Source organism: Populus euphratica, unplaced genomic scaffold (genome assembly GCF_000495115.2).
Source record: "Populus euphratica unplaced genomic scaffold, PopEup_1.0 scaffold91.1, whole genome shotgun sequence".
Taxonomy (NCBI): domain Eukaryota; kingdom Viridiplantae; phylum Streptophyta; class Magnoliopsida; order Malpighiales; family Salicaceae; genus Populus; species Populus euphratica.
In genome coordinates, this window is record NW_011499917.1 from 951,546 (window position 1) to 1,023,375 (window position 71,830).

Consider the following 71,830-nt stretch of genomic DNA (forward strand, 5'->3'; position numbering starts at 1 on the left):
GTGAGATCGAACATAGCCGCAAAATATTATTGGATAAGCTTAAGGAGTACAGAGGGGAAGACTTGGAAGTAATAAAGGAAGCCACCGCATTTGCTGGGGAAACAGTGGAGCACAACAATGACCTCTTGCTTCCTCCTTATCCCAGCCGCCATCCACAGTCCCTGGTTTTAAACAATCGATATCTGTATCAATTTCATTCCACACGCAATTCCAATGGAATAATCACTTCACCAGCGAAGAGGCATCTGGATGAGCCAGAAAGCAATCAAGCACAAACTGCATCCAAAAACTCAAGAAAAGGGCTGGGGCATTTCATAAGTGCAGCAGCCAAGACCGTCATTACCCTTGTTGGAGTAATTTCAGTGTTAAGCTTGGCTGGTTTTGGAGCTGACATTGTGAAAAAAGGTGCTCCTCTTAAGGTTTTGGGCTTGTTTCAGCAACCAGCACTTGAAGAGAGGAAACAAGCCGTTGAATGTCCACCTGGGAGAATTCTTGTGCTGGAAGATGGTGAAGCCCGGTGTGTTGTGAAAGGAAGGGTTGCAGTTCCTTTTAATTCATTGGTCAGAAAGCCTGATGTAAATTATGGGAGTGGTTAGTTTCATCTGGTGTCTATCTTTATTGTCTATCTTTGAAAGTTTTGGTAGATTAATTGTCTAGCGTTTGTACAGTACCCTTTTTCATTATAAAGTGAAGAAAGAGTTTGCGTCACTGGTCTACAGTGTTAATAATCCTTGCTGCATTCAATAATTGGAAATCCTGTATTCCAGATCAGAGAAGCTACGTTGTTAGATCCTAATTGAAATTGTTTACTTAAAGAATTATACAAAGACTCTGTTCGTTTCAGTCCTTGTCCTTTTTTTTTTCCTTTTTTCTTTTTTTAAAATGTTCAAATTTATTGCGTTTATCCTGAGGGCTTGCTAGCATCAGCTAACAGTGTATCGAATGTGGTTTCTCTCTGAATGCCATACTCTCCTTGATTGAGCCTTGGAAGCGTGAACTGCAGAAAATCTTGACCCCGGGATGGACTATGGTTTTTCTTTGAATACCATTAACATGGGGCCATGCTTGAATTGGTTCTACAACTCTAGCAGCGATACTAAGATTAGTTTCAGTCTATAAAACTCTTTCCTCATATTCTACTTTCCTTGGCCTTTTCTCTCTGAATCCAGATTCTTGTTCCAGCTTGTTACATGTCCAAGATAAAGAAAACTCAAAACACAGCATGTAAGAGTGTCTTCTTCAGTCAGCGAGTCCAAATCATGTTTGCCTTCTTTCAACAAATCTTTTTGTCCCAGGTTATGCATTCTACTGGAATGACACCACCAGATATTAAAAAAAGAAAGTTGGCCTCACCACAACCTGAAAGGCTCATATATAAATTTCTTTGGTTCCAGCCACCTGGAAATGCCAATGTTTTTCTATTAATACCAGAGCCTAACAGGTGAATCTGCTTTCCATAGATCTATGCCAGTGCTTCAAAATTTCAACTGTTTATTTTCACTGTTACGAAGTATTTCTTCCCTTGTTCTTCTGTCACTGTTACAAATTCACCAGACGACGAGTCTATATAACATCAGTACTCCTACTTCAAGGGCTGCTATGATCTTCTCTAATGGCTAGTGTCTTTTGCTTTCCATCACATTTTCTTAACTTAAGTTAATTTATATTGTAAAAAACTAAACTAAAACTTACAGCTACAGGCATCAAGAAATGAGACATAAGAGATGTCTCTAATCATTATGTAATGCAAAATCTGGTCCAAGATTTTTGCATCAGCAATCCATTGAGTTATCATAGGTCTGGAGGGAGGGATCACTACATGGGTTAGTATGCAGAACTCCAAAATATTCTAGAAGTAGCTTTCTTTTACCCTTTTTTAATACCCTGTCTTTGTGGTATTCATTTTATTATATGTCAATATGCAAAGGTGTGGAGAGGAGCAGAAGATTAGAAGTGCATTTAGTGAAGAGCAGGAAGCTCTGGTGGTCAAATAATGGAATTCCATGAAGAAGAATGCTGGAGAATTGGGCCTGAAGTTTTTTTTTTTTTTTGAAGTGATCATTAATCTTGATAATAGAACTAATTATATTCTTAGAAATTTGATGAAGTTCTTCTGGTAACTTTAATTTCCAAGTGGGTTTGAGATCTGATCTTGAGTGAACATTGAATGTCATTGTTTTGATTTTGCATAATCTTTGAGATTGCACCATCTGCAAAGAAGCTGTTCTTATTACTATAGATTAACAGCCTAGCCTGGCCCCTGGTTTTTGGACATATGGTTGCTGGTCACTGCTGCAAATTATTAATATAAACTAAGAAGAATGGCTTCCAAAAGCCACGAAGGGTAAATATCATCTTCTCTGGTTTTGGCTATATAAATGAACAACTATCCAAGATGTGCACAAACAACCAAACCCATTTACCAAATCAACAACCAGTCACATTCTAAATCAGTTGGCCACTATGAGAACCTTGGATTTCAAGGCTTTCATAGAAGATCAAGAAGCTCTTGTTGTCGAGTCATGGAGTGTAATGAAGAAGAATACTTCAGAATCGGGTCTTAACTTCGTCATAAAGTAAGCCGGTCTTGTTCCTTTTTATATTTTGGACTGACAAGTTTAGGTCATGTAGCTTAATGATGGTGTAGTTTGTAAATAAATAAATAAAAAAGAAGAATATCTATTTTATATTAGAAAGAAATAATTTATCTATAAGTATTTATAAATATGGGTTTTTATTGAATAATATATTAAGTGAAAGTCATGGTAGAAGGACTTTTTTATTAAGTTTTTTTATTCTATTATATAGATATTTATACTATCAAAAGATAATATTTGACACTTATAATATCAAAAGATTTTAATCTAATTATTTGTCTTAACATAAATGACATGTTAATATTTAGCACCGATATAACTGGAATAGTTGAAACAAAAGAGTATCTCACTTTTATCTTTAAAATAAAAGATCGTTATGCAATAGATACCATTTTAGGTATCAAGATTAAAAAAGCATAGTAGTGGCTATGCACCTAATCAGTCACATTATATTGAGAAAATGCTTGATCAGTTTAAGCATTTCAGTATAAAAGAAGCTAATACCTTATTTGATTTCAGTACGTGGTTAAATTATTATTGTGATAAAATGATAGCACACCTAAAATATGTTAGTGCTATTGGAAGTCTTATTTATATTATATATAAGATCAAATATAGCTTTTACTAAATAAAAGTTATCAAGATATACAAGCAAGCCGAATACAAATCATTAAAAGACTATTGCAATAGTATTTGATTATCTAAAAAGAATGGTCAATTTGGACTTGTTTTATCCTGATTTTCTAGTTGTAATGGAAGGATATTGTGATGCAAGTTGGATGACTAGTCTGAGTGATAATAAATCTATATATGGATGGATTTTTTCACTTGGAGGAGATGCAATATCTTGGGTATCTAAGAAACAAACGTGCATATTCTGCTATGAAATCAGAATTTATTGCTATGTTTATTGCAGGTAAAGAAATATAATGGCTAAGAAATATGTTGTTGGATATTAAGTTGTTGCCACAACCTACATTAGCTATTTTTTTATATTGCAATAGTGAAGCAACTATATCTCAAGCTTATAGTAACATTTACAATGATAAATCAAGACATATAAGCATTCGATATGAATTTATTCGAGAGTTGATTACAAATGAGGTAATCATCATTATCTATGTGAAGTTTATGAATAATTCAACGAATCCGCTCATAAAAGAACTATCTAGAGACATGGTACGGAAAACAACTAATGAAATGGGGTAGAAACCTATTATTAAAGATACCGCTAATAGGAACCTAACTACGGATCAACAAAAAGCTTATCTCTAAATTTAATAAGTAATAACAAGTTACTGTTTTGTATCTGTTGGACATTAATAATTAATTTTAAACCATATTCTAATAGTATTCAGTGTGTTCTATTATATAAAAAAGAATGAGCATAGACTCAATAAAATTTAAAATTTATATTTAATGTAATAGAGATATGTATAATTCCACCTATATGAATATAGAAGTGGCGCCACTTTTGACAAGTGTTAGGGTTTTATCTTGTAAATATTCACGAAAAAAAGATTTTAGCACCCGGCCATAATAGTGCTAAATAATTATAAATCTCTTTAAGAGTTTGGATAGTATTATGTGTGTAGTATCTTTTATTTTATAACAAAAGTTTTGGTTTAATTTGCGGACACTAATAACTTTAGTAGGATTCAAGTTCTAACACTAATTAAATGTTTAAATTGCAAAATACCTCTTGTAAGCATCATTTTATCAAGTGAAAATATATTCATTACAAACTAGTGGTGGGTTGTTGGTGTAGTTTGTAAATGAATAAACAAGAAAACAAAATATTTATCCCACATTAGAAAGAAACAATCTCTCCTAAATGTTTATAAATATGGGTTTCTATTGTATAGTAAATTAAGTGAAAGTCATGGTGGAAGGATTTTTCTAATGGGCTTTCTAATGTTATTATATAGACATTTATAATATCAAAAGATGGCACTTGGAAACTTAATATGTTAGTGAGATTAATTCATTTTTCAATTAATTTATTTAAATTTCATAATTAATTTTGACATTTGTAACTATTGAGATAAAACTGAATAACAGTTATTCAGTTTAATTTAAAATATAATTGTTTCATTAATAGTCATATAGTTTTATTTATTGTCATAATATTAAAATATATAATGTTTTTAAGTTTATTAAAACTTATTACTATACGGAAAATAACTGATAATAAAAAATGAATTTTCTTTACACAAAAAATAAATGATAATAAAAAATAAATTTTCTTTTCTTTGTCTAATCTTCTTATTCTTATAGAGGTTTGGAGGGTTTAATTGTATCTTGTAAGTATTGTCTCTCTATGGGACAAATAAACACATTAAAAACAATATTTTCATGCCTTTGAACTAACTCCTTATTTATTTCTATCTTAAACTATTAATCTAGCAGCTTATAGTATGAGTTGCTTACTGTAGCATTGATTAGTAATTTACAGGATATTTGAGATTGCTCCATTAATACAAAAATTATTCTTATTCTTAAGAGACTCAATGGTTCCTGTTAAGCAAAATCCAAAACTCATGCCCTCATGCCATATCAGTCTTTACCATGGTAAAGATAAATCCATGTTATGTACTATGTTGTTACTCTTTTCTTTTACCAGGTCTCAAATTCATACATTGCTAATAAAAATTTACACTAAAATGTTTTGTATTGTGTGATATTACAAACTTGTGAATCAACAGTCGTATTAAGGAAAGTTGAGAAAGTAAACTTGAAAAAATTAGGAGTAGTCCATTTTAAATAGAGTATAATTGATTAATACTTTAACGTATAATTGTTTAATCATTAACCATCTATCAAATTAAAATAAATCGACAACAATCACAATTCTTTTTGGTATGGTAACAAATCTCCCCATTTAAAAAATTATTATATTTAATTCAAGATTTTTTGTTTAGCAATTTATCTAATTCAAGAATTAAATTGGTGTTTATAAGTCATACTTCATTTAATTTTTCCTATGTAAATATTGACAAAATGGTCAGAATCCCAAATACCTTTCTTTTCATAAGGTCTACATTATATATAGGACAGACTATTAGTTATATAAGGAAACTTAAATCTATATATGCTAATTACCTAAAGTGATTTAGGATGCTATACATAGTAAGCAAAATCTGCTTTCCCACATATGAGAGTAAATATATTCTATATTAATAACTATTAACAATGTATAATTATAGCTTTCTATTGACATACATTTTCAAATTAACGCGGGCTATTCATAAGCATTAATTTGTCTGAAAGAAAATTATATCATTGTTGTGTGAGTGCTTTTTTTAAAATATTTGTTACTTAAAAATTACTAGATATTTGAGAGAAAGAGATACCTCATAGATAAAATGACAATCAACCTCAATATATTTAGTGTGTCCATGAAAGATGAAATTAATTGAAATGTGAATGACACTGTTATTATCCACACGTAGAGAAGTAGGGCCATATGGAGATAAGCCAAGTTCAGCTAGTAGCTCTCAGAACCAATGTATCTTAGCACAAGCTTGAGTCATGACTAGTGGTGGAGCTATAATAAAGATTAATGGGGCAATTGACACCTTAATCCTTTTTTTATAAAATATTTTTTATATTAAAATGTTAATATAATAATTTAATAAGCTTTTCTTTTCTTTTCTTTTTTTGAATTATTGTTCCTACCTCCTTTTCTTTCATATTTTTTTTAAAGTTCTAAACTATTAATTAGTTAAATAAGTAACTTTTTATACTTTATGCTTAATCTTTTAAGTGAGTTTCCTTCATTTGTTCTATTTATTTCATTGTTTAATTTTAGTTTTATTCCTTAATAATATGATAATTTATGAATTTATTAAATTAATATATGTATGTATAATATTATATGCATACGAATATAAATTGAAATGAGTTTTGATGAATTAGTATATATTTTGTTATGAATTTCATATGAAAAATGATGATAATCAATGTACTAGTAATTAAAAATGAAATACTGAATAACTAAAAAAATTAGGGATGCAATAAAAAAATTAAAAAAATAAATTAATATTAATATTTAACCCACTAGTGTAAAACAACAAATTAACAAAGAATTGTAGCTAATAATTTCACTAGTCCCTAAAAGATTTAGAAATAGATGAATGAAAGTTTCATTGTATATATTGAGAAAGAATATATTTAATGAAATTAATAATGAAGTTATTGTTAAGCAATTTAAAATATAAAAACTCAAAAAAAATAATTATAATATAAGTTTTTTCATTTTAAAAATATTCTTAAATTAATTTTGTTTCACGTGAGTTAGTATATGAATTTCAAATTAATTTCTTTATATATAACATATGTCTATATAATATATGATATCAAGTATTTATAATTTGCCCACTTATTTAAAATTTTCTGGCTCTATCACTGGCCATGACCTGATATTTAGATTCAATGGAGGACTTAGAAACACAGTCTTATTTCTTGTTTTTCCAAGAAATAAGAGCCGGACCAAGAAACATACACTAACTTGAATTAGAACATCAAGTGTCATTACAACTAGTATAATTGCCATCACTATATGCTACAAGATCAAGTGAATTATCAATAGGATATAAAAGTCCCTATAAAGCTGTACCATGGACATAGTGAATGATTTGAAGAAATGCAGCCATATGAAGGTGTTGAGGAGAAATCATGAACTAACTAACCTATTGGACTGTATAAAAAATATTAGGTCTAGTAATTGTAAAATAAACCAAGCTTCCAACTAGCATTCAATAGGCTACGGGTAATGATAATAAGTCAAATTCTTTTTTATGTAGCTCGAGATTTAGTTCCATAGGAGTATTAAGAAGAGGAGAGTCCTGGAGACTAGCAACAACCACCAAATCCTAGGCATACTTGTGCTGTGACAAAAAAAATACCATGTGAAACAATAGTAATTTTCTAACCAAGAAAATATGAAAGAGATCCTAAATTTTTCATGTTAAAAAAGTCCTTTAAATACTATTTTAATTGAGATATTAAAACCGAATCAATAGCCGTGATGATTATGTCGTCAACATATACCAAAAGAATGGCAACCCTAATCTTAGTTTTGTAAAGAAACAATGATGCATCAGACTTGCTTTTAAGAAAAGCAAACTTGAGTAGGGTAAAAGTAAATTTCTTGTATCATGCACAAAGAGCCTGTTTAAGACCATATAAGGAGTGACACAACTTGTACACTGCTGAAGTAGGGGTAGAAAGTAAATCTACAGGAAGATGCTTATAAACATTTTCCTTAAGATCCCAATAAAGAAAGACATTCTTCATATCTATTTCGTGTAAACCTTAATTTCAAAAAGCAGCAATAGCTAACATTGCGTGAATGGTGGTCATTTTGGCCAATAGAGCAAAATTTTCCTCGTAATTTATTTCATATTCTTGATTATTTTTTAGAGCCACTAAGCAAGCTTTATACTTGTCCAAATTACTATTAGACTTAACCTTAATAGAATAGACTTACTTACATTCAAGTGGAGTCACACCAGTAGCACAATCCATCACTTTCCAAGTCATATTAGCCTCAAGAGCACATAGTTCCTCATATATGGCCCATTACAAGCTTTTTTCTTTTACTGCCTATAAGTAACTAGTAGAAATAGCAATAGAAGATAAAGTGACAAACACTGTAGAACTAAGGTTATTTATTAAAAAAGAAAAAGGTAATAAAGTTTGCCTTACTAGAAACAATTAAAGAAGTTGTACTAGAAATGAAGAATGCATGAGGAGAAGCATATGATCAACTAGTTGCTGCTATTAAAACAGAAATGAAGCCCTCTTTCAAGATTTTTTTAATGAATTAAACTTTGTAAAAATGTATGTAGCCCTCTTTCAAGATTTTTTTAATGAATTAAACTTTGCAAAAATGTATGTTTTTAATGAGCACATTAAACATGTATGCGTATGCTAACCTTTGTTTACCAATCCATATGTTTAGGAATATAATGTAGGAGCTTTTTCTAGGAAAATAAATATTATTTTATTATTTTATTTTTTTTATTTTATATTATTATGTTTTTCTAATTTTCTTTCTAATTTTTTCTATTTAGTATTGTTAGGGTTTTCTAGTTTTTTCAATAGAAGGGGTTGTAATAACTTTTTCGTAAGTGAAGGTATGGATGAATAAAATTAAATATTTTAAAAATCATCTGATAATTATAGAGTTATTGGTCTTTGAAGATTTTGATCTGGAATAAATTATGTTATTCTTCGCTCTAGTTTGTATCAGTTAGTATTATAGCTCAATTATTCATGGTGGTTTTGGATAGAGGTAATTGAGAACGTGTATCAAAGCCCAATTATTATTGGTAATTAGTTAATCTACGTTGTTGAATAATCATGGATGAAATAGGTCGCATAACATTATGTATTTGTGTAGAAGGAGGTGAAGAGGTTCCTATTGAAAAAAAATCCACAAACTAGCATGTTATTCTCATCTATGTTAGCTACTATTATTAAAAATCTTAGTGGTAGGATCTATGGTGATGTGGACCCGCACAAAGATTTTGTGTTAGAGGTCTATGATGACATGACCCAAATGTAAAAAAATGTTTGTGGTGGATGAAAGTTGCTGATTGAGGTTTGAATTCACGAATAAGTTCCTTTTAACTCGAAAAGAGTGATGTATAAGTTTTTTTAGAAAAATAAATATTTTTCTTAGTTAATTTTATTTTTTATTTTGTATTATTATGTTTTTTAGTTTTTTTATATTTAAAAAGAATATGTATCAAAGCCCAATTATTCTTGGTAGTTAGTTAATTTATGTTGTTGAATAATCATGGATGAAATAGATTGTAAAGTATTATGTATTTAAGTAGGAGGGGGTGAAAAGGTTCCAATAAAAAAAATATAATCCAAGAACTGGCATGTTATTTTCATCAACATTAGCTGTTGTTATTAGAAATCTTAGTAGTGGGATCAATGATGATGTGACATGCACAAAAATATTGTGTTAGTAAACTACGATGAGGGGACTCAAATATAAAAAAATATTCGTGGTAAATAGCAATTGCTAATTGAGGTTTGAATTGAAGAACGAGTTTTTTTCAATTCGAGAAGAGTGAAGTATGAGCTTTTTAAAAAAAATTAAATATTTTTTTCTGTTAATTTTATTTTTTAATTTTTTTTCTATTTAAAGATAATAATATTTCTATTTATTTTTCGACCTAGTAAAGTTATGATTTTCTAGTTTCTCCTATGAAGGGTTGTAATAATCTTTTAGGAGATGAAAATATAGGAAAAATAAAATTAAATATTTTAAAAATATTTTTATAATTATAATATTTTTAATTTTAAAATTTTTTAACTTATAATAAACATCATTATTCTTTATTCTTATTTGCATATAATATTTTTCTTATTATTATTAGCAGTGGCAAGAGGCAAGGAGCTAGCAAAGCTACGGCTCTTGCAAGGAAATGTTTTTCTCAACCACTTTCTTGTTAATATTTATAATTTTAATAGTAAAATAACTGAATTTTTAATTTTTTTAAAATAATTTTTTTAATTTGATTCCTTTTCATTTTTTTTTTCTTTGCACCGCCCCCGACATTTATTAGGTTGTTGCCAACGCTAGGCTGGGGGGCATGGTTGAATAAATTTAAGATCTTATTTTCTTAACATCTAAACGCTACGTGAGGAATCCATAAAGTTATAAAATCCTTTCTCAAAAACAAATTATAATAAAATAAAAACCATACACTGTTGGAAGGCCGTTTTATCACTACATGCAGGTGTTAGTTACCTTCAAATAGCTAGCAAATGCCAACGTTTTCTCTATCTTAGCAAATATTCCTTTTTTAAGAGGTGGGCCCGCGAATGAAATTTTTTCAAAGACTTTAGGGTTGATGCAGAGAAAATCGACACTATGGGAGCTGAAATGAGATAATCCTGAAGTATAAGGACTAAAATAGAACTTAGCCTTGCTTTCTTTGATGAATTGACGTGGCGTCCATTGATAATGTAGACACATATCTGCGACTTGATGGGACGTTTGGGCGTTGGAGGTATGTGTCGTGCTCTGTCTACCAGCTGCCTATTAGAGACCCTACACGTGATAATCATTATTTTCAGACAATATCCTCCGTCCGGCGGAGCAGTTTGTAACTGTATTGTAGACGGTGTTTTTTCAAATTTTAATTTTTTTTATATTTAAAATTATTTTTAAAATATTTTTAGATAATATTAAAAATAATTTTTTACAATAAAAAATAATATTTTAATATATTTTTTAAAAAAATATTCCAAAAATAAATATTCTAAAACATCATGATATAATTGCTGATAATAAATTAAAAAATAAACAAGTTTTTTTTTATTATTGTTTGTTGCTGATAAAGGATAAAACTTTGGCCACAACTAACCCAATTCATGAGATTAATAATTAATTTATAAGTAGATTTTAAAGGGGTTTGAAAGTGTAATAATAGTTATATTTTAAAATATTTTTAGTTTAAAAATATATTAAAAATATTTTTTTTAATTTTTAATATCAGCTTATGAAAATAATACGAAAACATAAAAAAAAATTAGTTTGAAGAAAAAAATAAAAAAAATTTAAATTTTTTTAAATTTTTTTTGAAATGTAAAAATAAATAGAACTTAAATATTAAGACTACATGATATTTGATATAAATAAACCTTAATTAAACCACGTGCATCACACCAAGAAATCTAATAAATAAAGTTATTAATTAAGATTTTAAGATATAAGTTATATTATTATCTAAACCCATCCTTTCAATTAAAAAACATTTTATGTTTGAAATTTATACTAAATGATTAATTATTAAAATAATAATATCATATTAAAAATTATTTAAATTCAATAATTTAAATTTATAAATAAAATTTTAATTCGTATTATTGTCTAATAATTAATTTTAGATTTTTATATAAAAATCTCGTCCAATCTCCATAGTGGATCTCTCTGTGCGAAGTGCAAAATGGCCTAAAGATAAGGCTCATGTCATATTTTATTCCTGCATAACTTCAACAACTATTTCAACGGTCCAGATGATATTGAAAGGTGGTCTGACCTAGCATTACAGTCTAATCATAGAAGATGAAAAACACCGTAACTACTCTCTCTTACACACTAAAATTGATCAAAGAAAGCAATAGTCCTCAAAAGAATACATTGTTCCTTAATTCTGGGATTTTAGTACAAAGTTCGCGGATTGGTCCGTCTTAACAGAAACTTTGGACCCATTATGCCGCTGCGAATCGGAATCTTACAGCACCGTTGATCACTGGCCAGAATTTTAGTGCCACATCTATCCAAATACGGTAGTGTTTCTTCTGCGTAAGCCCCGTGTCCGACTGAGCAAGAGATGCGTTAGCTTTACTAGCAAGGGCGCACAATTCTTGCAGGGATAATGGGGTTTTTGACTTGGATAGTGGCACGAGGAAATAAAGTTGACCCACTTGAAGCTCCTCATCATCTGGCACCTGGGGCAGCCGACGATCAATGTACATGGATTCTGAACTGCAGAGGAAGCTGTTGGGGTTCAGGGAGAGTACGTTGCTGGCTTTGATTGGCTCTCTGAATTCCTGTAGCCTTCCATCTATGTGAACTATTTTGGCCGGAGATGTCCGGTTTAGACCACCACCGGCAACCTTTTCCTGGTGCTGAGGCGATGCACAATTGCCCATATATCTTTTGAGAGAGGAGGAGAACGAGAGAGCAGAAAGATTATTTTTGGTTTTTTAGAACTGAAGAGAGTAGAATGATGAAACGGGTGGCTGTTCATGGAGGGAATAAAGAAGTGATTTATATAGGGAGAGAAAAATCACGGACAAGAATATTACGTAGTCAACATTGACTCTTTAATAGTATTTTTTTATAGCATGTTTGAAACCTGAAATTGAATCCAATTTAAATTTTTTAATAAAATATTATAATTTAAATTATTTTGAATGTCAAAAATTAGATTTTATGTAAAATTTAATATTTTAAAATAATATAAAAATAAATAAGATATCAACTACTCCAATCTACTATACTAAATAAGATAAATTAATATTAAAACTAGTTTTTTTTAAATATTCATCTACTCATATTTTTCTTATATAACTTTAAAAAAATAAAATGAGAGTAATATAATATTTTTCATACTGTTATTACAAAAAAATAATATTTTTTTAGTTAATTTTATTTTTTTATTGTTTTTTGTTTTATTACTATGTTTTTTAGTTTTTTTTCCTATTTGAAAACAATAATTTTTATATTTTGATTTTTGATTTAGTATTATTATGATTTTTTAGTTTTTTCTATAAAGAATTATAATAACCTTTTAATAAATCAAAGTGAGCATGCATTTTTGGAAAACTTTAGAATATCATTTGCTTCATTAGAGTATCGTGTTCATTTGAGGAAGACGATTTAAGGAAATTTGCCTAATTCGTGAGGAGTAGCATTCCGTTGGGGATTATTAAAATGGCATGTAAATATGTAATTGCATACTTATAAAATCTGGAATATCTTAGCAAGTTCACTCATGGCTCAAATAAAATGGGATTTGGATGGCTATAGATTCAAAATAAAAAATATATAAAAGAACTGAATTGACTTAGTTTTGATAAAAAATTTATTAATTATTTTTTTAAAATTATTTTTATTAAAACAAAGTTATTTTAATATTTTTATAATTTTATTTTAAAAATTATTAAATTAACTCAAATTAACCACCAGACACCAGACTCAATCCTTGCCCATATATCACCCCGCGTCATGACTCTTGTAATTTGCTTAGTTTTATTTTAATTTATTTGTTCTACACAGTCGGATCTCTTTCAAACAAAGCCATTACATCTAAATTGGTGTATTCATTAGGATGAGGATTCGAGTGATTTAATTTACCTCAACCCTACCTGGTTTTTTTTCCTTTGTCCTATTTTTTACCCCATTAAATATATTACCTAAAATAATATAAATAAAATAAAATCAACTAACCAAAGTAAATCCAATAAAAGTTTTCACTAGTCAGAAATAGTTCTAATAAAAAATTTAAGTCACTTAATTTTAAGAATCTAAAAATAAAATAAAAATTATAATTCAAGCACCCCGATTTTTATTTATGTCTTATTATCTGAATTGTCCATTCTCTGAAATTTTCAAAAAACAATGCTAGTTAAAAAGTGGGAAGTACAACCAGTTATCTCGCAATCACGTAAGAAGTTAATAAGGGATGCTTATGTACGTTTTATTTTAGATTAATGTGGGTGTTCGGGTCAGCTTGCGCGTACCACGACTAATCTTACGGGCCCTAAAGTTAACGACCATGTAAATCTCCAATGGCCATCATATGAGCAACCAAGAACTCGAACCTGAGACCACAGAGGGAATAAACTTCTTAATTTCAAGTTCTTATTATTTGATCACCACCTAGATGATTAATGTACTTTTAATTTTGCCGCACCGAGTCGTCCAATAATTGCTGGTCACTCTCGCCCGCAATGAGGTGACTCGGCTGAAATTATTGAGACCACAGTCGCTAACGAGCGAAGCCTCGAGGCCTCGGGTGGAGATGCTTGCGCTGATTTTCGTCGTTTCACGTTCATTGCTTTTTGGGAGGGCGGGGGGACCCTAGGCGTGGAGTTTTCTGTCTCAATTTATTGGCAATCTTTCGCAAAATGTCGTTTTCCTACCACTAACTATACAATTTTCTGTCATCCCATTGTTTTCTTTTGCATAAGCTCTATCTGTGCCTTTATTATTATTATTATTATTATAATGTTATCTGTGCCTGTTTATGCATATGATATTTTATGTGCTTGTTAATGACAAACAGATCAAATTGAAGGCCATTATTGGTTATTATAGCTTGTAAACAATTTATGGTAGCCAGTCTAGACCATTAAATACTCTCATAGTTTTGATCCAACCATAGTTAAGGTCTAAGGAAAATTATTGTTTTTTTTTGTTAATGTCACATCTTAATATAGATCTTAATATAGTTTGAAACTTCTATAAAAAAATCTATTGGACTTGATTACTTATCCGCTTGTAATGTTAATCATAGAATTTTATTTTATATTTTTTCACAATAAAAAAGTATTTTTCAAGTTAGCTTACTTATTCATCAAGACTAAATTTTCATCTCAAATAATTTTAAAGATACCCTTTTAATATTTAGAGAAATTTAATATTTTTTATTGAATAGTTATAAACCAATACATGGTTTTAAAAAATTAATTTTTAATATAAGTTTTTATTTAAAAAATTCAAAGCAGAGTGATAACTTAATAATAAATTGTGAAGCTCATGTCAATACCCAACATCCCTAATCCCTAGCCTTGACAAGATATTAAGCTCTAATGACATGGGTCTAGCTCGCTTCCAAGGCCAATGCCTTTAGATGTGGCTATAAGCCAAGTCCACGTGGATATAGATCTAGTGAATTGCATGATTCAATATCCTTAGATTTATCTATATGCTAAGCTCAAATGAATATAAATCTGACAAACTTTCAGATTTGATAGCCTTGTGCTCAACTATGTGTTAAGCCCAAGTGGATATGGATCTAGTAAATTATCAAACTCAACATCCTCAAGTTCAATAACATGTAAAACCCAAGCGGACATAGATTTGACGAGGTGCCAAACCCAAATCTTTAGGTTCAGCTACATGCCGAGCCCAAATACACAAGGGTTTGACAATTATTATAAGCCTCATATTAGGCCATAAGGCCATGATTTTTTTTTTAATTCTTATTCCTATAACATTTAACATAAATGTTAATGTCAAGAATATTCACATCTCTACACTTATAAGTGTGTAAAAAATCTTTTAAATACCTCCCATATTTCCCTCTCATTAATATTGTATAAGGAATATTTATCCCCCACTAATGCTATTAAGAGGATTTGACTCTCTGGTCCCTTCACTCCAGCAAAAACAACAAACTTTAGTGGCTATAAATAACCCCTTGAACCACTCAAGTAGAAGGTTCACAATCCTCATTCTCTACTGTATACAATTATTTTCATAGCATTTTTTTAAAATATCATTGCACTTTTTCTGTAAAAATACTTACTTAAACATCTAAGAGTTCCTTGACCTACCATATGAGATCTTTTACAGGCACATGGTTATCCATTTCATACTACACCTATTTTGGCTATTTTGGTTAAGGAGAGTGGAGCAATTACAAGATTCAAGTGATTAACTAATTTACCCACCCACGAGAGCTTTGTTTCTAAATGCCTTGGAATATTTAAGGACATCATCAATTAGCTTTGTTTATGGGAACCTAATCAAAAAGTCATTAATTATTTTTTTAGAATTGGTTTTTGATATCTATAATCACTATTAACAGCAAATAATTAACACAATCCTAATAAAGGATGTTTCATGGACCTCCTATAATTGTTGGTACATATGCTTCCTTAGAGCTTCTAAAACTCTTCAATTAGGTCCAACTCCTTACTCAGGCAACTAAGGCAATGCTAGCCACTCAAGGGCAAAATCAGGCCCATCAACCCCAATAAGCCTCATAATGAGGTAGCGCCCCCAGTCCCAGCTTCTTAACCACAAGTTGTCATAATTATATTACCCAGAGGAGGCTATGATGTTATATGCAAAATCCTCCCTACAACTTTCAAGGGATTAAGAGAAGCCTAATATAACAACCTGAAGCCGAGATCTATCATAGGTTTTAGTGATCTTTATGGTAAATCTATATCATGTTTTAGCATCAATATATCAGCCAAAAGGAGCTCCATAAAACATTTTAAAATTTCTTAATTATGATGATGATGTACTTTGTTTGTGCCATTATTAATGGTGTTAATGATGTTCCTTTAATAGGGAATACTATTATAATGATAAAAAATGTTCCAAGTCAGCTTGGAAGACATGATTTTTGCAAATACTGGATATGTGCTATTTAGGAGAGAATCAAAAGGCTATATAGCAATTTGATAACTTTAAATCATAATATGATTTTCTTCTACTTACACATGGGCTTGGTGAGACAAGTAAATCTAAGTTACGTATTTGTCAACTTCACGAATATAATTAGAGATTTAAGATTTTAAAATTCTTTCAATTAGTACAACTGGAATGTAGGTTCAAACTATAAAACAAAAATATTTTTAGCAATTATCTAAGAGAAAGTAAGAGTCAATTACCTAGAAGAAATCTATTAGTAAAATCCATTTCTCCCTAGCTATGGAATTAAAGCCATGATCCCAAATGAGGTTGGTTGTCCAAGTCATTGAGTTGCCTATTATAACTTAAAAGGAAACGAATAAAGCATTAGGGCTAATTTAAATTTTTAAAAGAATCTCACTTGACCACGACAGTCAGATAAAAAGTTCATCGACGTAGAACTACCTAGTACTATAATGCTAGAGTCAATAATAAAAGATTTAAATTTAGATATTTGGTGCTAAAAAAGTTGAAGGCTATAAGCAATAGAGAAAGTAAATCCAAACTAGCCCCAAAATGAGATGATCTTGTCAAAGTCACAAGGATGGTAAAGGCAAGCACTTACCATTTACAAGATATGGAAGGCAACATTGTCTCTCATGCCTAGCATTATGATCATTAAAAAATTTACCATAGTAAATGAGAATAAAAATGTATGTTTTTAATAAATGAATGACTTATTTAAAATAATAATACATTTTCATTTTCTTTAAGTGATACCTAAAGGCCTCTCATTAATTCTTTATGGATGGATCTTGGATCCCCTACTTTTTAGTGCAATCTTGGACTTGCATAATTTATAGGTGATTCCTAAAGGCCTCTAGCAAAATCATTAGGATTTTATCTTGGATCCTTTATTCTCTAATGTAGTCTCAAGTTAACACAATCACTATGTATTGCTGAAGGGCCTTTCACTAATTCTTCAAAGGTTAATCTAAGATCCTCTATTCTTAAATGAAATCTTGAATTAACACAATCTTTAAATGATGCTTAAAGGCTTCTTATCAATCCTCCAGGAGTTAATCTCGGATCCCTTATTCTTTAAAGCAATCTCTAATTGGCATAATCTTCAAGTGATGCCCAATGGCTTTTTATTAATTTTATAGAGGTTGATCTAGAATCCCCTACTATTTAGTACAGTATTGGACTGACACAATCTCTAGATGATGCCTAAAGGCCTCTCACTAATTCTCTAGGGGTTGTTTTAGGACCCCTTACTCTTTATTGCATTATCAAACTTGTATAATCTTAAAGTGACCTTTAAGAGCCTCCCACCAATTATCTAAAGGTTGATCTAGGATCCTTCAATCTCCAATGTAGTTTCAAACTGATGCATTCTCCTAGCAATACCCAAGGGTCTCTCACTAATTTACCAGACAATCAAATTAAAGGAATAAGAACTCTTAATTAAAGGTATACTTGGAACCTAGATTTTTTTTTGAAACTTAGTATGAAAACTTTACTTTAGTTATTAGATCCATTTACATTAAACAAGTTTAACAAAATATTCATCATAAAGAAAATATCATGAAAATGAATAAAATATAAAATTTCAATATTCACTACATAATACAAAACCCCACAGGACTAGGGTTGTTTACAAAGCCAAGGGTAATTAGAAGGCTAAGCTCTTTAATAAGGTATTTTTCATGTTAGATAGATACAAACCTAGTAAGGAAGATATCGGTGAAATCAAGCATATAAAATAGATGAAAAACAACACTGAAAAGTAAGGGATTCAAGATTAACCCTTAAAGAGTATAAGATCCAAGGTCATACTTAGAGATAATATAAGGTCTTAAAGAACCATGTCAATCCTAGACTACATTGAAGAGTATGGGATCCGATATTAACCTATGGTATATTGGTGAGAAACCTTTAGGCATCACTTGGAGATCTATAGATAGAAAACTTATATTCCTATTAAGGATTGTTCATCCTAAGGTGATTTAAGTGACAAGTATAAAAGTGGTTCTTAGAAGAAACATGCATTGAAAGTGGTAAGTGTTTTCCTTGACTATTATGATAGTTTTGAATGGGAGATCCCATTTTAGTTAAAGGGAGTAATTAATCTTTAAAATACATCAAACATTTATAAGTTGGTCCTTCATGGTTTTTCCTCAAGCTTTAATTTCTAATAGGAAAATGATTTTGTTTGGAAGGTCCTTCATGCTGGTTGCCCTTGTAAAAACAAGAAGGTCCATGTCATAACATTTTAGCCTCTTCTATCCGTATATGATTTTTCATGACTTGCTTCACTTTGAGCAAGTTTTATCTAGTAAGATAGTCGTTTTCTCTAAATGACATGTTCCTTTACCCATCTTATCAAGTCATATAAGGCTACTAGGTCAAGAAACTTTTTCACTTCGAGCATCTCTTCATTCAACCTCTTTAAACATGCTTTTGTAGGCTCACCCTTTTGCAAGGTCACACCATATAGCTTCGTAAAGCTATATTGATAGGTATATTATTGTAGAAACATGCCACTAGCATGGCACAAAGGTCACTAAACCCTTCAGTTGAGCTTGACTCTAAATTATTATACCAAACACACACAAACCCTAAAAGGTGGTAGGGAGGATTTTGTATATTGAGTCATTATCTTGGATGATCAACTCTAAATCACAATGCACATTTTGCATATGTTGTTCCTGGCTAGTCAGGCCATCATAGTTGTTAAAACGTTTTTCTATGAAAATATAGTCATTATGAAGTCGAGTGTTTAATACTTGTTTGAACAAGGAAGAACCTCTCACATGATAGGAGTTGTAGAAATGTATAGACCATCTTTTAGTCATTTGTTAGGATTTTAGGAGCCCGAGGAACTTGGCGTTGAATGATGGTTATAATAACTAATGTTCATCCCATAGTAGTTAGAGGGAGTATGTTTGGAGTACCGGCTATGTACTTGAGTATCATAATGGCATGAATAAGCCTTTAAGAGACTTCTATGAATGTTATTTTGTCTAATCTTCTCTAGATAATATAATCATTTACAAGCACCTGGTATGGTCAATGGCCATAACATTAAGGTGTTGTATATTGGTGAGAGTATTAAAACTTGTTGAAGGTAGCAAGGTCTAATTTTTCCATTGGGCTGCCAACATGACATGAGTAAGGATTGCACCTAACTAGTGAGTTGTTAAAAGTCTGGATGGGCAGAAGTGGTCGCGATGGTGAGTAGATTTGTCACATATCCTAACTTATATATGTCTTGGTTATTTCCATTGAATGACATGGAAATGTCAAATACAAGTTTTAGAAAGAAACTTATAAATTTGTTTTTTGTTCCCCACATATTGCGTTAATTGATGAGGTCCTAAAATCTAATAGGCTAATAAATAAGCTTATGTGATGGATAATCAGTTAATCCTATATGTGATAATAGCTAGTGATGCATGGTAAGCTAACTAGTACCTGCAAAAGATTCCATTTGATGGATGTTGAGACTCTTAGATGCATAAGATAATAGCTTCATAAAGAGAGAAAGTGCAATGATATTTTAGAGCAATATGCTTTTAAAATATGTATGCTAAAAATGTTAAGAACAAAAATATTATGAATTTTGAACTTGATGGATTGAAGTGATATTTATAACTCATAAGTCTTGTTGTGGAGATGAGAGGTTAAACAATTATTTCACCCCTATAAGTTAATGTGACTATTTTACTCAAAATAATATGTATGGAATCATTATAAAATATAAAAAGACTCATGTAAGTCTAAAAAAATTATCGAGAGACCTCTATGGGGTTCTGGAGAAAATCTCAATGGAATGTTGGGCTCAGGGCGCGTTCCTGAGTTTATGGAAATGCTAGGGGCATGCCGAACAAGGCATTAGGCATATGCCTAACTCCCAAAAATTAGTTAGGTCCACGCGTTATGTTTGGACCTAATGGGTGTTGGGCATGCCCCTAATACCTAAATTTAATTGGGTCTAACTATTATGTTGGGACCAATAATAGGTGTTAGGCGCATACCCAACACCCAAAATTAATTGGGTCTAGATTTTACGCTTGGACCTAATAATGGGTGGTGGGCGTTCGCCCAACACCCTATTGTGTATGGGCTCAAACAACGCCTAGATCCAAGGTCAATTGGGCCTACGTAGCAATTTGGGCTCGTTTCATTTTGCAAAGTTTTTTTGACCTGTTAAATTTAAGATTTTTAGAGGGTTTTGAGTTCGTTAAATTTAGGTTTATCAAATAATTTAGATATACTCATATTAGTTTAATTAAGTTTATTGAGGAAAATTTTTGTATTTATTGAATTATACACACGTGCACACAGATAAACAAGTAAGAAAGGACTTTAAAGTACCTATTAGAGAGGCTGACTGATTGCATTTGAGAATGCAGTTATAACCATGTTTTTTAAATTATTTTTTGATATTTTTTTATCATTTTGATATGCTGATATTAAAAATATTTTTTTTAAATATAAAAAATATATTATTTTGATGTATTTCTAAGCATAACACTTTGAAAAGTAACCGAATACCCTAAATTCATTAGTCAAAATAATTAAGGTGGTTTTTTTTAGCTTTTACTCTCACCCCCATTTGATCGTCTCACTTTATTATTATAACAAAAGTTAAATAGAACAGGAAAATCATTGTAAATCAAGAGACAATTCATTGTGGATTGTAATGGTAGTTTCACTCTCAATTTTTCATCTAATTTTTTTGTGTTTTTTGTTTTTTTTCTCCTAACAACTAAATTGCATAATTATCTTCTTCTTCTTTTTTGTTAAATCAAGCATGACCGCTAAAAGCCTATAATTTTTTTAAAAAAACCAATTAGGATTTTTATTTAAAATATTTTAAGAATAATTTAAATATTTTTTTCAAAATTAGTGGGTTTAGAGTCTAACATGACTACTAGATTTAAAATATCAAAGAATCATCTAAATCCAAAACCTTAAGCTATTAGGTGAGGTCCCAGGATATGATTTATATTATTCTCTAACACATCCTCTCAAGTGAAAGTTCTTTAGACTTGAAACTTGCACAGGTCTAAATTACCTTATACCTATTTTTATCAAATAAATGGAAATGATGAGATTCGAACTCGTGACCGCTTAGCCATCAAGATTATGATACCATGTCAAAAAACCATGTTAATCCAAAAAGTTAAGCTATTAGATGAGATATCAGAATATAATTTATATTATTCTCTACATTAAAAAAACTTAAAATATTCTTTATGCTTTAAATAGTTTTTTAACATTTGAAAATAAAAAAATATCAACCCACTGTAAAACGCGTTAACATATGCTAGTGCTGTCTCAATCTAGTTTGGGATGATGCACTCAGAGTTAGAAGTGACCTAAAACAAGTCTGGTGTATCCCACTTAATTTGGACTATTATAACCATGCTGAAGCTAAGCAAACTCTGTTGTCTTCACTTCATCATATCTTCCTTGCATCTTCACGGTAATGCCTATCCTAGTCTGCCTGTTGATACGAGGAAATTTCATTCATTGTCCCCATATGCACGTAGCATGGAATCCTCAATTGTTTTTCAACCCCATCTCCTCATTAATTTGACATAAATTCCTACAATTGGGTATCTGAACTTCAAAGGAAACTGTCCCGTAATTTCCTAGCATGCTGTGCCGATCCCTTCGATCCTGTACCGGCAGAAGCAGCTAGCCCCACAGTACCTTGGCTGTAGCAAGGCACTACATTTCAGAGGAAACTGTCCCGTAATTTCCTAGCATGCTGTGCCGATCACTTCGATCTTGTACCGGCAGAAAGCCGCAAGTCCTCCGGTACCTTGTCTATATCACGTTTCTACACTTCAAAGGAAACTGTCCCGTGCTGTGCAGATCCAGAAGCCACTAGTCGTACAGTACAATCATTATAGCATGTTTAGATAAATTAAATTGAGTCCTTCCCCGAGGAAACCAGATGCGTTTTCTAAACATCTAATTAAGAAAGCACTCCTGGGAAAATAAACTGTAAGTGTGTTTCTGATCGGGAAAGGCCTACGTCCACAATTAAAGTGGTTGCAACAAGAAATTTATTCCATGGACCGAATATATATGGACCAAAACTATTCGAATAATTGATGAAATGGTGTGCAGTATGATTATGGATACAAGTAGCTCATTCTATCTAGTTGAAATAGCCACTCTACTGGAGAGAAGAGGCATCGAAGTTGGCAGATTAAAAGATCCATCAAGATTGCCCTTATCCATCCAGATAATTTTTTCACTAAATTTAATAAATATAAATGAAAATTTCTCTGGAATTTTTATATTGATATATTATGGTGAATTTTACTAATAAAATTTTTCATTTATATATTTATTGGTAAATATAAATGGATTTTTTTGTTGGTATATAAGAAAATAAAAAATTATAGATAATATGGCAATGAGATTAAAAAAAAATCTAATATTTTAATGTTAAAAACCTAAAACTGATAAGGGAAGAAATCTTACTGCATATAAGAAATTTAGATTCTTCTCAATTCATTAATAAATTTATCATCAACAGACTCATTAATATATTATTATAAATTATTGATTAGGTTTTTTTTCTTCCAATAAACTATTTTTATTCACAATTATATTGACAAAACTGTTAAATTTAGCACTGTATTTGCATTTGAAATTAACCTTCTACCCCAAATATATTTTTTAAAAAGTATTTATTTAGCTAGGATGAAACTTTTGATGCTTATTTAATTAATATACCAACAAAATAGAATAGAATAAGCAATAAATTCTAATATTCTAAATAATAAAATAAAAAATAATCATACAATATTAAAACTTCTAAATTAATAAATAATAACCAATTTCCATGAGTGCAATATATATATATTTCAATAGTAAGTTTTTTTATATATACTAAGTGCATATATGAGTTTAGTCTGACATTAGTTATTAATTAATTAGAAATTAGTGAAAGGGCGAAGCACGTACTTTGTTTTCTTGGATCTTTTTTTATGACTATGTTTGTCTCCGATCAATTTAATTCCCACGGAAAAAACAATGGCATATGCCCTGCAGACAAAATTTAGTTCGGCTGCCTCAAATTAATGGATAATAACATCGAAATGGAACTATTTATTTAACAATATCCTTCTTGCTCCTTCTCTAAGCTATCCTTAAATTTTCCACCCACCATTTGCCTAGTTTTTTCTTGTTGCTAATTGTGTGGTAATGGAAACTTGTTTCGATAGGGACAGAGGCCCCCATGCCTGTTTTAGAGAAATTTTGTAACGAAATATAAACCATGTTTTTAATAAATTCAATTTTTTATTATAAAAAAATAATTTTTTATATGTTTTTAGATATACATTAATCTTAAAAATAATTTTTTTAAAATAAAAAATATTATTTTAATGTATTTTAACATGAAAAATATTTTAAAAAGTAACTGAAATTAAAATCAAACTCTTTAAAAATATCAAAAATAAATTAATATAAAATTATAAAAATTATAAAATATAAAAACAAATAGACTTCTACATGAATTTGCTGTTTACTGAGTGCTGGGTCTTCGTCTATAAACTGTTTTTGATCGCCCCTTGGAATTCAATGATAATCATAACCTACTTCACTTTACGTGGCTATCTAGGGCTGTTTAACGTCTTCTTTATTCTTGAAAGATAATGTAGTCCTTTGCCCTTGTTTAAACATCAATGCCAGCAGCGTATCATGGATTAATTCAAGTTAATTATGTTTTTTAAAAACAAAAAAAATAAAGAATTAATTAAGTTATATGACTGGATTGATGGGATCATATATTTACATATCAAGTTAATCAGATTGATTTTAAATAATATTTAGCTCAAGTTAATTAAAAGTATGTTAGCCAGGATCTTAATTAACCATCGAGTTAATATTAAAGCTTACAAGAATGTTTTAGCTATATGCATTCCATTTTAATTATACGCTAAAATCGACATTTATGGACAATATATAACATGGATAATTTAATTATCATAGACAAAAATCAGTATATAAGCATTTTGATCCTACACATGATGCTGCATTATACAGACAATCACCATTTTCCTCGGCTAAAAACACAGCCCTAGTTTTGTTTTGTTTTGTTTTTTCTAAACTATGGGCACCAAAAGATTAGCTGCTAGTTTTACAATCGGTTGGAGCATCGGTGATCATCAAGCTCTAAATCCCATATACTGATCTATGTTAAATGATCTTTAAAATCGTAAACTATATATTAACTCCTAATTTAAAACTTTAAAGGGATATATAACATGATTAAAATCATTATCAAATCTTGTTGCTCCGATTTTAAATTAAGAGGAGAGAAAATAATTACGTTAATTCAAGAAACTTAACATGCATATATACCAATGAGTGAAATGCACCCCTCACCTTACTCCTCAAAGATAGCACTCAATCTTGGAGTCAATCTAGTCGTTGATTTCCTTTCTCTGCCACCACTCTTCCCTCTTCTCTCCGCAACAATTCCTCCGCCATCACTGTGGGTGCCTGTCGCCACCATCGGACTAGTCTCATCACTAGGGCTCTTGCTACTCCACTCAATCGCGGGATCTACTTTCTTTATCCAACACGAACAAAATCCGCCCCTGGTACTCATCTTCAGGGCTGAACTTGCCTTCACTGCCAAGGCAGCCATCTGTTCAGTGCTAAGAGGATTGTTTAACCAACTTGATGGCAACGCGAAGTAAAGACGGCCTAACTGAAGATGTTCGTTTTCATTGATCGCTGAAACATATTCATCAAATTCCATGTCGTCTGCTTTGCATACAAAACACTTAGGGTTTCTTTGTACTATCTGCGAAACCCTGATTGAGTATGAAAATTCTTCGAGTTTGCCATCTTCAAAGATCATCTTTGCTGTGACCACTGAGGTGGATTCACATGAATTACAAGTATTTCCCATCAGTTTTTTTTCCTTTCTGGTATTGAGTTCAATTCATGGACGTTGTTCTAGGCGTGAGGGTCAAAGATATAAGTATGCTTGATTAGGAGACGACCGACTTTATCTGGGGAATTAAGTAATAAATATAATCGTAATCATAGTGACTGGTTATGAATCCAAAAAGGGTGGCTGACAAATTAATCCATTTCTTAATTATTTTAAACAGATATCATTTGGTATCTTTTATATATTCTTATCTTTGGTAACTTTCCATTTGGATATTTCCTCCTAATTATATATAATTGCTTTGATCCGATCACTAAGCATGTGATGAACTTTTTTCGAAAGTAACACCTTAACCTCTAAATTTCATTTCACTCTATTCGAACTCAAGGAGCAGGAGTAGATTTGGTGATGATGATAAAAAAAATATCCCTTAACCTTAAATTTAATATTTTAGAAAGATTACTCTCTAAAATACACTGAAACGAAAGGAGATACAATGTCTCTTACTGCTTTTTTTTTTAAAAAAAAAAAACTCTTTATTTAAGGAATGCTCCTACAATTTAGACTAAAACTTCCGCTTGTTTGAGACAAAACCAGGCCCGTTTGATTTCCCTGAACCTAACAAAATAAAGAATTCGTGTGTATATATACTTTTCTCTAAACTAGAATTAATGAGACTTGCTAAGAAATAAAGCATTAAAGTTGTAAGCTAGTTCTACATGATTTAAGACCTCTTTGAGAAATATGCAGGGTGAATCAAACAATTAGGTAAAAGTTGGGTTCAGTCTTCTTCTATAAAGAGATAGGCTTCTATCTTTAGCCTCCGATTTAGTTCTTGAGCTTGTTATCCATGCACCAGTTCTGTCATAGATAATTAAAAATCTTTTGACCTACACTCTTAGGGCGTGTTAATTTTTGCAGTTAAATACACCTTTCAAATTGTTTTTTTTTTTTAATGATTTTGATGTATTTAATATAAAAATATATATTAATTTAATATATTTTAAATTAAAAAATATTGTGGTACGTAGGCCGAGCTTACAAACAATGCCTTACTCTTACACCGATCCAGCCTACAACTTTAAGCTTGGTTTTGTCTTGTTCTGGGCCTGTAGTGGCCTGTTTAGAGGTCCAACGTTGAAATGGGGCTGACTGATAGCTAGAATCTAGGAGCATTCTGACGACAAGTTAATTGCTTACCTCAATCTTAAGCTTGGTTTTCTCTTGTCATTCAAACAAGACATGCTTAATCTTCATTGGCAGAGCTCTGATTACTTTCTCTTTGGTTGACAACTCGAGGATTCACCAAGTTTGATTGCCTCAGCATTTTTGTCAAGTGTTTTTCAATTTCTCAACGTTAAATCTGTAAAAATAAGCACAAGGAATAGCTCTTTAAGAAGATACATAAAGATGAGACAGAATTTAATCACATGATGAGAGCCACATGGATGTATAAAGCTTTAATTGAATAGAGAACAAAACAGAAGTAGAAAAATTAAAAATAAGGAGCAGGAGCAAAACGGTCCAAGGTTATTATCCTCCCTCAAATTTTATTTATAAAAGAAATCAAACATCATAGAAGATAAAAATCAAAAAACAACCATCATCTCCTTTATCTAAGCAAATATATATAACTAACTTGATTTATCCTAAATAAATTTAAATCTAAAAATTCAAATGATACTTGCTGATAAATAATAAAAGAAACATTGAAGAATAAACTTTAACTTTGGTGTCACCATTTCAACACATTGTTTTGTTTCCAAAACTGCACATTCCTGTCCTTTCCGTTAGAGCTTCAAACATGTTTTTAGCTAAAGGCTTGACAAATTATTAATTATTTTTTTGTAGTGCAATAGATTAATTTTAATTTCTTTTCTTGCTGGAATTCTCTAATAATATGAAACTTGATTTTTATATACTTAGTCCTGTCATGAAAAATTAATTTTTTTGATATAGTTATTACTGATGTGTTATCACATAATAATTACATGGGACTTTGTTGATCAAAGTCCATATCCTTTACTATTTTTCTTAGCCATATCAATTGTTTTGCTACCATATATATTGATATATATTTTGTCTCTATAGTGAAACGTGCAACCACTGATTACTTCTTTGAGTTTCAATAGAAAATGTTTTCTCCTATAGCAAAGCAATAGCTTAATGTGTTTATCATTTCTTCATTATTTCTAACTTGATCACTATCAGAAAAACTAACAAGTGTAACAAAACTAGATTTCATAAAATATGTGTCAAACTCTAAAATGCCTTTTAGATATTTCAGAACTCTCTTAGTTGCAACAAAATGAATTTGACTTGGACCTTGCATGAACTTAGAAAGGTAATTGATAATAAACACAATGTCTGGACGTATAGCAGTTAAATACAATAAGTTTCCGACCAATCTTCTATAGGCTTTACCATTAGTTTTGGGTGCTCCATATTTCTTCATTAGCTTTTGTCCCAATACTATAGCTATACTTGATAGTTTACAATTTTCCATTGCAAGTTTATTTAGTAGCTTTATAGTAAACCTCTTTTGACATAAAAAATAACCTTGCTTAGACTGAGTTATTTCCATGCCTAAGAAGTATGATAGCAAACCAAGTTCATTCATCTCAAACTTATCCTTCATGTTAGTTTTAAACTCCTCTACTAGTTGCTCCTTATATCCTCCAATTAATAAATCATCTACATACATTGACAAGATCAAAGTATGTTTATCAACATTCTTCGTATACAAAGTTATTTTATTCATGCTTCTTTCCAAGCCTAAACTCAATAAATAGCTATCCAATTTACTATATCAGGTTATAACAGCCTATTTAAGTCCATACAAAGTCTTTTTTAGTGGATATATTTTGTTTGATGTAGTCTCCTTTTCAAAGCTATCAAGTTGTTCAACATATATTTCTTCATTTAGAACACCATTTAAAAATGTAGAATTGACATTCAATTAAAAAATATACCAACCATTTTGTGTTGTTAAAGCAAGCAAGAGTTTTATTATATCAAGCTTGGATACTGGAGCAAATGTGTTATGAAGTCAATACCTAGTTCTTGTGCATACCCTTTTTACTACAAGCTTTGCTTTATGCTTGTTGATATTCTTATCTGTATTAAATTTGATTTTGAAAATTCACTTCATGCTTATTACTTTCTTATGAACTGGTATGTCTTTCAGTATCCATGTTTCATTATTTTCTATCATTTTGAGTTTTTCCTTCATTAATACTATCCATACTTATGAGTTAATTAATTCTTCAAAATCTATTGCTTCTACTTCAGCAATATTGCACTTACTATAAATATCAATTAAGGACCTTGTCCCCTTTACTAGTTTGTCATAGAAAACATTATCATTTTTTACAGCATCTAGTTCAATTTATTGCTCCTATTTTGTCCCATTAATTATGGAGTTTCCTGGTTTCTTATAATAATTTATGCAACTTTTACATCTTTAGCAATCACAACTTTATTAAATTTTAAATCATAGATTTTAGGGCTTAGATTTAGTGTTATAGCCTATAATAATTTCTATATCAATCTTTTGACCTCCCTTTAGCTTTAAGTTTCAAGACATAATAAGGGTTGCCAAACACTTTTAAATGATCAATGTTAGGTTTAAAATCATACATGATTTTATAAGAAGTTATTACTCCCAAAACTCTTATGGCCATATGATTTAGTAGGAATGATGATATGTTTCCTGCCTCTGTCTAGAATTTTAATGGCATTTTCTTCTCATATAGCAAACATCTTGCCATTTCTATCAATGCTTGGTTTCTCCTTTCACTAACTCCATTCTATCGTGGAGTGTAAAGCACTATTAGTTGATGTTTAATCCCCTCTTTTACCAAATATCCCTCAAATTGTTGAGAGGTATACTCATCTCTATTGTCAGACCTCAATATCTTCAGTTTGTTTCATGTTTCTAGTTCAACTATTGCTTTAAAGTTTACAACTCAGCAAACATATTGGTTTTATATTTAAGAAAATAAACCCAACAAAACCTATTATAGTCATCAACAAATAAAAGAAAGTACTTTAAACCATTCAAAGATTCATTATGTATCGTGCCACACATGTCTGTGTGTATTAGCTAGAGTTTTAATGATGCTCTAAAAGCAATGTCAGGAAAATAGCTCTAGTTTGCTTTTCTAATTGACAGACTTCACAAATATCATCTTGTTCTTGTATATCTGGCAAACCATATGTGATTACTGATAAACCATTCTTTTTAAAGTTGCATAATTGAAATGCCCTAATCATTTGTGTCAAAGAATAGAATCAATATATACACAAGTGTTAAAACTCAAACAAACTTCTTTTGAATCAACATTAAGATTTTTATTCACCATTTTAGCTGAGAGCAGTAATATTCCTCTCTTCTTTTTCTCTAATCTCACACACTTTATCATTAAAAGATAATGAGTAGCCAGATTCAAGTAATTGTCTCACACTTACTAACTTTTGATTAATCTTAGGTATATAAAGCATATTTTTTAGATTTTATATACCTGACATTGTTTCAACTTCAATCACACATTTTTCTTCAATCTTCATATATTCTTCATTGTCAACTCCGACTGTGGACATGAAGTTTGTGTCCAAATCCTTGAATAATCTCAAATATATAGTCATGTAATCAGTGCATCCACCATTAGTAAGTTATAACGAATTGTTTACCTCTATTGTGTTGCACATTTGTTCTAATATAGCCATAAATAAATGATCTTCCTTGGCTTTTGAATTTTTTATAATATAAGTTTGTTTCACTGCTTCTGGTTTGTTTTTGCAGGACCTTTGAATGTGACCAAATTGCTTGCAAGTTCTGTATTATACATTCTTAAGCCAACATCAAACTTCTAAATGATTTGTTTTCTAACAAAGTTTCCTAGCATAGAAGTGCTCTCTTCTTTCTTTCCTTCTAGCAATGTTGTTTTGATGCTATTATGTAATTGCCAACTTTTTGTTTTTTGTTTTTTTCCTTCTTGATTGTTCCTGTAAAAATTATTAGCCCCGCTATTTTTTTAAAAAACTGCAACAATAGCTTCTTCACTTGTTTCTTCTTGTTTATAAGCTTGCTTCTGCTTTATTACTTGTAATGAATTAACCAATTCTTGAAGACTCATTTCTGAAAAATCTTTTAAATCTTCTAAAGAGCAAATCTTATGCTCAAATTTCTTTGGTAGACTTACTAGAACCTTCTTCACTACTTTTGAATCTAGAAAGTCTTCCTCCAAAAGTCTCACTTGATTCACAAGTTTTGAAATTTAAGAAGAGAAGTCTTTAATAGTATTAGTTTCATTCATATTTAGTCCTTCAAACTGTCTTCTAAGATTCAAGACTTGCATCTTTCTTGACTTCTCATCTCCATGAAATTCTGCTTTTAGTTTATCCCATGTTTCTTTGGCAAATTTACAAGCTATAATTCTGGTGAAGATTTCTTTACTGACAATATTATGAAGACAAATAAGAGCTTTAAATCGCTTTATCTTTTCTTCATTAAAAAACTTTATATATGCGATCTTAGAAGTGTTTCCTAGTGGAGTTGGTTGCTTATCAATCTCCAATATCTCATATAAGTTAATAGCTTTAAGATAAGTTTTCATTTTAACAACCTACGCACCATAATTTTACCTTGTGAACACTACTGTTTTTGCTGAAAAATTTACAGAATTCATTGCTTTAAGACTCATTTAATCTCTTGTGTTTCATTTAGAGTCCCTTTAAAGAAAAATGCTTTGATTTACTCATAGCTAATCTTTCGTGTTTTCACTCACAATCCTTTTAAAATCAACAAAACAGTTTGATATCAAATGTTAGTATATGATATATATAAAGCTTTTTTAAAGAATAAGGAATAGAGAATAGGGAACAAAAGAATAGAGGTGGAAAAATAAAGAACAAGGAGTAGAAATAAAATGGTCCAAGGGTATTGTCATCCCTCTAGTTTTATTTATAGAAGAAATCAAACACTATAAAAGATAAAAATAAGAAAAACAACCATCATCTCCTTTATATATATAGACTTATTCTAAATAAGTTTAAATTTAAGGATTCAAATAAGATTAATTTACTAATAAATAATAAAAGAAACATTCTAGAATAAACTCCAGCTTTGTTGCCATCACTTCAACACCCTTATCCATAAATATTACCAAACTTCAACATTCTCTACAAAGATAGAAGGAAAAACATCATAATCTATGCACGCAGCATGCTCTACCAAGCTTTTGAAATCATAGAACCAATCACCCCTGCTATAAGAGTTGTTGGATCACCTAGCACAGCCGATATAACAAACTGCAGGGCTAGTGATCCAGCCATTTCCCAACCTTTCTTGGCCTTACATTTTCTCTTGTTAGGAATAAGGAGTGTATTTTTCAAGCTAGGAATCCTCGTATGAAATTTCCTAGCACTCTTTTCACCTATGTACCCTTGCCAATTCTCCATGAGCATGTCCTTAACACATGCCACATGCAGATTATATTTCTTGCACGAAGATCTGTACGTCCAACTCCTGCCTTTACGTCCACATTTGAGACAAGATGCACTCACCTTCCTATACAAATACAGCTTAATCTCTCCGTCATTAAGAACCATGGGCAATTTTGCACAACAAGGATGAAGATCAAATCCACAATCTTTGCAATGGTAAACGAAGCCCGTGACATCCCTTTCGCATGCATTACAAAAGCGAGGCTTGTCACCGGGAGGCCTCGAGAAGAATTGGAAGGAACATTTGGTGTAGAAAGAGTGAAAGATTGTGGGAGCAGCGATGGCACAATGCATATGGAGATCAAAATCACAAATGGTGCATTTGTAGCGCGATCCAATTCCTACTTCCTTGCAGCCATCACACTTGAATGGAAATTCTGAGTTCTCAAACTTCAGCTTGTGTTGTGGGTGGCCAAAGTGAGATATCTCAGTATATTTCATGTTTTTTTTTTCTTTGCTGCCTCGAACAAGGTACCTAAGCAACCATTATATAGAGCTAAGAATTATGGGTTTCTGTTTGAGAGATTAGACTCCATGGAGACTGTGGTTAAAGGTTTCTAATTATATCGAGTTGTGGGGGTTTTGGCTTGTAATTGACGCAAGGAAGGAATTATGCTTAGTGATATGGTGATGATGGTACGTGAATATGAGTATGCATAAGAATTACCATTTCAGAAGGGCAAGGGCAGGTATAACGCATATATTTGAGCATTGAGGAATATATTTGGATTGTGTCCCACTTAAGAATATATACGAGATTTCACTTTCCGCATATGGTTCCAATCCACTAATGCTGAAACTTGGCAAAGATCAGAAGTCTTAAGAATATGATTTGAGAAACATATTGAATAATGTATTCCAGCGGATAAATCTGTGTCCAAACTAAACTTCTAAGGAATATTTGAAGAACTTGGAACTTTGAATTTGCTGCAATATTAGGTATATAATTATGAAGGGGTTATTAGATGCGGTCTGCATATCTAGAGAGGGATCATGCACATACTAAGAAACCTCGGAATTCCAGAAGAACAAGGATTTGGCATCTTAAAAGTTGATTGGATGAGATTACGAAAATAATTAATCAGCAAAGATTTAACTTTTTTATCACAAGCAAAGCATCCAAAGTGCAGCATCAATTTAAACTATTTCATCTGCATTTATCACTCTATATATTGATAGAAATGTTGACAAAGGAGAACAGATTCCTATCCTGATGTTTATTGTCTTATAAAATCCAAGTTGTTCTTAAATGTGGTGGCAATACACGCATATTGATAATGTATTTTATCCATATATATATATATATATATATGTGTGTTTCTTTTTTGTATTTTATCCATATATATATATATATATATATGATTGTCTCTTCGACTATATACAGTACCTAGGAAACAGCATACACTTTGTCATCTTCATTCCTGATCATTTGATTACATAATGCTTGCTTGGAAATTATAGGTCTTAAATTGCGGCTAAGAACGAATATAAATCATCAAGTTTGTGGTTCAATAAACTTGGGAAATCATCATCAAAGATACAACTAGCTAGAGGATCAGTCAACAGCACTGACTGAGTCTCAGATGATCAGTCACTACAAGAATGAAATAATTGTGTGCCAGATAACGTCAAGATTCTCTTAGTTCCCTTCTTTTGTATTTCTTTCGTTAGCTTAGCACAGAGAAACAAGTGGAATAAGAGAATAAATGCAAGTGATGTCAGGGAGGCAATTGCTCAGAGCCAGTTGCCTTGTGTGATTGTACTTGCAAGAACTGAGAGCGGACAATAATGAATATGATTCCTTCATCATCCAAAAGCATTTTTCTTTCAGTTTTTGTTAGTACAGTGATGGGTATCGTATATACTTACTTATGTTAATCCCTTTCTATTATCCATAATTGCTCCAAGTTTTTCTCTTAAGCCGGCATTGTCTCTGAGTGTCTAAAATGGTGTTGCTGATAGTAAAGAATCCATAGTCCTTGTTCTGGTCAAATTTGGAGAAGCCATTGATTGTTGAACTTCTTTCATTTCCCATTTTGAAGTCGCATTAGTGATCTCAGAAAGGATAACAAAGAATGTGCTGAATCGGGTTCCTGGGCCACACAAAGTCGGCTTCAAAGAGACTTTGTTTACGCCATGTGTCCACAAAAACCAGCAGCAAGCTCAAAAACACAGACTGCAGCTCAGATTAGGGCTCGGAACAAACTGACTTGCTCCGCTGAGCTGCCAAAGCATCATAGCTCAGCTGCAGTCCCTAAGCACATGCTGCGTTGATTCTAACTGGAAAACCACAACGAGAACAGCTAGGATCGGCCCTGAAACCTCTTCTAATCCTTTAACCTTGAGTTACTTGAGACATTTGTCAAGTGAATTTATTAATTACAAGATCTACTGTTATTTTTATTAGTTTTTATGGTTCTGTGAAATGAATTAAGTAATCTCTCTAATTTTAAAAAGAAAGTGCCAACATAGAGAGAGGTCGATAAGAGAAGGTGAGAATTATCAACATTGATCAAGAGATTTATTAATTATTTTAAAATTAGAGAAACTATTTAATTTATTTAACAAAATTAAAAGGGCTAATTCATATTTTACTCGTATTCTTGTACGTTGTTCGAGATTTTTGAAGATTCTTTCTTTAGAAAGATTTTTTATGGTTCATAAAAGGTGAATTCATTAGCGAATACAACCAATATGCTCATTTCTTCCTATATATGCAGCCTTGATTTTATTTATTTATTTATTTTAAAAATCCCCTATCTTGCGTTCATGGATAGTAAGATGATAATTATTGACGCCGAATATAATTATATAAATTATATTTTAAAATTTTATTTAATAATTTAAATTTTAAAATTAAGATAATTAGTTAACATAGTATTAAAATTTAAATCTCATTGTTCCTCTTCTTATTTTATTTGATAAAAAAATCAAGTATAATCACTTAAGAAATATGATAATTAAAATTTTAAAATTAAAAATAATTATTTAATTTAATTATGAAACCTTTATGTATCTGTGTTATATTTTCTGAACATGTATTTATTTTTATTTGGGAACAAGATTTAGAATTATAAAAAAATTATTATTGCAGTATACTTTGTCAATCTTATTTTGTAGAGCATAATTTTTTTAAAGATAAATTAGACTTGGGATTAAGGATGATGATTTAATTCAATAGATACTTGATAAATTAAATTTAAATAAATAAGTTTTTTTAATAATTATTTTATGTTATAAATAATTAATATAATATAAATATTGTTAAACTTGATTTAATATTCAATTCAAATCTGATCAGATATATTTTTTTTTATTTTTCTTAATAATCTATAATATTTAGATAATAAATAATTAAATATAGATATCTAAATCTAAATATGTTATGGATATATATTTTTAAAGAAGAAGAAGGAGGAGGAGGAGGAGGTAACTAGCGAGTATTAATTAAAATCCCTGTTTATAACACTGTAAGTTGGTTTTTTTAAAAAAAAAAAGCTTTCAACGTAGCCTACGGTAGTCGATGCTTTCCGTGCAACTCAAACGCTTCCTCCACCACGCACCACCACCACCCTACTCTCTCCCCTTCTCCACCACCACGTCTCCACCACCAAAACATCACTCCCCTTTAACCACTGCTATCATTTCCCTCCTCACTCACCACCGTTCCAAATCCCGCTGGTCCCACCTCCGCTCTCTCCTTACCACCACCAGCAGCAGCACCCCCCTCACCCCTGGTCACTTTTCCCTAATCACCCGCAAATTAAAATCAAATCCCCATCTTGCCCTCAGCTTCTTTCACTTCACCCTCCAGAACTCCTCTCTTTGCTCTCACAATCTCCGCTCCTATGCCACCATCATTCATATCCTCTCCCGGGCCCGCCTGAAGGCCCATGCCCAGGAAATTATTCGGGCCGGGCTCCGGTCGCAGATTTTGTTTAACAATGATGAGGATGCCTTTGCTGAGCAGACAGGACTAAGCAGGTTGGAACAGGATTGTGAAGGACACAGGGGCCCCAGGTACCACCTGCTAAAAGAAGTGAGGTTTTTTGAAGTTTTAGTGAAAAGTTATAGAGAGTGTGATTCAGCTCCATTTGTGTTTGATTTGTTGATAAAATCTTGTTTAGACTTGAAAAAGATTGATGGGTCTATTGAGATTGTGAAGATGTTAAGGTCTAAAGGGATTAGTCCATCAATTAGTACTTGTAATGCTTTGATTAGTGAGGTTTCAAGGTGTAAAGGGTCGTTTGTTGGTTATGGGGTTTTTAAGGAGGTTTTTGGATTGGAAAGTTGTGAGCTTGGGAAGAAAATGAGAAGGGGTTTTAGAGTTAGGCCTAATGTGCATAGTTTTAATGAATTAATGGTGGGGTTTTATAGAAATGGTGAAGCGGAGATGGTTGAGGAGATTTGGAGTGAAATGGAGAGATTTGGCTGCGTTGCAAATGGGTTTAGCTATGGTGTTTTAATGGCTGTTTTTTGTGAGGGAGGGAGATTAAGTGAAGCAGAGAGGTTATGGGAGGAAATGAGAGTGAAAGGAATAATGCCTGATGTTGTTGCTTATAATACTGTCATTGGTGGGTTTTGTAAGGCTGGAGAGGTTGAGAAAGCTGAGGGTCTTTTTACGGAAATGGGATTGAGTGGAATCGAGAGTAGTTGTGTTACTTTTGAGCATCTTATTGAGGGCTATTGTAGAATTGGGGATGTTAATTCTGCTATTCTTGTGTATAAGGATATGCGTAGGAGAGACTTTAGGCTTGAAGCTTTGACAATGGAGGTGTTGATTGGGGGGCTTTGTGAGCAGAAAAGAGTTTTTGAAGCTTTGAAGATTATGAGGAGTGCAATGAGAGATGTTAGTTTTCATCCGAGTGGGAAGAGTTATGAGTTATTGATTAACGGATTGTGTAAGGATGGGAAAATGGAAGAAGCATTGAAGCTTCAATCAGAGATGGTGGGGAAAGGGTTTGACCCAAATTCAACAATTTATGGTGCTTTTATTGAAGGTTATGTGAAGTTGGGAAATGAGGAAATGGCAGCTATGTTGAGGAAGGAAATGCCTGTAGCTCAAAAGCAGCAGCAAGAGGATAATGTTACCGATTGATTAGTTGCGAGCCTACCCCTTGGTTTTTGTGTTCACCTTCAAAAGCTTGAGAAATGTGGTATGTTTTTGTTAAAAAATAAATGTTTGTAATCAGCTTTCACTGCACGATTGATTAGTTTAATCATTTATCCTCAATTTCTTTCCTTTACTGGACAAGACAGGTGCTCGGATCCTTGAAAGCTTTTAGCACTGTGGATGCGCTGCCTCCCTTCCCCCGTCGAATAAAATGTCGTCTTGTAGGAATTGAGTTTGTTTTCTGATGATGGGAGTAAGACAGTTAAAATGGCATCAAGATGAGCAGATTATTGTGTGCTGCAACCTAGGAAATCCATTAGTTCTGCACCTAGTTAAAGCAATTACTGGATAAAGAAAGAACAACCGAGGGTTTGTCTATCTACTTGGTGACTTCTTTCTGTTGATGCAACGTCCCCTGTCCATTTGTGATGGATATGAACTACCAGAAAGCGGCACTTGAGAATTGATAGAATGTATTTTATGCTAGCTGTAAAGATTATCAATCCATATCCTTCAGCGGCCTGAATCATTTTGCTGCAGATGATATGTTTGCGGCATTTAACTTTTGAGATTTTGTGTTCAGATTGGTGCTAGCCTAGCTGCACATAAGCATAGCATGCTTAAGCCAGCATCCTTCACATATTATTGTACTTATTTTGTCTGCATCGAGCAGCAATAAGATCTCCGGATTTTTCTCAGAAAGAAAACATGGTTTTTCCTCCCGTGAATGTACTAGTTAGAATAAGTTGATGCCTGATAATGTAAATTTTGTAGTTTAACAGGTCTACGAAGCAGTGATCGAAGATGGCATTACAAAAAATACATATCCGGATCCGAGTTAGTACGGAGATGCAGGATTCTACTGTCATTGAACTTATGCTTACTTCGTTACTGAACTTTTCAGAACTGTTAGCTTATGTTATCGAATTTCAAGTTAATACTTCCAATTGGGAGTGGATATTATATGAGCGAGATATATTTTACCAGTAGGCAGGCCACGGCAACTTCAGTTACTCCTAGCAAGTACCACAACAAAGATTTGAGTGAAGTGAGTGATGAGTTTGTGGAAGTTCAGAATTGATTAAAGGGCCCTTTGGTTTATGCATATCAAGTACAAAACATTCCTGATCTTTTATCAAGTTTACATTAAACCTTATTATGTACAGTTCCTCAAATAAATCAACAAATTTGTAACCATGTGGTTTTAGATCCACCATTTTCACAATTTCGAGCATGTAAACGTACAGAACTTGGATTTTATATATATCTTTAACAATCTTGCACCAATCACAAAAAATTTCCTTTGAACAGTGAGTGAAAAATCACAAAGAAGGGAGTAACCAAAGATTGAAAAGAGACGAAGCCATAGACAGAAACCAAGACAAGAAAGCCATGGCAGCCGATATTTGATACCTGCTGCAAAACTTTGGAGAGCAATAGGATCCATCAGAGTGGAGCAGGAGATCCACAACACTAGCTGTTGAGCATGCTGCAGCTAATGTTAGAGCTGATAAAACCTGCCGTGTATCATGATGGAATTTGTCACAAGGAGTTCCAATAAATGCATCAATTAGTTTTGGACAAATCGCAGATGGAACATACCCAATCTCCAAGGACAATAATCAGAAGTATTCCCGGTTGTCGAACAGGGCATTTGACCAGAACAGAGTATCCATCAACTATTGCCAGTGTGAAACTCCATGGAATAGTCAAACCCATGATTGTAACCAAGTAGCTGAAAAACAAGCATGCTTAAATATTGAAAACATTGAAGCAGTATTTGCTAAAAGCAGAAAAAACCATGAAGGGCCTCTGATGATTCAATATGCTGATCAAATGGCATTGTTGCAAGTAAAATCATCCATTGTTTGATCAAAATATTTACTCCTTTCTTAAGAAGATGATTGTTAAAGTCTTCCAAGTTTTGGACAAAAAGCTGGGCCAAACTAGCACATGGTTTCCAATGGTTTAGAAAGGAGGAAACATACCAGCAAGAATGCACAGACTCTGACAGTGATAAACTAATTTAAAATTAAATTTAACTCGGATGAAATATTGTCAACGATACCAGCAAGAATGCAGTCCCAGGAAGTTGGTTGTGCAAACAGAAGATTCATCACTAAGAGCACACCTAGCGGAAGAAGATTTATTTAGCGGAAAGCTAAAAGCAGAAACTAAAATTTTGAGGGAATAATCTGTCCACTTTGGTTCATCGAATTAAATTTCTCAAAGCTCTTGATTGGGTTCAGGAAAATAAAGAGTGATAAGGATACCAAGATTGCAGACCTCATGCTACAGAATCTTGATACCAGCTCGATAAAATCTCCATAAAACCCAAATCAGAAAATTTCATTAGCTTCTAAATTTCCAACCTACTGATCCTTGAAAGGCAAATGTTGAACAGCACCATTTGATACAAACTACAAAGAAGGGGAATTCAAGTAACTTCGATTTGTTGAGTGGATAAATTCTATTTTCGGGATTATTTTGAAAATCCGACAGCACTAAAACAAAAGATTTTCCTGGTTTCCTTTCTAGACAATTATAATGGAACCAATTATTCTCTTCTTTCTACCAACAGACAAATCAGCAACCAAAACCTAAGAGGTCGTGTAAAATCCTAGGCAAGGATATTTTCATTATTGGTCTAAGGATGCTGCTTTGGCTCACGATAGATCCAAACTGACAAATGAATTGATTTAGGAATTACTGTAATCTGTCTCCTCCAATTTGGTTTTTGATTGTGTCATAGAAACTGAAAATGTAACATTTGTATGGCAATAGAACAAAATAAAAACTGAACACGCTAGATCAACTTTCACGAACGAGATGAGAATAAAGAAGCAAGATTACCAGAAAGCAGTGTAGGTGTAGAATTCAACACCCAGAGACATGAAAAGAAGAGAAGCGGAAGAGAAGATGGTCTGGCCCAGTCTCAAAGAGAAGCTGGCACTCGTCCCCACTGAACCAGGTACATCATCCATGGCCTTGTTGCATGGGATCTTCTTCTTGGATTGCCTTCTTTTGAAGTCTTATCTTCTTATTATCCCTTCAATTCTCAACCATAGCCACCTCCATCCCAGTATACTTTCTATCTAAATCAATCCAAATGTCTCTAATATTTGTGTGTGTTATGCCAAGAATTGATCATCATCCTTGCCCTTTTCTTGCCTAACTAAGCAAATTGCCACCGGCGGAGAGATGGAAGAATTTGTGTGCAAAGGAAACGTTATACGGCAATTATTTAATTTTCTTCTATTTTAGTTAGCTAGGAAGAAAGACGGTAAGTGTACTGGAAAGGAAACGCTATACGGCAATTTAACCTCCTTTTTTTTTTTTCGCTAATTCTCTATTATAATTTGAATCGGAATTGATAATACATAGAATTTCCTCAAATGAGCCGATAGATCAAGTCCATGAAAATGGCACCACAAAAGTCAAAGATTTTTTTTTTTTTATTAATGTGGGTGATTGGGTCAGCTTGCGTGTACCATGATTAATTTCACGGCTCACTAAACATCCTGCAAGCCCAATAAATAAGTAAAGCATCGCGGGGGTGACAAGCGTACCACACAAAGAGGACTCAGTAGAGACATAAAGAAAACTACTCTCCAGCCTCACTGTTACTGGAACTCGAATCAAAGTTCGAAAAAAGAAAAACAGCATCTACACCGCTGAGCCACAACCTGCTTGGTCATTGGAAAAGATTCTCGTTGCTGGGAGTGATTGGGGCTGAATTTGGATATTGGCTTTGATTATGAGAGCAATTAGCGAAAGAGTAAGCTGCTCATAAATTCATGAATTAAAACGCCACTCCATTTAGACATTTTCTGAATGGTGGAGAGGTTTGAATTTTCAAGCCCATGAATAATCAAAGAAAGAAGAACAACAAGTATGACACTCGATGCCTCTAAATTCTTCATATAATTGGAAGCTGGCATGATTTCTACACAATCTATATCAATTTTGATATAACATATCAAAACAATTTTAAAATATTTAAAAAATTTAATTTTAAAAAAACTAATTTTAAAAAATAATAGAACTATATTTCAACTGCAATGAAATAAATGAAAGGCCTACAGATGAAACATTGCTGGTGAACCGTACTCGTAGACAAAAATAGGAAACAGTGAGATACCATGGAAGCGTGCTGTTGGGACTTTCGTATTTTCAATGGTGGATAAAGCTTGCCCTCCTGCCTTGGCATAGCCTGTTGACAACAAGTTATAGGTTGTTTCCATGTTGCCGTATTACATTCGGCATTATACAGTATAGTAATTGTTTTTTTTAAATATTTTTTATTTAATATATTAATATATTTGTTTCATTTTAAAGAAATTTATATATCAAAATAATAATAAAAAAATGATAAAAAATAATTAATTTTAAACGAAAAAAAAATCAATTAAATAACTCGGTTTAAAACTCATTCCCAAATAGCCTCTAACACCAATTCAGATACCTTCTAAACGTTGAAACCAATTATCCATGCAAAATTGCTTATGAGCCAGCGGTTGCTGCCTGTCTGGTTGGGGAGAAATGAAATGTTTCTGTAAACTTTCTAGTTGCATGAGAGAAATTTATCATTACTTCGCAGTTTCCAATTCCTCTTGCTTTCAAACTTTTATTTCCAAGATCATCAAAATGCAACAAGCGAGTCCCCCACCCTTGTCGACAGCGACACGAAGGTTAAACCCGCAAAATCCCCTCCCTCCTCCCACCCTCCCCGCACCAATCCCTTCTTCCCCCTCCAGTAAAATAAAAATCATCTACAATGCCAGGAGGAAATAAGCACCAATCCCTTCTTCCCCTTCCAGTAAAAGAAAAATCATCTACAATGCCAGGAGGAAATAACTACTGTGGAATACCCCGAGTGGTACCCCAGAAAACACCATTCAGAAATAACACAAAAATAAACTTTCTATGCTACTACAATGAAACCAAAAGTACATTCCATGGATTAAATCCTTAATCAGCCATTATTTAGTATCAAAGTAATGAATCTCCAAAATCATAAGCAGCTAGAAATGATGACCTAATGTAAGGACAAGCTAACCTCACATACTTTCATCTGAAGGAAAAAAGAATGAAAATAGATAGAAGGTCAGACACTCATCTTCATCTCGAAAGAATTCGTCTCCTCCAGGAACCCTGCAGTAGCAGAAAGTAGATTAAATAAATATACTTAAGAGCTGTAAATAAAATCTGAGACAACAAAAAAAAAATTTAAAAACAGTTCATTACACTGGTACCATTGAAATAAGAAATCAAGTTTATTAATGGTTTCTAGCAATTTAAACCTCATCTAATGATGCACGATCTAACAACTTTGAAAAAAAAAAGTCTAAAAAGGAAACTCCAAAAATAATGGGAATAAAAGCTTGCCAAATGTTGTGCATCAAGCACTGGTGACGAATTAGCAACTTAAAACACGCCAGTGAACAAAAAATATATCTGACACTCTAATAGATGAAAAATGGGTTTCAAACAACAAAACATTCTTCTCAGAGTGCTTCATAGAAACATATTCTCTGATCTTCAGATGCACAATAATAGGCATCAAATTAAATTAACACTAATGAGCAAAGATCATCATTGCTAAATAGACAAGAAATCTCAAAGAACCTGATGTATGTGTGCGCATGCAACGCTCTAGCACAAAAACAAAAATGAAAGATGGCAACAACACAACAAAAACATTTCCTGGACAGTTCAAAAAACTGGAGAAACAAATCATAAGGAACATGAGCAAATGCAAGTAAAAAAGGTGGACAAAATAAAACAGCAGAAAGAACAGAAATTTACTAAAAGTTAATTTACAACCCCACCAAATTGGATGCCTAAAAACAACCTGAAGCTTCCTGGTATTCTGGACAACTAGTTAGTAAGTAATTGATCAATTCTTACAGCACTTTACATGCTAACCAGGCAACACACTAAAATTTAATTCTGCAACCCAACAAATTAGTATCAATAACTCGGATGTGAGGGCAATTTATAGCAAACACATAATGTGCAATCAGTGCCAGAAATTGTCCCTAACATTTACTTGTCAAGGAAAAAAGGTCTATTGAGCAAGCCAGCTCTGAGATTGATTGTCAGCAACATACAACTTGAAACATTTGCACATAACAAATCCACAACCCTCAAGACACAAAGGTATCAAAGGTCTTTAGTATTAAAGAATAAAAACGCAAATATTTCTAGATGACCAGAATGAACAAACTAGGACCCAGGAGGTCCAGGACAATAACACCACATTGGGGTGTGCAACAATTTGACAATTAAAAAAGATAACCCAAGCCAGTAAACGTCATAAACTTCGTTTTTTTCACATGAAGAATTTATCTAACATCAAAACCCAATGAAATCCTCCTCATTGATCTTAACCATCATATTCAATTTCAAATGGAACCAAGCCCCCCACTACGAACATTCCATCATTTCACTTTGAACACCTTTTTTTATTATAAAAAATGTCTAATTTTCTAATGACTCACAATTCACTGTTTCTTCCTGTAAATACCTGGGGAATAACAAAATTGATACCCTCAACTCCATCTTTCTCTACTATCTACTTCACCCCCTCGTCACCATAAGCTTCTTAAACCAAACCCAAGGAAGAAAAGGAAGGAGTTTCCCTTCGTTGTTCTAAACTCACATTGGCCCTTAATTTGACATTTACGGATTCTAAGCATCCATCCATTTAAACTCTTCAACTCAAATTATTTCCATCATCCATCACGCCACATTTGCAGCACAGAGTTTCATACTAACTCAAAAATAAAAGCACCAGTTTCACTTCCCTAAACAAGAAAACTCACAATTTCAGGCTCTACGCATTCCATGTGACTGGTCTACACCTTTATTTACAAAGCAACAATTTCTCAAGATCACGGATAGAGAAAAACCCCTTCATAAACTGATCCGTCTTTTAAAGTCAAAAGGGTTTTATTCTGAATGACAATTTAAACTCCTACCGGGAAACAGAAAATGAAACAAATAGCCATCCCCCAAAACTGTCCAAGAACCCAAAAACTAAACAAAAATCGATTTCCGGTAGTCCTTAAGATCTACAAAAAAATAAAAAACTCCCAGAACAGTAAAATAAGCCACGAAAAGAAGAAGAAAGTGAGAAAATTTAAATACCTTTAGAAAGAAAGAAGGGATCTAGAACTCGAGCTTGAGCTCATCTTTTTCATCAGAGAGATAATGAAGAACATAAGGAGTGAGACGGAGCACAACAACCCAGGCACCAAACATGGTCACGTGTGATTTCAACTGCTTCAAAGCCTCTGCTTTGTCTGGTTTTCTCATAAACATTCCTGGAAACATTGTCTCTTTCTATTTTCCTTTTGGTTTTGATATGGGTTTTTGTTTTCGCTTTGTCTAAAACCCTAGATGCTGCAGTTTTTATTTTCCTTGAGGGATTGGGGATTTTGGGTTTTAGGGTATTTTCACACACGTGCGGTTGACTTAACAATGTGCAGTCAATTCGAGATCTTTTGGTTTATGGTTTTGAGCCTCCAGGTTTTTTAGAATGTAACTATTTGACCCGCGCTTTAAAGCGGGTCAAATATTTTTTTCCTTTGAAAAAATATATTTACAGATTTTTATCATGTATTTTTATATATAATAAAATTTAAAAGATTATAATTCAAAAAATTTATTTATATATCTAATTAAATAAATCAAAAATTATTTATGTAACAAAAAAATTATAAAATTTGATTTCTACCTAGTTAAATTTAACCTATTAATTTTATGACTCGTTTTATGAATTTAATTGAAGTAAATATTTTATTTAAAAATTTTTATATAAAATAAATGTTTATAAAATTAAAAACCATAAAAAAATTAAACTAAAATAAATTTTGTTGTTTTGTTCATAATTAATTAAATAATAAAATTAAAATTAATTTTAGTTATAATGGATTAAAAAAAAAACCTCTTGGACCTCTAGAGAAAAACCCAAGCTTGAGCTAGAGCATGCTTTATTTATTTTTAATTTTTTTAAGCATCAAAGACATTGTCTGATCTTTAATTATTTAAAAAAAAATAGTAAATAATATGTTACCTGTCTTGTCCAAATTCCAGCAATCTTTGATAACTAAAAAATTAAATTAGTTTGTTTCAAATTAAAAAAAAAACCTTATTTTTAATTATATTTTAACTTGAAAAAACAAAACAAAAAAAAATTCTAAATACCATGTAAAACATATTCATAATTTTTAATAATCTAAATATTCACTTTAAAATCTACAATCAATTCAAAATCAAAAATAATTTTAAATTTAGATCTATTAAGTTTAAGAAAAAAAATCATCTTAAATCAACTCTCATGATAATTTTATTATCGACACCTAAATTATTTATTTTTATAATTAAAATCGATTTCAACAAGGAATTTCTGTAACGCCTTCGAATGCATTTATTATCGCTTCCAATCATGTATGTAAAAATTTGAGGTTTTTCTTCGAGCACTACCTACAAATTAACTTTTATTATCTATAAATTTTTACCACATGTTTTCCCTCCTGGAGAAATACAAGAATTTCTTGATGCAGCTCAACCAACCCTCCACCACTCCTAACACCTCTCTCTATCACTCATTTCTTAAATTTAACAATAAACATCCCAAATAATAGATATATACACACTGAATCATATCTAAAATTTAATTTATTAAATTAAAATAATTTTTTTTAGTATAGTATCAGAGTTTTGTTGATTAAGTAATTATGAGTTCAAATCTCATCATTTTTATTTATTTGATAAAAATTAAACACAAAGTAATATAAACTTATACAAGTTTCAAGATTAAAGAATTTTAACTTAAAAAGGATATGTTAGAAAATAATATAAATTCATATCTTAGAACCTCAACTAATAATTTAAATTTAATTTTTATTAAATAAATAAAAATTAAGTATAAAATAGTATGAAATTATATAAATTTCAAATTAAAAGAGATTTCATAATATATATTAAATAATAATATAAATTATATTTTAAAATTTTATCTAATAATTAAATTATTATATTAAAATGCTTCTTCAACACCAACCATCTCTTGCTGTCCATCCTTTTCAAATAACCAGTTGGCTTAGTTCTTGACCAGGCGCACACCTTGCGAGCTCGAAGTGAACATTCTAAACATTTTTATTCACATTTGCGTCGTTGGGTGTTTAGAACTGTGATGTCATAATTTCAATCGTAAAAGGCTTAAAAATCATGAATTGAATACCGAATTAGAACTGTTAAATTATCCCATTACTTCCAATTAGAGGCGATCGCCTTCATCCAATAGACCAGGCGCACACCTTGCGAGCTCGAAGTGAGCATTCTAAACATTTTTATTCAATTTTGTCACTATTTGAAAAGGGCTTAGTTTGAATAAATTTGAAAAGTAGAGGGACAAAAGGGATTATAAAATTCAAAATGGCCCATGCAGGTTTCGAACCTGCGACCTTCGCGTTATTAGCACGACGCTCTAACCAACTGAGCTAATAGGCCAGTTGTCGAGAGTGCAGGTTATTAATAGGTAAATAAAATATATGCAAACATTTTGAATTTCAGTACTTGGTTCCGAGCCTCTATTCAATGTCTTGCACTGAACTCTTTATTCTTTATTACAGTGACTCTGCACTTGAGGACGACAGCAAGTCGATGATTCCAAGGTACTATTTCATTGATCATTAATTAACTTGGTCACTGTAATATATTATAGATAGATACATGGATGAATTTCTCATGGAAGAGGTCTATGATTCTGCCATGAGGATAGGTTCCGCAATGAGGAGACGCGGTGTCAATCCTGCAAGTCCAAAATTTGACTATTTGCCTTCTAATTTAGTGATGGCAAGTGTTATGTTTTTTGTTTTCTTTCCAACCAAAGTCATTCTAATGATTAATGTAAATAATCAGCTTGGATTTTCATTTCTAGGGAGACCGTTGCGGTGTTTATGGTTCCAACTGCCCAGAATGGATTGCTGCTATGGAGGTAAATTATACGAGCCATACCATATTCAATTCACAAATTTCCAACTTTTTCTTCGACCTTCAACTTAGCAGTGCTGGTCTTCTTTTATCCATTTCACAAGTATATTTGATCATAACTTGTGCTGCCGGTCAAGTTTCATATATTTGTGTTTGGTTTTCCTCAGTCTTGCAACAACCAGGCTATAAAATATGTACCACTCTACGACACTCTTGGTATTGCTTCCCTTTCATTCTTCAATAAATCCCAGTTCAATTCTAGAATGATCTGTTGAATTTTCACTTATAAACTTTCTTTGTCAAATAAAGGGTTTTATTGTTGTGTGTGGTCCTACACCATGTGATGGTAGGACCACCACATTAAATGTCATGTGACGGCTGTTTATTAGTGTTAATATTAATGTGGTTCGGGTACTGTAGCGGCAGATTTTGAAAAGAGAAGAGAGGAGAAGAAAATTAAGAGAGAAAAAGAGAAGAAAAGGCAGCAGAGCAGCCTGCATTTTTCCTTCAATTTCCAGCTCATTCACCGTTGGATTGGGCTGAGATTTTGAAAGCAGGTTCTAGACACGTTGATCTTTATTCTGGACGGTTGGATCGAAGATTGGTGGTGTGGAAGCTGGTCGTTTTGATAAAAAATAGGGCTGTCAGTTTTGTGAGTTTTTCTCAAATAATTCTCATTTAATCTTGTTGTAATCCAAGAATAAGTTGTTCTTGATAATATATATGTTGTATCCCTTAGTTGAATCTGAGGAAGAATGATTGTGAATCCATTATTTGTTGATAGTGGAAGTTTTTAGATGGACTACGGTCCCGTGGTTTTTCCCGCATCGGGTTTTTCACGTTAAAAATCTTGGTGTTGATTTTGTGATTATTTGCATTATTTTTCATCATTGTTTAATTCTGTTTTACTGCATAAAGAGGGAAAAAATTCGGACTTGTGAATTGTAATTGTATTCCAGTGAATTGATCCAGGTAAATTGGTGTCCGGTTGTTCCTAGTTTTCCCAACACTTATGCTGTGGGGTTCATTATCAACCACGCTGACGTTTCTTTAGCCTTTGTCCAAGAGAGCAAGCTCTATTCAGTAAGTTCTCATTCTATCCGAACTGAGAATTAATGTTCTTATATCTCACAGCGGAATCTTGATCGTCTTCAGAATTTTAATAAATTACATATAATGTGTTGTTTGATTCACACAATGGCTGCTCTTTTTGTAGATTTTATCTTGCCTTCCAAGGTGCTCTTCACATTTAAAAAGTAGGTTCAAAGACTGTTAAAAGCTCCTCTTTTTAAAAAGTTTGAGAGGATACTCCAGAGTGACAATTGTCAACTTTGGAAACATTTCTGACATGTAAAAGAAGGAAGCTAAAGAACTGGGAGTATCTTGCTTTTCATGGGAAGAATTTCCTCAGTTGTTATGATGTTTACATGGACTTCTCCTCTTTCATAATTGATCATTTTACTCTTTACGTTAAATTAATCCTTCATGTTTTAGTAGTCATTCAAGTTGGGTTTTTTAGAGTTTTGCACTACTGCCCAAATTTTCACAGGGGAGTTTGGATTGTGAATTACCCCCAGAAAAGAAGACTGATGTCTGTACAATAATGTACAGTAGTGGAACAACAGGAGAGCCAAAAGGTGTTATCGTAACCAATGGGGCTCTCATGGCAGAAGTATTGTCCGTGAACCAGATACTTTTTTCTGACAGACAGAGTGGTGAACAACTAAACACAAATTCTGTTTTCAAATCGTTTCTGATTCCCCCCCTCAAGTTACGAATTTGATATTTCTCCAATTCTCTCCTAGGAAACAGAGTAGTTTTCATCTTCGGACTAAATGCCTTGCTTTTGTGTGTTTATAGTTTAGAAATGATCTAAGTTTGAGTTTTCTGTGTTATAGGCAGCAGAAGAAGATTCATACTTCTCTTTCCTACCCTGGCCCATGTATATGGTCAAATAATTAAGAGCTGTTGCATTTACAAAAGTGCTTTCATAGGATTTTGGCGAGGGTTAAGATCAAGAATGGAATTTTTCAATGATTACTCGCCTTCTGTTTTTATTTATGTTCCATTTGCTCTTTAACCTAATCACCTATGAATTTTATGTACTGAGGTTGTCCTTGCATTCTGCTTATAGGATGTTAGATACTTGGAGGACGTTCAAGAATTGAAGCAAAGCATATTTTGTGGGGTTCCTAGAGTTTACAACCGTATAAACACTGGTATCCTTATTGTAACTGGATATTCTATACTGCTTATATTAAAGATGTTGAAAATAAGTTAGATTTTAGTTCTAAAAACAAAGGAATTGGTGTATCAGTTGAGAACCAGTTGAGAACCAGTTGACAAACTAGAATAAATTGAATTAATTGATCAGTTCAGAAATAATTAATCAGTTTAGTTGACAAAAATTTTCTTATAGTAATTTATTTCTTTAATCATCTAAGACTTTATACTTATAAAAAAAAACTTGTAATTCAAGATCATTGAAAACCACAACAAAAAAAGAATAGCTAAGAAGTATAGAGAAAACCACTTAATTAAAGTATTTCTTCCTCTTAATTTTTTTTTTATTCTTGAGTTGTTGACTTTGCATTACTATTTTTTATCTTCTATCACACTTATCCTTCTTCCAACATATGGCCTTGTTCCAACATGTAGCTTCAGAGATTAGGTTTGATTGTTTGATATGGTCAATCCAAATCTCCCACTTCAACGTTAAATCTAAGGTTTGATTGTTTGATATGGTCAATCCAAATCTCCCACTTCAATGTTAAATCTAAGTTGGCAACATGAAATCAGTTACGTTACATTGAGAGTGGCAATATGAAATCTAAGTTGGCAATATAAAATCTAAGTTTAACAAATTAAAAGTTAAATGCTATAATTATCAAAAAAAAAAAATTGTATTGATATCCAAAAACCTTGACAAAACTAATAACCACAATTATACATGTTAAAACATAAACCTTAAATCAATAACTTAGTTTCTCACAAAAAAAAAATCCCCTTAATTTCAGATTTCTTTTTTTTTATATATATGTATCTTATTTGTACTTATCAAGCTATTTGTTCAATTACCTCAATTCTCCTTATTCATTTCATTTGTATCTCAATACTTCCTGGGCCCCTCTGGAAATGAAAACACTTACAACATCAGTAACCTTTGATTTTGTTGTTATCCATTCAACCTCTGATCAACACTGTGATCTCCATTCATAGGAAAGGTCTTGGTACCCCAATCCTCTTGTGAGGATGGGTAAGCTGGGGGTGAACATGTTTTCGTTCTCATAAAACCATCTCTGGAGGCTATTTAGAAGAACATGATCATCATAACATGGCCCATATTACATTAAACAACAGCTCCGAAAGTGGGGAACACAACATTAAATTTGTTTTATTACAGGCTAGAACAACACAAGAAAGCTGCTGACAAACTGATAAGACAACAAAACAAATCATAAATCAAGAAAGCTGCTGACATGGATACAATGAGCATCTGCTGAGGTACTGAGCTTAAAGGATATAAAGCACAATTGCCCAGGCGGGATAAACAAACAGAAGTATTATGCCAACAATGTTGGATATGCCATTTGCTTTTGTGAAGGAGTTTCTAAACCCGCCACATGCCCGGATGTGTTCTTGGAGCAAATAACATGCAATGGCTAAACATATGACCACACCAATCCAATCATTCCTTACCGTGCTCGCAAACAAACTGGGAGCCACCGTTATTAGAAGAATCAACGCACTAGGCAATTCAAGCCAATCTGCAATAAGAGACATAATTAGTTGTCTTACATAGATTGCCAAGAAAGTTGATATTCCTTTAGTCTAAACGCATATAAAATGGCAACGGTAAATCGTAATGGTCAGGAAAATTAATGAAGAAAGCAGCTTCATACCTGGGAAATGTTTTGGGAAGAAAAGACGCAATATAAGAGCAACGAAAGCAATCCATTTTCCAATCTCTCCCCTGCACAAAGAAACAGATCAATAATGACAAAAATGGGGTGGGGAAGCCATAAAATGCTGGTCAAAGAGTGTAAACTGACCTGAGAACGTTGAACAATATTGAAGGAAGAGTAAAGAAAATGTAGGGGATTAATAGTCCAGTAAGAATGTTCGTTTTCCAGTTCGTTCGATCCAAGATCAATAGATAACTGCAGCGAGCACAATTCAAGTTATATTAATCCATTAGCAACGTAAAAGAGACGAAGTGGGCTAGAAAAACGAAGTATAAGATGGTTAGCTAGCAGCAAGATTGAAGAAAAACTAATCATCTACATAGCAGTCATTGCAGAACTGATCATGTTCTTCAAAGATTTTGATAGAGCAACTGCTAGAAACCCAGGTAGGTAGTTATCGCACAATATCTTGATCTTAATTTGCAGTTTCCAATTATCAAGAATTGTTTATAGACACGAGCAAATTGATACCATACCACATACACATGATGAGTTAAGAAGCAGTACCTACTTCATTGTAAGGCTTAAGATAAGCTATAATTCACACAGATATCAACAATAATTCTCGAGCCTAAGCAATCAAATTCAAGCTAACATGTTCACCTTTAAATTTGAAACAACAAAAGTCTTAATTGGCCACTAAATCAGTAAGATCGATGCAACAACAGCAATGTTAAATAAAGAAGAGAAAGAAGGATCAAACTTCAAAGCATGCTTACATTGCAGCAAAGGAAGCGATCCATTTAAGAAAAGTGGTACCAAATCCTAATCCGCCAAGCTTGATAGCATGATTAGCTAGCTTCTTAGCAGCATTAGCAAATTCTTGAAAATCAGAAGTAATCAATCCACTTGCCATTTCTTGATCCCTCCTCATGGCCAAGTAACCTTTCTTTTCCATCCGTTGCTCTCTCACGTTTCCCTCCTCCCCTTCTTATATTTCTTGGCTATCAATTTCTTGACGTGAAGTGTGAACCCACAGGTACAAACTTCCAGACAAACAAGCGAGGCTTTGCCATGTAAGAACTGGCAAACGACAAATCATTTGATTGTTGTTTGTGGTCAGGAAATGCTGCCTTTTTATGGCAAGTGGATATCCAGATATTTTTAGGGTCTTTAACTACAAAACAGATGATCTGATGCCAGTTGTCCTTCAACTGATGGTCTGGTCTTCGGTTGAAATAAAGCGTTACTTTTGGATGAATGTAAATAAATGATATTTTATATTAAACTATTATTTTATCATATCTATAGAGTAACTAAAAAACAAAACATAAAATAAGCTCCTAAAAAACACTTAAATTGTTTTTTAATAATGTAATTATAGTTTTTTTAACATAATTTTTATATTAAAATATATATTTTTTATTTTTAAAAAATTATTTTAGATATTATTAGTACATCAAAATAATTTAAAAATACTAAAAATATATTAATTTGAAAAAATAGAATTTTTTTTAATTCTTTTCAAAAGTATTTTTAAACTATAAAAGTGTTTTTAAACCATAAAAACAAGAAGATAATAGGATTATTTGTTAATCGAAAGAATCCATGTGTACGGTTGCTCATGAACGAGTTTCAACTTGATAAAAGCATGTTAATATCATCCTGATTATTTTTTTAATGTTATAAATTAAAAAAAAATAAAAAAAATATAAAAATACTAAAAAAATTATTTTAAAAATAAAAAGATCGGGTATGTTTAAAAATTAAAGTCATTTTTTTTTTAATATTAGAATCAGATGAGGGCCACTCACTTTTACTTTTTTAAGCACACAACAAGTGATCTATTAGGAGGGATGACCTAAAAATATATTTTCAACATATTCTCAACCAAAAACATAGTAAAAACATTATAAATCATTTGTCAAATCCAAAAATATTATTTTAAATTATTTTAATATATTAAAACTAAAAATAAAACTTTAAAAAATAAAAATAAAAATTTTGAAAAAAATAATAATATAAAAAATAAAAAAATAAATTTTGAAAAAAATAATAACAATAAAAAATCAAAATTAAAGCATCAAAAGTCAAACATGAAATATCATAAAATAAGAGGATAAATTTGATATAAAAATCAAATGTTAAATAATAAAATTAATGAAAAAATTAAAAAAACAAGGACCAAATGTTATAAAATTAACAAATAACATACTATTTTGATTTTTGAGTTGATAGTTTAATGCACTTGTCACCTCATCAGACAGCTCAGAGAGAGAGAGGGTGCAAATATCTTCTCGATGACATCTCCGAATCTATTGTTTATTTTAATCAAAGCTACGTGTCGTCTTGCCACGTCTCATACTATTCAAAATCAAATCAATATCCAGAAAATCTGCATAATTATTATTTACCGCTGCCGACGCCACTCGTTTAGTTTTTCCAAATCCTGTTCTTTTCCCAAAGGTTTGGAAACGGTTAAAGTAGTGTTTTTAAAATTTTTAAATTAAAATTAAAATTTTTAATGTTTTTGGATTATTTGGAAGAATTAATATTAAAAATAATTTTTTTAAAATAAAAAAATATTATTTTAATAAATTTTTAAATAAAAACACTTAAAAAAAATCTCAGTAAATATTAAAAACATAACTAGCCTTAAAAAAACTTTGATTGTTTATTGCACTTATCACCTCAAAGACGGAGAGAAAGGATACAAATATCTTGATGACATCTGTGTATCTTTTATAAAACTAGGATGGTTTGGAGTTTTTTTTTTAAAAAAAAAGAAACTAACATAATTACTTGAAAGTTTCAAGAGAATAATGTAGTTTTAATTTTTTTTAAATAATATAGTTTTAAAAATATTAAAATTATGCTTTTAATAATTCAGAATTAATATACCGACAGCATTTATCTTTAGCAGCTGTACACTTGCTTTAAAAAAATTAATTGTGGATTGTCTGACTGAGGGTGACGTGTTCCTTTTCAATATTATCATTGAGTGATGTTGTAATGAAGACTCCGCTTTTGCCCTTATTTCTTGGCTTGACGATAAAACCGTGATTTTAATTAGTGGTTATTCGTGATTTTTATTATCATTGAGTGAAAATGTGTTATTTTATCAATATTTTTTTATCGTATATTATATCCTGAAATCCTTTAATATGTATGGCCTAACTTTGTTTTAATTTTTTTTTATTATGATTTTTATTATTTCAAATAATTATTTATTTATGATAATTTGTGTTTTCAACACCCCTCCTCTTTTTTCATGTATCTTTTCAAATTTTCAATCCAGTTACTTTGTTGTTTTTTCGGTATAAACATGAGGTGGTCGGGTGTTTTGATTTGTACACATTGCAAGCCTAAAACATTCCCATTCGAGCAAATGCAGTAGAGATTATTAATATTATTCATAGTTTTTTATAGATTTATTATTAATATTATTGTATTTATATACCTTTATATGTTATTGATCAAGTATGATAACTCTTGTTTGTTTCGCAATAATTAAAAATATTGTTTAAAAATTCAATTGAAGTTCTAAGAGATAAAAAGAAAAATAAAATGTTATCATCACAATTTGTTTCATAGGTAGGATTGGATTAATGACTTTGATGGGTCTCATGTATTTTATGTGAGAAGAGAGAGTAAAAACTCATGCTCTACCTAATGATGTTTTTTACTTTGATACATTTTAATGATATATATATATATATATATATATATATAGATATATATATATCAGACCCAAGTAAAGAAAAAAAATGATGACACGTGGAAATATGAGATACTCTCCCACGTCCTCATTCATAATAATAGAAAGCAGTACATTAAAATTGTAATTCTGAATAATTATTTTATAAGTTATCAACAATCATTAGAATTGTAATTTTGAATTGCCGTTTAATGTGATTTAAAATAGCTGTTCTCTTCAAACTATGCTATTTTTTCAAAAAAAAATTAAAAATATATTATTCTTCTAAAATTTTATTTCGACTGTGTCATTTCTCAAAACAAATCTAACATATGTTAACCAAAAAACTATTATATTGTTCCAATTCCAGTTTTTAGTATTGCTAACTATAACAATTATTTTTACATGAGCCATTTATTGTTATAAGATTCAAAGAAGAAAAATGAGTCATTTATCATCTTAATTGCATAGTGAAATGATCAAATTATTATTAAAAATAAAAATTGATGCAAGGGACTTTAAGTATTTTCACAATAGTTTTTCATTATTAAAATGCCAACTAAGAAATAATTTGGTATATGATAAAATATAAAAAATAATTATAATTAAAATATATAATAAAACAATAAAAACATCCTTAAAAAAAAATCTAGAGTCAGGAGCTTCTTGGTATTATTACAATGATTTCTTTTGCAATTATAAAATCAACTTAAAAGCATTTTAGTATTTAACTAAATAAAAAAAATATGTGCCTGTGATGCATTTAGAGCTATTAGGAAGCTTCAAGCAGCTTGTGTAATACCTTTTAGCATTCAACAATATCTTTTTATTTTATTGTTGAAAATTTCACCTTATTCATTTTCTTTAAGTATGATGCATATTTTTGGTGGTGGTTCAATTTGTCACTAGTAGGTTTATTTTTTATTTTTTATTTTTTTTTATTTGAAAATTGCAACTTGATCCTTTTACGTGGTTGTTGATATTTCAATTTTAGTTCTTTTTCTTTTGATTTTTAATTTTGGTCCTGGTCTTGGTCATTTTGTAGAAGGAGGTGTTTTTATATATATATAATTTTATCAATCAATCTCAATTTATGACATATTATATTTTTTAATTTGGTTCTTATTTTTTGAATTTTTAATTTTTTGCCTTAGCTTTTTTGTAAAAGTGTTTTTGGTTTTCTACTTTACCATTCAATTCAAATTAATATTATCATGTTTTTTTTATTTGGTCCTTATTACTTTGATTTCTATTTTTGTTCTTGGTCTTTTTGTGAAAATTATTATTTTTTTCAATTTTACTCTCCAGTCAAAATATTAATTTTATTTTCATGTCAATTTGAACCCTCATTCTTTTATTTTTTTTCTTTTTACTAAAATGATTTCTCTTTTACATTTCACCATTTCATCAAATATAAAAATTATTTTGTATTTTAATTTTTTTTATTTTTTTATTGCTATTTGTTAATCCTTTTGTATAATTGAAATTCTTATTTTAATTTTACCTTTCAATATGTAATTGATTGATAATTAGATTTTATGATTTTTTTAAATTAAATGCATTAAGTCTAATGATTAAGGTCACAAGTTTGAAAAGTTAACATGATTTTAAAAAAAAACTTTATAATTTTTTTATCAAATTATTTTAATCTCATGATCTGAACCGTATATTTGATATAATAACTTATGTTTGTTTGACTTTAATTAACATGGTTACAGGTTTGTCATCACTAATTTTTTATATCCTTTTTTTATTCAATTCCAATATCTTAATGTTATTTTAAAAACATATTATCTAATATGCAACAAAGTATAGAGATCAAGGCTAATAACTTTCTATAAATCTAAAAAAATGGTGTTTCAATAAAAAATTATTAAATCCATGACTTGTATGGTAACTAAACCTTTAAAAACTAGTTCTCTCTCTATCTTTTATAGTTTTTTTCTGCTATATCTATTACTTATAACATAAAAAATTTTAGATATTAATATATTATGAAATATTTAGATATTCATTACTTAAGAACTATCTATTAATTAATAAAAAATAAAAAGATATATACATATTTGATACACACATGCCAAATATTAAGTATTGAAATAATAAATGCTATGTATATTAGTGTATTGATAAAACCATACTTCTATTTGTTTTTCATTAAGTTTGAGTTAAAATGTGGTAACTTTCAACCATACAAGTAAGATAAGTTAAACCATTTACATGATATCATTATAAATAAGAAACCATAGCCACAGTATCAAGTCACTAGTATAAATACCTTTATAGTTCTAAATTTATTGAGAAAGAAAAACCCGGTTATAATAGAATAACAAAAATTAAAAAAAAAAACTTGGTTAGACCAAGGCCCAATCAAGTCCCACAAAACTTGATTGGGTTGCGATCCAACCGAATCCAACACATTTAATTGGATTGTGGCTTGATCTAACTTTATCTCCTTCCATTTTTTTTTATCTATTTGCTCAGTATAGTCTCATTTATTATTCTTGGATAATATTTGTTATTCATGGATAATTCTTATTGTTATAATTTATTTTTTAAATTTTTTAAAAATATAATAATAATAATAATAAATAAATATAAATAATAAATAAAATAACAAAAAATAATAATATTTTTTATTGGGTTAAGACAATACAAATTAAAAGTTTGAGGATTAATAAGGATAAAATTATAAAGTTAAGAGTCAATTTGATAAGATATTGGAAGAATTAACATGGTTGGGGACTTAATTAAACTTTAAATTAATTATTTATTGCAATTAAAGGCTTAATTGAAGAAATATCAAAGTTTAGGGTTGATTTGAGTCAAAATTACAAGAAATTAAATGCCAAGGACCAAAGTGAAAAAATGATAACACTATAGGAGGTTATTTGATTTTTCCAGGGGTAATTTTAAAGGAATTAAAAGTTGAAGAGTCAATTAAGAACTAAATTGATTAAATTGAAACTAAGGATTGTTTTGTAAATGATGCCAATATCTAGGGGTTCAATTGCAATTTGATCCAGGGGTAAAATTAAAAGAAAGGAGATTTTCCTTGATTAGGGACCCGATTGTTAAATCTTAGATGTTCAGGGACAAAATTGAAAACGGCGCCGTTTTCAATCACTGTTCATCTTCTCGTCTTCCATCCTGGAGAAAACCGATTCAACAGGGAAACCGCAAGAAAACTGTAGCAAATCATGGTCACGTCTTTACCCAGTATTTCTCCCCCACGATGTGCCACCAACAATCCAGTAGTGTACCAAGCACGACTGAACAGTGCTCATCTCCACGATCACCACATGCAAGGGCATTCTCTTCCCCTATAAAGACCCCCATTCAGAGGACACAGAAAAGGGGAAAAAGACAGGGACGAGTAGAGAATCATAGGACGAAGAAAAAACAAGAACAGGAGGACCAGGAACAACAAAGGACGCGCAAGTCAGAGCGGGCACAGGAGGACGAAGACGAAAAGGGAAAAACAGGGGGGAAACGAACGAAAGAACAGGAACAACACAGGGGGAAGACTTGAAGTAAAGGAGAAAAACCACAGAGAAAAGGAGAGAAAAACAGAAGATAGACAGAAACAGAGAGCACCAGAAAGAAAGAGAGAGACAGGGAAAATAAGATAAAAGCAAAAAAAGAAACCAACATAAAAAATAAAATCAAGAAGAATCATTGATCAGGCACGATCATTTCAGTCTTCATCAGCTACTACACTGGAGACAGCATCTCAAGTGAAGCTCTCAGCATTGTTCAGAAGGACGAAGAGACCGAGACGAGCAATAACAGAGGAGAAGGCTTTTGCATTCATCATAGAAGTGCCATCAGATCAGCCTGAAACGGTCACTCTCACTTCGTCTTCGTCTCCAACAGCAACCACGTAAGTCCCGGCTCTCCTCTTCCTTTGCAATATGACACACTTGGTACTGTTGATGTGGATTATAATTACATCGTTTCTGGAGCCATGTTCACGCACGCTAGCAGCCTGCCAGGTCAATGGCTTGTGCCAGGGACCAAGCTAGCCGGCTGGATCCAGGTCAGTCTATATTGACTAAGCTCAAACTAGCTTGTGAGAACTTGTGACATTAAAATAAAATTGGTTACTTGAACATGTATCGAATTTGTTAGGTTGAAGAGCCATCAAGTTTTTGATTTGAAAATACATAACTATTTTGATAGATTGGATACCATTTCTATTTAAATAGAAAGGAAATGAGAGACGACTCTAATACAATTTCAAAACCAAAGGTTTTGTAATGAATATCTCTAATGATTTTAATTGATATTATGAGCATACACACGCATACAATAAGATTTATGTGGATTCAAAGAAAATCTCCTAAATTTTAGAAGAATTTTAGGAGATTTATAATAACTAGAAAATATTCACCGAGATATTATTGAGATTATTTAACTTATTTATAAATATATTGGGATAAACACATTTTTAGTATTAAGGTTACCTTCCACCGTATTATGTAATAAGCATTAGTCATACAATTTAAAAATGATTCTCTCTTTTTCATCATGTATTCCTTGGTCTAATGAATGTATTCTTAGTATTTTTCCTAGCAACAATGTAAGAGTTTAATCTAAAAATAAATGGGGTTGGATTTGGATCTTTGCACCTACACAAGTCTAAATACAAATAAATCTACCTAGCCACCAAAAGAATCTCAATCAAGAGGTAAACTATACTTTTGTCTCTTTTGCAAAATAAAGGGTGGGAAACTAGGCAAATAAATGCTCCATCAAGAGGTAAACTATACAAATAAATGCTCCATGATAAATGCAAATGACATGAATTTGCCCGCAAAATCATAGAGATGCTTCAATACACATGTAATATTTCACCTAAATGTGATGTGACAACATGGGTGGGGAACTGGGCATTATGTCTTCTTCACGTGTCTTTGGAGTAAACAATATAATCTTCATATTTAATGCTTTGAATAAATAAATCATCTTTATTTTATGATTTTTTAATGAAAATATAAAATCTCAAACTTTAAACTATATATTTGAAGTAAATCCCCTATCTATATCTATAGTATTAAGTTAAAAATAAAAATAATCATTTAGGTAGTAGCCAAGTGATAAAAACTTAAAATTAAAAGGTTTGTTTTTTCTGTAGTGTCAGATTCGAGTTCTTAGTTGTTTATATGATAGCTATTAAAAATTTACATGATTATTAATTTCAGAATGTATGAAATTAGTTGAGGTGTGTGTAAGCTGACCTGAATATCCAAGTTAATCTAAAAAAATTAAGAATAAAAATATCTATAATTAAGTTAATATCATAATTAATTTTCTGAGACGGAAAGCTTTGGAATTAGAATTCTTACTAGCCCAAATGCTTGTGGTGATAACTTTTTTTTCTAAGGAAGAAGAAGATTTGGTTCAACTAATTGATACATTACAAGGATTTGTTCCTTCTGCCATTTTTAACCTCCACATTTTCTATCCTTCTCTCTAATCTACTTGTCGGAGGAGAAACAAACAATTATTAGCGTTTGATTTATGCTCTTAGAAATGCGATACGATTGTGTAGAAAGATTAGAAGATAGTGAGTCAGTGAGACAAGGAAGTGCTACTCGTGGAGATTCTATTTGGTTCTTGAGAGAAGTCTGCGAGAAAATGAGAGAAAAAGCCCATACGTTTATGGAAAAGCACGTGAAAGAGCAAATGGTGTGTGGGTTTCTATAATATTTTAATCAGATAGCAAAAAATAAAAATAAAAAAATAAAAAAAATCAGATTCTAGGAGAAGTGAGGAAATGACAGAGAAAATGACCCTTCATAAATAATAATTTATGTGCAGATAATTGGACAAGCTTTTCATATTTTTTGTAATGAAACAAAAAGTTATATTCTAAAAAATCATATTAACATCTACAATAAAACATGCAGCTTAAACGTTATAAGGAATATTGTACACATAAGTAGATAGAATTGTTGATTGCGATAGTTAAAGTTTTGTCATTTGAAGAAAGAGCGAGGGTTCGATACTTGGTTTGTAGGGTGATTTTATTTTAAAAAAAAAAAATTAATTATTAAAAGATTATTCGGGTTATTTTTATTTTTGCACATGAATTTTTTATAATATCACAGTTATGAAGAGTGTTTTAGATTTTTAAATAATTAATTGTTAAATAAAAAAACAATAAATGTGTGTTTCTTCAGCGTTAAAGCATCAATACTTTTTTGACAGCGCATGCAAGCATTCTAGTGGCCACATCTGGTATTTAGTGTGTCATTGGAAGTAACATCTCATCTTTTTCTTCTAGATATAGCGTGTGATGGTAATTGATGAGTTGTTTATCGTGGGTGATTATTTCTTTTTTTTTTCTACCTTCTTTTCTCTCTCTTGCAACAAAAATTCTCCTTTCCTTTTATTTTCAGTTTTTGTCCTTATGTTTTTTTTTATTTTTTATTTTAGTCCTTGATCTTTTTAGGAAAGTTTTTTGATGTTTTCATCTTAGTCCTTAAATTACAACTTGTCATATATTATTACTTTCAATTCAGTTTTTATTTTTTTTTATTTTTGATTTTTTTTCTTGGTTTTTTTTGTTAAATTTTTATTATTTTTAATTTCATCCTTTAATCAAAGTTTATGTTGTTTTATTTTTTTCAACTCAACCCTCATTCTTTTGATATATATTTTTTTGCTTTTGTTGAAGATTTTATCTTTTCAATTTAACCCTCCAATGTTAACTTTTTTTCCCTCTAATTTATTTTTTATTTTGTTTTTCACAATATTCTTTTAATTGTAGTTTTTTGTGCTATAATTTTTTTTCGGTTTCATCATTCAGCGTTTGGTTTGTTTGTGAATGGGCTTCATGCTTTTTTTATTTTTCATGCCATCGATCTAATAACACAAGTTACGAGTTTTAAGAATTGATGTGGATAGAGATTTTTTTTCTCATTTCCTCTTATGGTTTTATCATTTTGAATTATTTAAAAAAAGATTTGTTTAGTTATTATTTTTAATTTTTTTTCTATCGATTTATCTCGGTCTCATAACCTATATCACAAGTTTTTTAGAACTTTTTTAAATAAGGGTTTTTTTTATTTGTTTAGTGTTTAATTTTTTAATATTCTTCTATATAGACAAGCTTTATTTTATAAAAAAATATTTCTTTTGAAAGAATATTTCTAATATAAACAAATCTATAGCCTTACATAATAATTTTTTCCTTTATTTTATTAACTTAGTTTCACATATATTTCTATTTTTAATTTATCTTTTATTGGTTTTAAGAAATAAATTTGGTAGATATAAACAAATAAATATCTTATTTTATGAGATTAAATATCTTAAACTATATTTACTTCTTAATTTATACAATTTGTCTTTTAGTTATTGTTAACGATTTTTTTGGTTTATTTATATTGATAATTTTCTATTGATTTAACTAGATACTTGGATAAACCTTTGATTTACATTATGAATTTTTTATGTAAAAAATATAAAAATAGTCTATCTATCTATTTTTTTTACAAAATTACAACTCTTAATGGAGCATGAGTTAAATATCTATTGTTTTTTTAATTGTTATCGTCACTATGTGCGTAGCCCTGTGATGGTGTATAAGAGAAAAAAAACTTAATTTTCTAAGATAAATTGTAAAATTAGCACATAAAATTAAAATACATTGTGAAATAATATAGAAGCAAAATGTTTTAGCAGGATAGCATGCTTTGGATGTCGTGATTGGAAACTATGGTGTCCATTAACTTTCCATAAGGGACTTCATTTTCTTCTAATGTCATTTCTCTAATGATTATAGAGGAGCTTAAATAATTGACTTTGCACAATGTATGTTTTCATTTTAGATGATGCACTTCTCTGTGTACCTTGATAGCACATTAAAAAAAAAAGATTTTTGTTGAAAAGCTAGATTCTTGAAATCAAACGGGGCTAAAAATTAAGTAATTATTCATTATTTCATGGTATAATTTTATGTTTTTCATGGAGAATTAATAAATGTCACAATTCATAACTATGATATCCAAAGTGCACTATTTAGCCAAATTTTGTTTGCTGTTTAATCATTTCACCATTTATATTAATTTTATGTGCTAATTTCTAATTTTATCGTCATTATGTGTTTAAACTGTGATGATTTCTGAGGATAAATTAAGATTATCATATAAAATTAAAATAAATGGTGAAATAACTTGAAAGTAAAAAGTTTTAGTGAATTAAATAACAACATTTAATTGAATATCACGGTTTTTAACTGTGATATCTACTAATTTTCCATGAGAGACTTTTTTTTTTTGAAGCCATTTCACCAATGATTGAAGATGAGTATAAATAATTAAGTTTGCATGGTGTCTGTTTTCATGTTTGCACAATATCTAGCCACGTTTTTTTTTTCTTTTGTGTAAGTTCACTATTTATCTTAATTTCACGTGATGATTTCCCATCTAATCGGATTTCCCGGCTCTAATTCATCTTTGCGACTTTACATGAAATATTTTAATTTTTTTTTATAAAATAAATTTTTACAGACCACAATTACAAATAGCTAATACCAAACACACACTTTATTTTATTTACAGATTAATTTATCATTAAAAGATTGTTGAGGTTATTTATTTTTAACTTTTTTTAACAATACAATTATTTATTTATCCATGTATATTGTTGGCTAAGAGTATTTATGCCTTTAATTTAAAAAAAAATTATGAAAGAAATTTTCTACCTTTGAAATTGAAAAAAAAAGAAGGAAGAGTTTAGGGATGATTTTATTTTTTTAAATGGTTTTTTTTAATACCGCAATCATAAAGAGTGTTTTAAACTTTTAAATAATTAATTGTTAAATGAAAAAGCAACAGGTACATGCCTTTCCAGTGTTGGCACGCTTAAGGCATCCGTGCCCTTTGTATGGGAGCATCCTAATGCCTAAATTTGTTATTTGTTGTGTTATTAAAAGTCACATCTATTTTTTTTTAAGATTAACATAGGGTGTTCGGGTTAGTTTGTATATATTATTATTAATTTTATATACTCTGAAATTAACGACTATGTAAATTTTTAATAACAATCATATGAACAACCGATGACTCGAATCTAAAACCATAGAAAAAACAAACCTCTTAATCCTAAATTTTTACCATTTGACCACTACCTAAATGATTGCACCCTTTTTTCTCTTGATGTAGCGAGTGATGGTGATTGATAGGTAGTTTATTGATGGTGATCATTTTTTTCTATTTTTTTTCTTTCTCTTATAGCAAAAATGCATATTTATTCTCTTTTCTTTTTATTTTCAATTTTAGTCTTTATATTTTTTTTTTTAGTCTTTGGTCTTTTTGGGGAAGTTTTTGATGTTTTCATCTTAGTCCTTAAATTATAACATGTCATATATTGTTGTTTTCAATTAAGTCTTTATTATTTTGATTTCTGATTTTTTTCTTTGTTTCTTTTATTAAAATTTTTTATTTTCAATTATATCATTTAATTAAAGTTTATATTATTTTATTTTTTTCAACTCAGCCCTCATTCTTTTGATATTTTTTTTTTTGCTTTTGTGAAAGATTTTATCTTTTCAATTTAACTCTATAATGCTAGTTTTTTTTCTTCTAATTTATTTTTTATTTTGATTTTCACATTCATTTTTTAATTATATTTTTTTGTGCTATATTGTTTTTCCAGTTTCATCATTCGGTGTTTGGTTTGTTTATGATTAGGTTTCAGGGTTTTTTCATTTTTCATGCCATTGATTTAATTACACAAGTTACAAGTTTTAAGAATTGATGCGAATGAAGATTTTTTTTCTTTTTATTTTTTCTTATGGTTTTATCATTTTGTATTATTTTTAAAAAATTATCTTTAATTTTTTTATCGATTTATCTTGGTCTCTTGGCTTAGCCCATAAGTTTTCTAGAATTTTTTTAAATAAGGGTTTTTTTATTTGTTTAATGTTTAATTTTTTTAAGATTTTTTTTATACACACAAGCTTTATTTTATAAAAACATATTTCTTTTGAAAGAATATTTCTAATATCTCTAGCCTTGTATAATATTTTTTTTCCTTTATTTTATTAACTTAGTTTCATATATATTTTTATTTTTGTTATCTTTTATTGATTTTAAGAAATAAATTTGATAAATACAAAAAAATAAATATCTCATTTTATAAGATTAAATACCTTGAACTATATCTACCTCTCAATTTATCCAGTTTGTTTTTTAGTTATTGTTAATGATTTTTTTTGTTTATTTATATTGATAATTTTCTACTAGTCTGACTAAATATTTGGATAAATTTTTTGATTTACACTATGATTTTTTTATGTAAAAAATATCAAAATAGTTTATTTATCTATTTTTTTTTTAAATTACAACTCGTAATGGAGCATGATTAAAATATCTATTGTTTTTTTAAATTGTCATCGTTACTGTGTGCGTAGCCTGTGATAGTATATAAGAGAAAAAAAGCTTAATTTTCCAAGATAAATTGAGAAAATTAGCACATAAAATTAAAATACATTGTGAAATAATACGAAAGCAAAAAGTTTTAGCAGGATAGCCAGGTTTTGGATGTCGTGATTGGAAACCGTGACGTCTATTAACATTTCATGAGATACTTCATTTTCTTCTTATGTCACTTCTCTAATGACTATAGGGGAGCATAAATAATTGACTTTGCATAATGTGTGTTTTCATTTTAGATTATGCACTTCTCTTTGTACCTTGATAGCACATAAAAAAAAAAGATTTTTGTTTAAAAGCTAGATTCTTGAAATCAAACGGGGCTAAAAATTAAGTAATTATTCATTATTTCATGGTATAATTTTATGTTTTTCATGAAGAATTAATAAATGTCACAATTCATAGCTATGATATCCAAAAGTGCACTATTTGGCCAAATTTTGTTTGCTTTTGTATCATTTCACCATTTATATTAATTTTATGTGCTAATTTCTAATTTTATCGTCATTATGTGTTTAAACTGTGATGATTTCTGAGGATAAATTAGGATTACCATATAAAATTAAAATAAATGGTGAAATAACTTGAAAGTAAAAAGTTTTAGTGAATTAAATAACAATATTTAATTGAATATCACGGTTTTTAACGGTGATATCTACTAATTTTCCATGAGAAACTTTTTTTTTTTTGAAGCCATTTCACCAATGATTGAAGATGAGTATAAAAAAAAAAAAAAAAATGGTGTCTGTTTTCATGTTTGCACAATATCTAGCCACGTTTTTTTTTTCTTTTGTGTAAGTTCACTATTTATCTTAATTTCACGTGATGATTTCCCCATCTAATCGGATTTCCCGGCTCTAATTCATCTTTGCGACTTTACATGAAATATTTTAACCTCTTTTCTTATCACTTTTTGGACGCAGAAGATGTGAAAGCAACGTTCCTACTCCCTCCAATCCTAGCTACAGTACCATTTTAATAATGTCAGTGGCTACTGTTTGTGGTGTGCAAATCTGTTGAAGAAATATGCTGTAGCTTTATCAACACGAGCATCCGGATTTGAAGTCAAAGCCGCCTTAGAGTCCTCCCTTGTTGATTTGAAAAAATGCCTTTTAAATGAGCAAGATAACGTTAGATGGGAGATAATTCTTCCATGGCCTGCGCTGTGGCCTATGTGTTCCGTAATTAATTCCTTTTGTTGGAAAAAGCGAGGCAAGCCCAAAGCTTTGTTAGGTATCAGACTGCCAGCCACGTTCTTCCACTTCATAAAGAAGAAATGATTGGTTCATCGTTTTGATAAGATTTTTTCGATATTAATGGTGGCGAAAGCGAGACTTCCATTAGTCGCAGAATTCTATCAGACTTCATTAAGGATTTATTTATTCGAATATGCAATTCGGAGGTTTCCTGGTCCAGATTCTGCATGGGAAGCCAATACTTATTTGCCTATTAAGAGATATGCCACTGCCACACAAGAACGTACAGCTAAAAGATTCAAGAATGTAAACGAGAAAATGGGAATTCAAATAGCATGAACAAAGGGTATTGTACAAACTTTGAACGACGACAATACACTCCAAACCGACGTCAGATTTGTGCACAAATGGAAGAGCTATTAGGAAATGATACACTAGCGCAACTTGTATGAAAATGTGACATGAAAATGATTATATATATATATAACGATGATGCTTTCAAGCGAGTGGAGGAATAGTTTATTTTAAATACTTTGATAATTCGCCCAAAGCCAATTTAGTGGGGTAATAGCCACCAAAAAGGAAGGGCAGCTATCAAAGCAGCCTGCAAAATAGAACTTGACAAGAGGCAGCTGGATGATCATCGTCAAATGCTGGTGGCTTTACCCAACGAGGTGAAAGTCACGGATGATCCAATCGGCAAAACTGCCGTCTCCACGGTAAACGTGTCGTAACGTAGGAAGAGCTCCACCAACATTAGCCTAGAAAGAAGCACTACCATGTCCTTCCCTGGACATTGCTTATCCTCCACCGTGGGATCCACAGTCTCACGCCCATTTGACCAATAAACATACTTCAATAATTTCTCTCCCTCCCCCACAAACCTATGCCCCACAAACTCTTCAGCATCATCAAAAACCTCAGGATCCTTCGTGGCGAACGGCTGATATCCAAAGATCATTTCACCTTTCTTGATCTTATAGGCCGCGTGATGGCTTTCGACCACAATATCTTCCTTGGCCTTAGCGTACTGGAATGGAACCGGAGGTTCAATCCTGAAAGCTTCATAAACAACAGATTTTGTCAAAACCATCTTATCCATTGCTTGGATAGTGATCCCACCTTCTTCTTTAACAACGGTCCTGATTTCATCTGCGAGCTGACGGTGCAGCTTTTCTCCCGCCAGGCCAACCCATTTGATCAAAGCAGGAAACCAGACTTTTAGGCCTCCATAAGTACTAAAACAAGCGAGAAACACAAGATTGTGGCAAGCTTCCTCTCTTGTAACCCCGAAACTCTCAGCTTTGTCCAAAATGGGACCCGAAGACGCATAAAACACATCGTAAAGCTTGTAGTAATCAGATTTTACTAAGAAAAATGGTAATCGAAATGTATGCAACAATAGATCATCAACATATTTCAAGAACTTAGGTAACCCTAGGGTAAAAAGTGGTCCGAGTTGTAGAGCCAGCCATTTATCAGCAATGGCTGGTCCCTTCGACCCAATCGCGGTCTCAGACGGGTCTTTACCGCAAAAGAGACGAAAAATGTAGTTGAAAGACATGACCTGACCAAGGTTGTTGAAATTTGCTTTCTTTTGAGAGGCTATGCCATCCTCAATGCTGATGAACAGTTGTGACAAGCAGGTTCTAAAGAGAGGAATAAACTCATTGTGCTTGGACGCAAGCACAGACATAAAGTAGGATTTGAGAGCGGTATGTTTGGTCTCAGAAGGGTCAAGATAGGCACAAACACGGTATCCTCCAGAGTAGGACAAAGAAGGCAAGAAAGTGCCATCAAGAACGTTGTACTTTTCAACCTTAGATGTGTCAAATAGGATAGGAAATGAAATTGCATCAAGGACAGCAATAACTTTGGGGTTCTTGGCAATGAAAGGGCCGGGAGGCATGTTGGTTTTGATGACCGTGGAGTTGTGCTTTTGGATGCGTGTTTTAAAGAACTCATCTTTACCTTGGTCATAGAAATAGTCTAGACGATCTCTAATTGCACCGAAGAAAGGGATGCCATAATCACCAGGGATTGGCTTCATCGGGAGTTTTGATTCAGAAGAGGAAGAAGAAGGAGACATCTTCAATTACTATTTGCGTTTGGATTTTCTTCTGGCTTCGTGGTGAATCAAGGGATTGCCATGTATCAATATATATAAATTCTTTGTTATCCTTGTAATCAAGCAAATTCATTAATTAATGCTAGTTGTATATTTGTTGAATTAAAAATGCTCTTGCTTTTCAACCCAGTTTGATTCATATGCTTGCTAAATGCTTAAAAAATTTAAAGCACATGCTCATTATTCAACTCAATCATGGTGGCGATGATGGGTGGGGGTCACAAAACAGGTCACCAAGGTAGTAACGGATTTACTTCAGGAAAAACAATAAAACAAATTCAATCCTGTACAGTTGCGTGTGGCCTTTAGAACGATGAATGATCAGAAAAGACTAGATAAATTAGCTTGGGCTGGATCATTTATTTATTTTTATAATATAAAAATTATTTAAATATTGTTACGAGTCTAATATTATGCCTAGTTATTCGAATATCCACATTAATTCAAAAAACAATTATAGGTAATTCCAACTTGGTGATTTTGAGATCGTAGAGACTAATTAAAGAACCAACCTTGCTTGCAAGACTGATCGGAGGCTGCTTCGAGAGTTTATGATTCTATTGAAGCCCTAAACTATTAAGACGGTTTTCATGTTTTAAAATAAAAATATTTAGTAAATATAATGTGTTAGAAACGTGATTAATTTTTTAAAAATATTTTTTAATTTACTATAATATTTTCTTTTTAAATCCAAATCTTGCCCTATCCAACTCCAATATAAAATAGGCTTCCGACCGAGACCTGATTTCTGCGTTCCTCCATGGCGGCAGCCGCCCAAGAAGTTCTTCCCCTTCCTCCTTCCCCAGCCGCCCAACACTTCACAAGAAACTATTTTGTTAGAAATATAAACACCTCTCTTCCTCTCAAATCAATGCAAACTAGGTTTAGGCTTGACCCGCTATGTCCAACCCTCGCAGATATTTGACATTTGCAGGTCGGGTCGGTTTTTCATGCTGAAAATGCTGTGATGTCGGGTCGGATATATATTTCAGTCCAACCCGACCCGTGCACTGCTAAATTATGAGACTGAGGAGGCCACCCCTAGTCTATGATACGTTGTGACTCCCAGAGTTGTTAATAGATGGGCTGAATCCAAAGCATACATTCTAGAAGTTGCGCATGCAAATTAACCAAACTTTTAGACTTGCTTGGCTACCTTTTATTTTAGGATTTACAGCGTCTTTACAGGTATGATTTTGATTGTTTTTAAAAATATTTTTATATTAAAATATATTAAAATAATATTTTTTTATATTTTTAAAATTATTTTAAGAATTAGTCCATCAAAATAATCTAAAATACATATAAAATTAATTTTTAATAAAAAAAATTAAATTTTTAATAAATATCATTTTCATTGCATTTCCTAATAGATAGACTTTTCAAAACAAATATCTCCTAAATTATTGAATACTAAAGTCTTTTTCAAGATAATAAAAGCAATTTAAAAAAACAAATATCTCCTAAATTATTGAATATTAAAGTCTTTTTCAAGATAATAAAAGTAATTTAAAAAATAATTTTTAATATTAGAATATAAAAAAAATTATTTTTAACATCAATGAATCACAACTATTTAAAACACCAAAAAATTAATTTTTAATAAAAAAATTTTTATTTTTATGAAATGCAGTTTGCATATCCCTAAACAACATCTAATAAATGGGTTTCTCAAAACAAATATTTCTAAATTATTTTTAACATCAATGAATCACAATTATTTAAAACACCAAAAACTTAATTTTTAATAAAAAAATTTATATTTTTATGAAATGCAGTTTGCACATCCCTAAATAACATCTAATAAATGGGCTTCTCAAAATAAATATTTTTTGAATTATTTAGTAGTTGATTGTTAAATTTTTTTTAAAAGTAATAAAAATAATTTTTAATATTAGGATATCAAAATAAACTAAAAATATTAAAAAAATTATTTTAAAGGAAAATTCTTTTTTAAAAACTCATAAAACACGATTTCAATAATAAAAATAAACATCTACGTAAATCCAAAGCATGGAAGCACATCACAAACAGGCTCTACAAGGAAAAATAGGCAAGAATTAGGCTACATGCAAAGAAACTGAGGCTGCATCACGAACACCTCACTACGCACAAGAGATTAAGATTCAGGAATGGAACTGGAGCTTAATTGGTGAATTGATCATGCCTTCTCTTTTTATTTTAAGAAACTTAAACTAAAATTAAAATAAATTAGCAAACCAACAAATTATATTTCCTCGAAAGCAATCGTGCAAGACATGCACTGGGTTTTTTTTTTAAAAAAATAATTTTCTTTTACTATTTAGGATATTGTGAGAAGAGGCAAATATTTCAAGACTTAGCTTCACCAAGTTCATGTGCTTGTGGCCTTGATCAATGAGGTTAATGTCACTGATGATCCAAACGGTAACACAGCCGTCTCCACAGTAAACGTGTCATATCGGAGGAAAAGCTCCACCACCAATAACCGAGACAAGAGCACCACTAGATCCTTCCCAGGACATTGCTTATTCCCCGCAGTTGGATCCTCCGTCTCCCGCCCGTTTGACCAATAAACATACTTCAATAGATTCTCTCCTTCTCCCACAAACCTATGCCCCACAAACTCCTCAGGATGATCAAAAATCTTAGGATCCTTTGTAGCGAACGGCTGATATCCAAAGATCATCTCACCTTTCTTGATCTCATAAGCTGCATCATGACTGTTGATCACAATATCCTCCTTAGCCATCCCGTATTGGAATGGGACCCCGGGTTCAATCCTTAAGGCTTCAAAAACTACTGATTTGGTCAAAGCCATCTTTTCCAGGGCTTGGAAGGTGACCCCACCTTCCTCTTTAACAGCGGTCCTGATTTCATTAGCAAGTTGGCTGTGTAACTTCTCTCCTGCTTTGCCAACCCACTTGATCAATGTAGGAAACCAAGCTTTCATGCCCCCATAAGCGTTAAAACCAGCAACAAACACTAGGTTATGGCAAGCTTCATCTCTGTCAATTCCAAAACTCTCAGCTTTGTCTAGAAACGAACTCGAAGACGCATAAAATGCATCATAAAGCTTCTTATAATCAGACTTTACTAAGAAAAATGGTATTGGAAATGTGTGCATCAAAAGATCTTCAAAATATTTCAAAAACTTTGGTAATCCAATGGTTGCAAGTGGAGCAAGTTGTAAGCCGACCCATTTATCTACAATGGCAGGTCCTTCCGATCCAAGCTTTGTTTCAGAGGGATCTTTTTCGCAAAATAGACGAAAAACAAAGTTGAAAGACATTGCATCATTGGAGTCATTGAAATTTGCTGTCCTTTTAGAACTCATTTCATCTTCAATGTCGATGAACATTTGAGACAAGCAAGTCCTAAAAAGGGGGACGAAGTCCTTGTGCTTGGATGCGAGGACAGACATGA

At 31.2% G+C, this 71,830-nt stretch overlaps 9 protein-coding genes, 1 long non-coding RNA gene and 1 other non-coding gene across 13 annotated transcripts in view; 2 read left to right on the forward strand and 9 right to left on the reverse strand.

Moving 5' to 3' along the window:
• Positions 1-768, forward strand: part of LOC105134751 (plastid division protein PDV2) — a 3,005-nt gene extending 2,237 nt beyond the window's left edge. Inside the window, exon 2 of the mRNA XM_011039289.1 lies at positions 1-768. This exon is cut by the window's left edge and continues 43 nt beyond it. Coding sequence (XP_011037591.1) covers positions 1-596 — 596 coding nt within the window. The 3' untranslated portion in view covers positions 597-768.
• Positions 769-11,834: 11,066 nt separating this feature from the next.
• On the reverse strand, positions 11,835-12,278 carry LOC105134769 (uncharacterized). The gene has a single exon (XM_011039308.1). It carries the CDS (start codon positions 12,276-12,278, stop codon positions 11,835-11,837), a length of 444 nt encoding a protein of 147 aa, XP_011037610.1.
• Positions 12,279-23,549: 11,271 nt separating this feature from the next.
• LOC105134752 (uncharacterized) lies at positions 23,550-25,670 on the reverse strand. Its single transcript, XM_011039291.1, has 2 exons — positions 24,916-25,670; positions 23,550-23,571 (listed from the first exon to the last, which is right to left on the reverse strand). Exon 1 carries the CDS (start codon positions 25,445-25,447, stop codon positions 24,917-24,919), a length of 531 nt encoding a protein of 176 aa, XP_011037593.1. The 5' UTR covers positions 25,448-25,670; the 3' UTR covers positions 23,550-23,571; position 24,916.
• A 5,849-nt stretch (positions 25,671-31,519) lies between these two features.
• On the reverse strand, positions 31,520-32,525 carry LOC105134753 (uncharacterized). Its single transcript, XM_011039292.1, has one exon. It carries the CDS (start codon positions 32,378-32,380, stop codon positions 31,664-31,666), a length of 717 nt encoding a protein of 238 aa, XP_011037594.1. The 5' UTR covers positions 32,381-32,525; the 3' UTR covers positions 31,520-31,663.
• A 2,886-nt stretch (positions 32,526-35,411) lies between these two features.
• Positions 35,412-37,969, forward strand: LOC105134754 (Tetratricopeptide repeat (TPR)-like superfamily protein). Of its 3 annotated transcripts, XM_011039295.1 has the most exons (3): positions 35,412-36,683; positions 36,726-37,095; positions 37,199-37,969. In XM_011039295.1, exons 1-2 carry the CDS (start codon positions 35,463-35,465, stop codon positions 37,035-37,037), a joined length of 1,533 nt encoding a protein of 510 aa, XP_011037597.1. In that variant the 5' UTR covers positions 35,412-35,462; the 3' UTR covers positions 37,038-37,095; positions 37,199-37,969. The 3 variants fall into 3 exon arrangements, with proteins under 3 accessions (XP_011037597.1, XP_011037596.1, XP_011037595.1); XM_011039294.1 differs by having other exon boundaries at positions 35,412-37,095; positions 37,195-37,969; XM_011039293.1 differs by having other exon boundaries at positions 35,412-37,095.
• A 317-nt stretch (positions 37,970-38,286) lies between these two features.
• On the reverse strand, positions 38,287-40,398 carry LOC105134755 (CASP-like protein 5C1). Its single transcript, XM_011039296.1, has 3 exons — positions 39,906-40,398; positions 38,655-38,787; positions 38,287-38,569 (listed from the first exon to the last, which is right to left on the reverse strand). Exons 1-3 carry the CDS (start codon positions 40,034-40,036, stop codon positions 38,375-38,377), a joined length of 459 nt encoding a protein of 152 aa, XP_011037598.1. The 5' UTR covers positions 40,037-40,398; the 3' UTR covers positions 38,287-38,374.
• Positions 40,399-41,953: 1,555 nt separating this feature from the next.
• Positions 41,954-44,458, reverse strand: LOC105134756 (uncharacterized). The gene is made up of 2 exons (XR_844052.1): positions 44,205-44,458; positions 41,954-42,206 (listed from the first exon to the last, which is right to left on the reverse strand). It is a non-coding gene; the product is annotated as an uncharacterized LOC105134756 (long non-coding RNA).
• A 2,039-nt stretch (positions 44,459-46,497) lies between these two features.
• TRNAI-AAU (transfer RNA isoleucine (anticodon AAU)) lies at positions 46,498-46,571 on the reverse strand. The gene has a single exon. It is a non-coding gene; the product is annotated as a tRNA-Ile (tRNA).
• Positions 46,572-50,371: 3,800 nt separating this feature from the next.
• Positions 50,372-51,976, reverse strand: LOC105134757 (cold-regulated 413 plasma membrane protein 1-like). The gene is made up of 4 exons (XM_011039297.1): positions 51,739-51,976; positions 51,107-51,214; positions 50,957-51,027; positions 50,372-50,821 (listed from the first exon to the last, which is right to left on the reverse strand). The coding sequence occupies exons 1-4, from the start codon at positions 51,915-51,917 to the stop codon at positions 50,568-50,570; spliced, it is 612 nt and encodes a 203-aa protein (XP_011037599.1). The 5' UTR covers positions 51,918-51,976; the 3' UTR covers positions 50,372-50,567.
• Positions 51,977-66,607: 14,631 nt separating this feature from the next.
• Positions 66,608-68,449, reverse strand: LOC105134758 (allene oxide synthase-like). The gene has a single exon (XM_011039299.1). It carries the CDS (start codon positions 68,384-68,386, stop codon positions 66,944-66,946), a length of 1,443 nt encoding a protein of 480 aa, XP_011037601.1. The 5' UTR covers positions 68,387-68,449; the 3' UTR covers positions 66,608-66,943.
• A 2,269-nt stretch (positions 68,450-70,718) lies between these two features.
• Positions 70,719-71,830, reverse strand: part of LOC105134759 (allene oxide synthase-like) — a 1,528-nt gene continuing 416 nt past the window's right edge. The window contains exon 1 of the mRNA XM_011039300.1: positions 70,719-71,830. This exon is cut by the window's right edge and continues 416 nt beyond it. Coding sequence (XP_011037602.1) covers positions 70,779-71,830 — 1,052 coding nt within the window. The 3' untranslated portion in view covers positions 70,719-70,778.

Bases quoted from the DNA above. Each gene is read 5' to 3' on its own strand.
- LOC105134752 (XM_011039291.1), bottom strand. From the start codon at position 25,447: ATGGGAAATACTTGTAATTCATGTGAATCCACCTCAGTGGTCACAGCA.
- LOC105134757 (XM_011039297.1), bottom strand. From the start codon at position 51,917: ATGGAAAAGAAAGGTTACTTGGCCATGAGGAGGGATCAAGAAATGGCA. The intron at 51,028-51,106 runs GTCAGTTTACAC...TTCTTTGTGCAG, and splicing joins ATATTGTTCAACGTTCTCAG to GGGAGAGATTGGAAAATGGA. The intron at 50,822-50,956 runs GTATGAAGCTGC...CTCTTATTGCAG, and splicing joins CTTCCCAAAACATTTCCCAG to ATTGGCTTGAATTGCCTAGT.
- LOC105134769 (XM_011039308.1), bottom strand. From the start codon at position 12,278: ATGGGCAATTGTGCATCGCCTCAGCACCAGGAAAAGGTTGCCGGTGGT.
- LOC105134755 (XM_011039296.1), bottom strand. From the start codon at position 40,036: ATGGATGATGTACCTGGTTCAGTGGGGACGAGTGCCAGCTTCTCTTTG. The intron at 38,788-39,905 runs GTAATCTTGCTT...CTTGTTTTTCAG, and splicing joins TACACCTACACTGCTTTCTG to CTACTTGGTTACAATCATGG. The intron at 38,570-38,654 runs GTATGTTCCATC...GATACACGGCAG, and splicing joins TTATTGTCCTTGGAGATTGG to GTTTTATCAGCTCTAACATT.
- LOC105134754 (XM_011039294.1), top strand. From the start codon at position 35,463: ATGCTTTCCGTGCAACTCAAACGCTTCCTCCACCACGCACCACCACCA.
- LOC105134758 (XM_011039299.1), bottom strand. From the start codon at position 68,386: ATGTCTCCTTCTTCTTCCTCTTCTGAATCAAAACTCCCGATGAAGCCA.
- LOC105134753 (XM_011039292.1), bottom strand. From the start codon at position 32,380: ATGAAATATACTGAGATATCTCACTTTGGCCACCCACAACACAAGCTG.